Source organism: Triticum aestivum, chromosome 4A (assembly GCF_018294505.1).
Source record: "Triticum aestivum cultivar Chinese Spring chromosome 4A, IWGSC CS RefSeq v2.1, whole genome shotgun sequence".
NCBI classification, from domain to species: Eukaryota; Viridiplantae; Streptophyta; class Magnoliopsida; order Poales; family Poaceae; genus Triticum; species Triticum aestivum.
In genome coordinates, this window is record NC_057803.1 from 404,130,346 (window position 1) to 404,202,434 (window position 72,089).

The following is a 72,089-nucleotide window of genomic DNA, read 5'->3' on the forward strand; positions in this document are numbered from 1 at the left end:
ATATATTAGCCACCATATTTGCTTAGTGCTTGCTGCAACTCCACCTGATAACCACATCCCACCTTTAAGCTTAAATCGTCTTGATCTCTTAGGTTTTGAGATTGCTGAGTCCTCGTGACTCATAGATACTACAAAAACAGTTGCAGGTGCCGATGATACCAATGCAGGTGATGCCACCGACCTCAAGTGGGAGTTCGATGAAGACCTTGGTCGTTACTATGTTTCCTTTCCGAATGATTAGTAGTGGTGCCCAGAAGGGACGATCGGGACTTAGCATGGGGGTTGTCTTCCTTTAATTTGGATCAGTCCGTAGTCGGACCTTGTGTGTACTCTGATTGATGTATGAATAATTTGATCATTGTGTGACATGGTGATTGTAAGCCAACTATTTATTTCCTTGTTCATTTACACGGGATTGTGTGAAGATGACCCTTCTTGCGATCATACCAAAATGCGGTTATGCCTCTAAGTCGTGCCTCGACACGTGGGAGATATAGCCGCATCTTGGGCATTACAACTAGCTTGACAATAATTCCCATGTGTCCTTGGGAGCGCTTTGCTTTATATTACAATTCGTCCAGGCTTGTCCTTTGCTACAAAAAGGATTGGTCCACCTTTATGCACCTTAGTTACTTTTGTTCTGTTACTCGTTACGAATTATCTTATCATCCAACTATTTGTTACCAACAATTTCAATCCTCGCAGAGAATACCTTGCTGAAAACCGCTTGTCATTTCCTTCTGCTCCTCATTGGGTTCGACACTCTTACTTATCAAAAGGGCTATGATCGATCCCCTATACTTGTGGGTCATCAAGAGTCTTTGTTGCACCGTTTCCAGGGTGTGAAGCGCCTTTGGTAAGTGGAATTTGTTAAGGAAACATTTATACAGTGTGCTAAATTTACTGTCACTTGTTAGTATGGAAAATAATCCTTTGAGGGGTTTGTTTGGGGTATCTTTGATGACCCACAAGTATAGGGGATAAATTGTAGCTCTTTTCGATAAGTAAGAGTGTCGAACCCAACGAGGAGCATAAGGAAATGACAAGTGGTTTTCAGCAAGGTAAAGTCTGCAAGTGCTGAAATTGTAAGTAAAAGAGTAGTTTGATAGCAAGGTAATTTGTAACGAGCAAGTAACAATAGTAGTAAAAAGTGCAGCAAGGTATCCCAATCCTTTTGAGGCAAAGGACATGCCAAAACTGTCTCTTATGATAAGCAAAACATTCTTGAGGGTACACAGGATTTTCATCTAGTCACTTTCATCATGTTGGCTTAATTCGTGTTCGGTACTTTGATAATTTGATATGTGGGTGCACCGGTGCTTACGTTATATTCTTACTTGAACAAACCGCCTACTTATAATTAACCCTCCTGCAACCATCTGCAACTACGCAAAAAGTAATAAGAATAAATTCTAACCATAGCATTAATCTTTTGGATCCAATCGGTCCCTTACGGAATAGCTCATAAACTGGGGTTTAAGCTTCTGTCACTCTCGCAACCCATCATCTAATTGCTACTCCACAATGCATTCCCTTAGGCCCAAATATGATGAAGTGTCATGTAGTCGACGTTCACATGACAACACTAAGGGAATCACAACATACATACTATCAAAATATCGAACACATATCAAGTTCACATGATTACTTGGAACATGATTTCTCTCATGACCTCAAGAACAAAAGTTACTACATAGACGTTGAGTACCTTTGTACAGTAGGTTCTGATGTAAGACTTGCTGAGTACCTTTGTACTCATCTTTGCTTAATTACTGTTTTCAGATGACAACACCGCCCCCTCCGATGGGTTCTACATAGACGTTGACGTCAACGAGTGACTAGCCACCCAGGTGGTGATCCTGGCCGTGGAGGGGCCTATGTAGATAGACAGGCTTCGAGAAGCCTTCTTTCTTTCTAGAGTCTGTACTTAGACTAGTTGCTTCCGCATGTGCTTCTTTGTTTGTATGACTTGAGTGTCGGGTCATGTGACCCCTATCTGTATGAACATGTTATGTATGGCTCCCTGGAGCCTTTAAATAAAGTACTTGAGTTGTAGAGTTTTGTTGTGATGCCATGTTGTATGTACTCATATCAGGCATATTGTGTGTATGATTGAAATGCTTGGTATGAGTGGGATCCGACAATCTAGTTGTTTATCCTTGGCAGCCTTTCTTATGGGGAAATGTAGTCTAGTGTTCCTCGAGCCATAGTAGTCCGCTACAGCCCGGTTCACCGGAGTCCTGCTAGCCTAGCACTGCTGCTCAGGACACTTGACTGGCCGGCATGTGTTTCACTTCGTTCCTATGTCTGTCCCTTCGGGGAAATGTCACGTTGTGACTTCCGGAGTCCTGCCTAGCCTGCTACAGCCCGGGTTCCCCGGAGTCTTGTTAGCCCAGTGCTACAGCCCAGAATCAATCGCTGATGACCGACATGCTCGATGTGATTCATGTATGCCTGTCTCCATAGGTCTGTGCCGCTTTGGGTTCATGTATAGCCATGTCGGCCCGGGTTCTCTGTCATATGGATGCTAGCGACACTATCATATACGTGAGCCAAAAGGCGCAAACAGTCCCAGGCCATGGTAAGGCGACACCCGTGGGATACAGTGCGTGAGGCCGCAAAGTGATATGAGGTGTTACCGGCTAGATCGATGTGACATGGAATCGGGGTCCTGACAGGCGGTAACGAAGACTCTCATCAACGACAGAACCGGCCTCAACGTGCTCTCTGTGGAACATTTCAGCCTGCTTCATGTGCCACATGGTCGGCTGCGCCCCACCAAGCCATTCTTCGCGATTGTCGACGGCTCCACCAGCCCCCTAGGGTAGATCCGCCTCCCCGTCACCTTCGGCATCCGCGACAACTATCGCACCGAGCTCATCGACATCGACGTTGCCCGCATCGGCCTCCCGTACAACGCCATCCTCGGATACCCGGCCCTGGCCAAGTTCATGGTAGCAACTCACCCCGCCTCGAACCTCATGAAGATGCCCGAGAGCAGTGGTGTCCTCATAGTGGTTGGAGACACCAAGGAGACCCTCAAGCTCGCCCTCAAAGACGCGGCGGCAGCGCGCACGGCAGATGAAGGGGCCTCCGAGGTCCTGAGGGTTGCGCCGACAAAAAAGGAGCAGTTGTTCTCTCAACACCGGGCCAAGACGAAGTAGGTGCCGTGACAAAGATGGGGCATCAGGAGCCAGCTTCACCATGGGTGCCAGACTCGCCCCAAACCAAGAAAAGGCACTGGTCAATTTTCTTGCGCACGAGCAAGGAGGTGTTTGCATGGGAGCCCAAGGACCTGGTTGGAGTCCCAAGAGGGGTGATCGAGCATCACCTGAGGGTGTGCCCCAAGGTGCGCCTAGTGAAGCAGAGGACGCGGCGGCAGTCCACGGAGAAGCAGTTGTTCATCGTCCAAGAAACCCGCAAGTTGCAAGATGCTGGTGTCATTCGGGAGGTGCGGTACCTAGAATGGTTGGCAAACCCGGTCATCGTCCCCAAGAAAGGCGGGAAGGAATGCATGTGCGTCGTAACCAACCACAACAAGGCATGCCCTCAAGACCCCTTCCCGCTAGCGCGCATTGACCGGATCATCGACTCCATCGCTGAGTGTGACCTGATGTGATTCCTGGACGCATTCTCAGGGTATCACCAAATCAAGATGGCGGTACAGGACGTCGAGAAGATGGCCTTCCTGACCCCGTGCGGGGTGTACTGCTACACCTGCATGCCCTTTGGGCTGCGTAACGCTGCAGCAACCTTCCAGTGGCAGACTCTTAAGGAAATGCACATCGCTCTGGGCCAACAGCCCGGGAGCAACGCTAAGGCCTACGTCGATGACATAGTGGTCATGTCTCGGGAGGAAAGGACCCTCATCGACGACCTGGAAGAGACGTTCGCCAGCCTACGCAAGGTAGACCTGCAGCTCAACTGGGAGAAATGTGTGTTTGGCATCCCCTCCTGCAAGCTGTTGGGCTTCCTGGTGTCACACAGGGGAATCGAGGCAAACCCAGAGAAGGTCAAGGCAATAGAAAGGATGAGTCCACCACAGACTCTTAAGGAAATGCAAAAGCTGGCGAGTTGTGTGACCTCCCTAGGGTGCTTCATCTCCAAGCTGGGAGAGCGCGCTCTCCCTTTCTTCAAGCTGATGAAAAAGAAGGGGCCGTTCGAGTGGACTCCGAAGGCTGACGCGGCGTTTCAAGACCTCAAGAGATACCTCACCAGCCCATAAGTGATAGTGGCGCCACGTCCTCTCGAGCCCCTAGTGCTTTACCTGGCCGCCACACCTCACTCTACCAGCGTAGCGCTGGTGGCCGTCCAGGAAGAGCGTCAGGCCAAGGGCCTGCCACACGACGCCGCGCGCTCGGTTGAGATGATCCAGCCCCAAGACGGCGCCCCTGAAGCCTTGGTGGCGCCAACAGATGACCAGGCTCCACAAGACAGCTCTCATGAGACTGCAGCTGCCCCAACAGGCGACCAAGCTCCGGAGGTCCTCCAGCCTCAAGAGGTGCCCCAGCCTCAGGAGGTCTCGGACTCCACCAACACTTCCGCCCTCGTTGAGCACCCAGTGTAATTCGTCAGCACTGTATTGTGTGATGTGCGGGCACGCTACCCTATGCCGCAGAAGCTCCTGCTCGCGCTCCTCGTTGCCTCACGCAAGGTATGCCACTACTTCCAAGGCCACCCCATTAAGGTCGTCTCAGCTTACCCGTTGGAGAGGGTGCTCCGGAGCCCCAATGCTGTGGGGAGGGTCGCCGAGTGGAACATCGAATTGCAGACATTCCAGCTGGAGTTCGGCACGACCATGGTCGTCAAGGGTGCCGCGCTCGCCGACTTGGCGGAATGGACTGACGCCCCAGGACCTGGAGTAGGCGAGCATAGGTCCCCCTCACCAGGGAGCGAAGCACCAGATGGCTGGGTCATGTACTTTGACGGTGCCTTTGCACGTCAGGGCATGGGGGCTGGAGCCGTGCTCATCTCGCCCACTCCAGACAAGCTCTACTACATTGTGCAGCTCTGTTTCCAACACAGCGAAAAGGTCTACAACAACATCATGGAGTATGCAGGCTTGATTGCCGACCTCAAGGTCGCGGACGCTTTGGGCGTAAGGCACCTCACTATCAATGGCGACTCCCAGCTCCTTATCAACTTCTCCAACGAAGTGTACGAGCCAAAGGATGAACACATGGAGGCATACCTGGCGGAGGTACGCAAAATTGAGAAACAATTCTTGGGCCTGGAGCTGCAGCATGTGCTTCGCAGCACAAACAAGGAGGTCAAAAATATTGCCAAGATAGCATCCAATCGCCAACCTCAGGAGCCTGGTGTCTTCGAGGAGCGGCTCTTCAAGCCTTCAGCAACCCCTCCGGCTCCGGATCCAACACTACTTCAGGAGGAGCTCCCCCTAGCACCAACCTCGAGAGCCCCCACCTGCGGCCTGACCTCGGGAGCATGCCTGCTCCTGGCGCTCGAGCCTCAGGAGGGGTGCTGGACCAAAGAATTCAAGGCGTACCTACTTCAGGGAACCCTGCTGCAGAAGGAGGAAGACGCGGAGTGCGTTGCTCGGCAGGCCACAACCTACTACATTCAGGATGGTGAGCTCTACCGAAAATGACCAAACGATGTTTCCTTGCGATGCATCTCCAGGGAACAGGGGTGCGAGCTTTTAGCCGACATACACGGCGGGGACTGCATGCATCACTCGTCATCATGCACCCTCGTGGGCATGTCGTTCCGTAGCGGATTCTACTGGCCCAAAGCACTCAACGACGCGACCAAGCTGGTGAAATCCAGCAAAGCATGCCAGTTCCACACCAAGCAAATCCACCAGCCTACACAAGGCCTCCAGACCATTCTGCTCTCGTGGCCGTTTGCAGTTTGGGGGCAGGACATCTTGGGTCTGTTCCCATGAGCGCCCAGGGGCTACCGCTACCTCTACATCGCCATCGACAAGTTCACCAAGTGGGCGGAGGTGGAAGCCGTCCGCACCATCCCCGCCAGCTCGGCAGTCAAGTTCATCAAGGCCTCGTGAGGTACTTTGGGGTCCTTAATCATATCATCACTGACAATGGATCGTATTTCACTAGTAACCTCTTCAAAACATATTGTGCTAACCTTGGAACGTAGATATGCTACGCCTCATTGGCACACCCCAGGAGGAACGGCCAAGCTGAGCGCGCCAACATGGAGGTCCTGCGAGGCCTCAAGACAAGAACCTTCAAGAAGAAGCTCGAGGCCTGGGGCATGGGCTGGCTCGACGAGCTCCAGTCCGTGCTGTGGTCCATCCGCACCACCGCCACCAAGCCGACGGGCGAGACTCCATTCTTCCTCGTCTATGGAGCCGAAGTGGTTCTCCCTCACAAGGTCAAGCATTGCTCCAGGTGGGTCTTGGCGTTTGACGAGGCATGCCAGGGCGCCACACGGGAGATGGACCTCATGCTGGGGGAGGAACGTCGCCGTCAAGTCTCGCTCTGGGCGGCAAGGTACCAGCAGGTGCTGCGGTGGTACCACTGCCTCAACATCCGCTCCAGGATGCTCAAGGTGAGTGATCTCGTTCTGAGGCGGGTACTCTCCGGGGAAGGGCTGCACAAGCTCTCACCCATGTGGGAGGGCCCGTTTAGGATTGTCGCGTGTCCAGGCCTAGCACCGCATGCCTGGAGACACAAGACGGGATCCCCATCCAGAACGCCTGGAACATCCAGCACCTCCGGAAGTTCTACCCATGAAGCAAGGCCCAGTGCCCATGAAGATCTTCGCTCATGACACTCTCACGTAATTATGAGTGGGGCTGTACATGCCCCGGAGTCTCCGAAGAGCTGTCCTCGGGCCTCGGGGGCTCCCTCCCACGTCCTAGTGGCAGCACTTAGCTCCGCGCTGGTGAGAATACTAGTCTAGGTGCTGGACGCGGTTGTTCATTTGCATGCTTTCTATAGTTGGTTTGCCCCCCTTTATTTTAATGAAATTTGGAGTATTTTATTTTAGTTTGCCAAGTTAGATTTCCCCTTCGCCTTCTCTCTTGCCCTTCGATATTGCCCCAGGAGTTCAATACACGCCCCCTGGGCCCAAAATGGTTACATTCTTGATGCAGGAAAAAGAGTAAAACAAAATCAGCGTCATAGCAATCTGCAGAGGCAGGGCCCTAGTGGCACCCCGAACCTAGCCAGATCCTTCTTCGCGCTTCACGGGGGCGCGACGACGGGATGATTCACTGCCGCCTCCAAAGCGGGCGCGGCGGCTAGTCATGGCCACTGCTACTGGAGCTATCACTGGAGGATGAGCCACCATAGTGGAACAAGACGCAACCGCTCCCGAGGGCAGGCTCGCCCCCATCCTTGTCATGACCGTCCCCGAGGCCGAGCACCTCCTCACCATTGTTTGCCTCGGGGCAGCACCCGGCGCGACGACCATCTTCCTCAAACACCCTCACGTAGAGGGTCGATTCACCGTCGTACTTGAAGTGGAGGGTGCACCGTTGACCCAAGCCGCACGCGCGGGCGAACGTCTGCCAACCGCGGGCCAGGGCTATGTTGCCCGTGGCGGAAGTCGCGACTGCAACCCAAGAGGCCTTTCTGCAGCAACCATCCGCCTGCAGCCAGAGTCCACCTGGACCGGAGGCCGGCAACTCGTTGACGAAGAAGCACAGAAGTTGGAGCCAGTTGCCGGCCGGATTCTTCGACCAGACGACAAACTTCGGCGACACTTCCACCATGTGGAACCGCGGACGGGGGGGGGGGGGGGTCACGCCACCAAAGCACGCCTTCCCTCATCAGCTGGATCACCGTGGCTGGGACGACCCACTCCGCGTACCGTGGCGCCACTCCGAAAGTGGGTTGCGACAGGGGACGCGGTGTGCTTGCGCGGACGGTCACGTCCGCGCTTGGGTGCCAGCGAGCCGTGCCCCTCGCGAGGGTCCTTTCCCTTCTCAGTGGAAGAGAACTTCCTTCGTGGCACCATTAGTGGCACATCGAGCAACAAAGCGAGGAAGAAGAAGCAACAAGCGAGGAAGAGATGGGCGACGGGGGCTCCGCCCCCTCCCCATTTATAGCGAAAGAAGGCCAACCGGCACCTCCCATGACCGCAGGTAATGATGATTTCCCTTGCATGTCGCAGGGACTCGTCAAGTCGTGCAGCCACCGAGGCAGCATGGGGAAGCGGAGACGCCCACGACCAATCAACCGCCACGCCTCAACCAAGGCCGCAGGCTTTGGGGGCCCGCGGTGCTCCGTGCTTGGCCCTTGGCTTCGCCGCGAAGCCAAGCCCGAGCGCACCTTGGGCCTGGGGGCTACTTTCGGCGTCCTGGGAACGGGGGTCCCCAGACTTGCCTACCTGCACCCCGCTGCGTGGCTGAGCCAGTAGGCCGTACGGCCCATCTTCACCAACAAGGCACCCAAGACCCTCCCGAGGGGCCGAGCCTCACGAGGGGGACGACATGAGACCTCCTCTGGAGCAGCCTAGCCAGGCAGGCTCACGAGGAGCGGAGATATCAAGGCGAGGTGAACCTCACGAGGCTCCCATGACGTGATCCATGACGATCGACACCAGGCAGGCGCCAGCTCGCGCAGCGTCCTTGTTTCCTCTTTGATGCAAAGGAAACTAGTGCAGGTGAGGAGTACCGATGCATCAGGCAAAGGTTGCCATTTTGGTGCAACAAGACCAAGACCAGAAGGACGGCAAGACGGAGGTCATCGTGGAGCCGAAGACGGCATCACCACCAGAGCCTTTCGCAGGCGCAGACACCTTTTGTCAGGATGGCTTGTACTAGTTGTCCCCCTTCGAATTAGCCCGCCGTTGTTGGCTCCCTTCCCGCTCCATATTTGGGAAGAGGACCAGGGCATCTATAAGTAGGGCTAGCCACCACCATAGAAAGGGGAGGTGAGGACGAGAGGACGGCATCTTAGATCACTCTCTCAGCCGCACAAGTTAGCCACGCACAAGAACACCTCAACCTCAGGAGGCTATTTTTCCCAATGTATTGTTCATCATCAGTCCAAGATACAATCCACCACCACCACAATGGAGTAGGGTGTTACAACACAACGGTGGCCCGAACCAGTATAAATCTTGTGTCTTTCTGTGTTGCGAGTTCGTCGAGTTCGTCCACAAGATCTTAGCGAGCTAGGGCATAGATCGGTTGGAGGAAAAGCGCACCCCAGTGTTCGAACCATAAGAGTTAGCCGGAACCCCACATCCGAAAAATCTAATTCTAATAGATGCAGATGATGCATGCCACATGGACAGACCCACGCAGCCTGGGGATGATGTAGCCCGAGGGGCACTCCCAGCTCGAATGACTAGAAGATGCAAAAAGGATACATGCCGCAAGGACAGGCCCATGCGATCTGGGGATAATGCAGCCCATGGGGTGCCACCAACTGAATAAACAGGAAAATGTCACATGGCACCATTGCTGAAGAGGAGTTGAAGTAGCTTAAGACGCGTGCTGAAGAAGTCGCACCTCACGAGCCAGTATGGTCCTGAGCCTCGGGGGGCTCCGGGGGCCCAGGGGGCACATGAAGAACCATCGCCATCTCCGCCAGGACCTGCTGGTGCTTGGTCTCCCGAGCCGCCATGACACTCCGCAGGTGGCACTGGACTATAACAGCCATATTCGGCGAGCCAAAAGGCATGCGAACATAGCTGTGAGGGGGGCGGGGGGCTCGCACCGACCAACACGGGATGGCCAGTAGAGCTACTGAGAGGTGACCTTGTTGAGCCCTAGGATGTTGACACAGACGCGCAGCTCGCTGTCCTTGCCAGGACAAGGAGCCATGCCGGTTGGCGGGCAATGATCACCACGCATGTCTCTTCCCTCTTGAAGCTCCTTGGTTACCTTGGTGATGAACTCCTAAGCACCTGGCATCCTGAGCCTTGTGCCCTCGTGGGGGAAACGCACGCTGAAGCATGCCTCCACATGGTGCCCGAGCGCCTCTCTCGTGACATTGGCTAAGTCAGAGGCCCTTCATAAGAGAGCCCCCGAGCCCAGCCTATGGGGGGCGCCGGGCGCACCTTCCTATGCAAGGAAGGGAGGCACCCCATCCATGGGCGCGGGTCCTGAGGTGGTGCTGCCGGATGCCTCGCTCCCTGAGGTTCCTGGTGGGGCAGCTGCTTCTTCTTCTTGGCGATCCGAGCCTCGAGAGGGTGGATGGCGCCTTCATCGTCGGGGTTCTCGACAGCTGGAGCCTGGAAGGCGCACTCGAGATAGCACAATGTGTCCTTCTCCTCGCAAGAGACTAAGGTGACGTCGCGGATCCCACGTATCTTGAGGACATTGTAACCATGATGAGTCACTTCCATGAACATGGCCAAGGCCGGGTATCCAAGGATGGCGTTGTATGGAAGACAGATGTGGGTGACAACAAAGTCGATGAGCCCTGTGCGGTAGTTGTCGCGTTGGACAAAGGTGACAGGGAGGCGGATCTGCCCTATCGGAGTGGTGGAGCCATCGATGACTTCTGAGAAGGGTTTGGTGGGCGGCAGCTGGTCATAGGGCACCTGGAGTCGGTCGAACGTTCCGATAGACAGAACATTGAGCCCCGCACTACCATCGATGAGGGTTTTGGTGATGAGGACGTTGCTAATGACGGGTGAGCAGAGTGTCGGGCGGGCGCAGGCGGTTGATGCGCACTTGAGCTTGTCGACAAGCTCAATGTGATTGTGCACTAGGACCACCAGAGTGGACATGTAGCCTTGAGCTTCGGAAGGGCCACATTCACCTCGCTGGTGAACTGCTTGAAGAAGCGATGAGAGGCTAGGGCCTGAGCGCCGCCCAAGATGCAGGCCATGGCACGAGGTTCCTGGAAGCCCCCAGCCCCCTCATCATGGTGGTGGTCATCGTTCTGTCTTGGCGCTGGTGGCAGCAGAGGGAGGCCAGCGTTTCCCTGATGACGATCCTAATGAGGTTGATCCCTCAAGGCGCCCTCGTGAGGTTGGGCCTGCCACCACTCCTCACGAGGCTGGTCGTGCCACTCCTGGCAGGGGCCACGGTCGTCCCAGCATCCTACGCCTTGGTCTCCTCCGCGGTCGTAGCCACGATCGCTGCGCTCGGGGCAATGACTGAGGCGCCCATCACGGATGACCCTGAGCTCCTGACAGTTGGTGGTGTTGTGGCTGTGCACATTCTGGAAGAGGCAGAACGGACGACTGCTCTTGGATGACTCCGGGTGGTCACAGCCGTGCTTCATCTCTGGTTCAGCCGCGAGCATGGCCGCCCCCTTGCACTTCATGTCCTTGGCCTTGGCTTTCTTGTCCTCTAGGTCGGTCTCTGGGAGCTCAAGGAGGGAGAGGCGTTGTTCCTCATCTGTCGCGCACTTGGTTGCCATGTTGAACATCTCCAGAGCTGTGCACAGGTCCTCATGTGTGGCGAGCTCTTCCTTCATCTTGACGTCACGGACACCATCAGTGAATGCAGAGATGATGGCCTTGTACGACACCGCATGTCTCCCCTAGCTGCTACTTGATGCGCCGCATGTCTCCTACGACAGGCGGTCGCGAGTGCCCTGGAAGTTGGCGATGAAACGCTCGCGCATCTCACTCCAGGAGGAGATCGATCCCACGGGAAGGTTCAGGAGCCAAGAACGTGCCCCATCCTTTAGGGCCATGGGGAACTAGTTCACCATAACCTTCTCGTCGCCGTTTGCTACCTCGATGCTCAGCTCATAGAGCTACAAGAACTCAGCAGGGTCGGGGGTGCCGTCGTAGCGTGGAGGCAGGTTGGGCTTGAACATCCCTAGCCACACGACGTTGCGTAGCTCTGTGGTGAAGGCGCGGCAGCCTGCGGTGGTCACGAGTGCTCGTCATGGGGGTGGAGCTTGATCTTGGGGATCGAGCGCCACCACGGTAGGTGGCGCACGGTACTGACGTGGCGGTGCTGGGAGTGCACGCGCCCCCTCTTGCGGCCGCTGGACCACCTAGCAGCTTTCTCCTACCTGCGTGGGTGACCTGCACGGTGGGTCGCGCCTCGGGGCCTCGCGCCTTGGCTTGATGATGACATCTTGATGGGGAGGTGGGGGAGGCGCTCCGTGGGCTACCCGCAACGGGCGGCTGGCGAGGCAGCGGGAGAGACGTGGAATGAGAGCCCCCGGTGGCGCTGACGAGCTCGGCAATGCGGTCCAACCAATCTTTGTATAGGTCGTCGACTAGGCGATAGCGCAGGAGCTCGCGTCCCATGAGCAACGCGGCCTGCGCGTTCTTCGGGACCTGACGAGCGTGAGATGACCAACCGGCTAGGGTCAGCGACAGGGTGGCGGTGCGCCCATCACGCTGCAGAGAGGGGCACAATGACGAAGCTTGTTGATCATGCCCCGCCAAGCCGGTGGCGGCGTTGGTGGAAGGAGACGGGGAACGATGGGGAGGCCTGCTAGCAGGCGTTGTCTGGGCGACGCGAGTGGCGAGGGCGGCCCGATGCTCAGCACGGGCTCTACGGGCGTCGGCCAGCGGAAGAGAGGCTACAACACACCCCTACCTGGTGCGCCAAATGTCAGATTCAGGGTTCCGCAGAACATTGATAGGTTCAAACACTAGGGTGCGTGCGAAGAACTCATTTTCCCCAACCTGCCTGCTCGCTGATCTCACGGCCTAGCTCGACAAACCCAACAAACAAGACACGCAATAGTTTACCCAGGTTCGGGCCACCTTGCAGTGTAAAACCCTACTACTCCTTTGTGGTGGATTAGTCTTGAGGGGCTGAGGATGAACTTGTACAGTGGAGAACAACCTCTAGAGGAGAGGTGTTCTTGAGCTCGATGAGCTGGTGGGTGTGAGGATGGTCTGAATGATCCGTCCCCCTCTATGGTGGTGGCTAAGTCCTATTTATAGTGGCCTTGATCCTCTTCCCAAATGTAAGGCGGGAAGGGATCCCACAACGGCCAAATTCAAAGGGAGGCAACTAGTACAAGTTATCCTGGTAAAAGTAGTCTTTGTCTACAAAAGCAACTGCTGGTGACGCCGTGGTGGGCTCCGCGATGACCTCCGTCATGCCTTCCTGGCGGTCTTGGTTTTTTTGCATCGGAACGGAAACCTTTAGCTGATCCCTCGGGATTCCGCGCCTGTGGTTGCCTCCTTAGCACCAAAGAGGAAACTGGTACATTGCGCCTGCTGACGCCCACCTGGCCTTGGTCATCATGGCTCACGTCATACGAACCTCTCGAGGTGCGCCTTGCATTGATATCGCCGCTCCTCGAGAGCCAGCCTAGGGAGGCCGTCCCCCAGGGAGGTCTTGTTGTCGTCCGCCTCACAAGGCTTTGACCCTCATGAGGGCCTTGAGTTGTCGATGCTGAAGCTGGGCCGTACTTGGCCGCTGACAGAGCCACATCATGGGCCGCAGGCTGGCAAGTCTGGGTACCCCCGTTGCGAGGACACCGACAGAATTCTTAGCAGTTGTTTTTGCTTGTGATAAGTTCAGATCTTATATTGTTGATTCTAAAGTAACTGTTCACACTGATCATGCTGCTATTAAATATATTATGGAAAAGAAAAATGCTAAACCTAGACTTATTTGATGGGTTCTCTTACTACAAGAATTTGATTTGCATACTATTGATAGAAAGGGAGCCGAGAACCCCGTTGTTGACAACTTATCTAGGTTAGAAAATGTTCTTGAAGACCCACTGCCTATTGATGACAGCTTTCCTGATGAGCAATTATCTGTCATAAATGCTTCTCGTAATACTCCATGGGATGCCGACTATGCTAATTACATTGTTGCTAAATTTATACCACCTAGTTTCACATACCAGCAAAAGAAAAAGTTTTTCTATGATTTAAGACATTTTTTTTGGGATGACCCACACCTTTATAAAGGAGTAGATGGTATTATTAGATGTTGTGTACCTGAGCATGAACAGGAACAGATCCTACGCAAGTGCCACTTTGAGGCCTACGGAGGACACCTTGCTGGAGATAGAACTGCACACAAGGTATTGCAATCTAGTTTTTATTGTCCTACGCTCTTCAAGGATGCTCGTAAGAATGTCTTGTCTTGTGGTGAATGTCAAAGAATTGGTAATATTAGTAGACATCAGGAAATGCCTATGAATTATTCGCTTGTTATTGAACCATTTGATGTTTGGGGCTTTGATTATATGGGACCTTTTCCTTCCTCTAATGGGTATACACATATTTTAGTTGCTTTTGATTGCGTTACTAAGTGGGTAGAAGCTATTCCAACTAGTAGTGTTGATCATAACACTTCTATTAAGATGCTTAAAGAAGTTATTTTTCTGAGGTTTGGAGTCCCTAGATATTTGATGACTGATGGTGGTTCACATTTTATTCATTATGCTTTCCGTAAAATGCTTGCTGAGTATGATGTTAATCATAGAATTGCATCTCCTTATCACCCTTGGTGTAGTGGTCAGGTAGAATTGAGCAATAGGGAAATTAAATTGATCTTGCAAAAGACTGTTAATAGATCTAGAAAGAATTGGTCTAAGAAACTTGATGATGCTTTGTGGGCTTATAGGACTGTTTATAAGAACCTTATGGGTATGTCTCCATATAAAATGGTTTATGGAAAAGCATGTCACTTACCTCTTGAACTAGAGCATAAAGCTTATTGGGCGATCAAAGAGCTCAACTATGATTTCAAACTTGTCGGTGAGAAGAGGTCATTTGACATAAGCTCGCTTGATGGATGGATAACCCAAGCCTATGAGAATGCCAAGTTGTTTAAAGGAAAGGTTAAAAGATGGCATGACAAAAGGATACAAATGCGTGAGTTTAATGTAGGTGATCATGTTTTTCTATACAACTCTCGTTTAAGATTTTTTTGTAGGAAAGCTTCTCTCTAAATGGGAAGGTCCTTAAATTATCGAGGAGGTTTACCGTTTCTATGCCATTAAGATCAACAATGCCGAAGGCACTAACCCGAAGGTGGTAAACTGTCAAAGAATCAAACATTATATTTCATGTACTCCCATAAATGTTGAGACAAATATAATTAATACCATATCACCGGAGGAGTACATAAGGGATACTTTCTGGAATGTTTCATACTCCGAAAGGGAATAGGTATGTGGTATGGTAAGTAAATTGACTCCAAAAAGTTTCCAATGGAAATTTTTCTCAATTTTGGAATATTTAATAAATTAGGAAAATCAAAAGTAGTCCGAAGAGCGCACGAGGAGGTGGCAAGGCAGGAGGGCACGCCCTAACCCCCTGAGCGCACCCCCACCCTTGTGGCCACCTCGTGCACCCTCCAGACACCGTTTTCTTGCACAATACTTCTTTTTGTCAGTAAAACTTTATTATATAATCTCCCGAAGGTTTTGTCCACCGTACCATGACAAAATCCCCTGTTCTTGTTTCGAGTTGTTTTTCTAACAGATCGAGATCACCATGACGCCTCCAAGCGCCCCCAAGGACAAGTTTTTCGAGAAGGTCATCAACCCCTACCTTGCGGAGTTTCTGCAACACCCTCAAACCATTGAGATGCGTGAGGGGGTGCTGCACATCCGCAATGTTGAAGGGCCAAAGAAGACTGGAAGCATGGAGGCAAGGCTCAAAGCAATGGAGTAGCAAGTTTTCAAGTGTGAAGGGGGTGGTGGAACATGGACTCGACACCAATCACTTGATGATCACGGAATATACCAATAAACACAAGCTAGATTCCAAGGACATTGGGGAGGCCATCTTCAAGCTTACCGAGAAAATTGAGCACCTCCAAGCCTAGATTTATGACCTACAAAACCAAAACTGTGAGTATGAATACAGATTAAAGAAGATGAGTTTGGCTGTAGATTTGAGGATCCTGGAGACTTGTTCATCCTTCTATGATGGTGACTGGTGAGCCTATGCCCTGGAAGATGGACGGCAAGCCTACAACATCAACAACTTCATCATCACCACCTCCGAAGAAAGAGATCTAAATATATGGGTATGGGCATTCCCCTTGGCTAGTGCCAAGCTTGGGGGAGGTGCCCTGGTATCGTATCACCATCACATCTTTACCTTTATCGTTTTTATTAATTTGAGCCTTTTGGTTATATCTTGATCTAGTAGAATAAAGTTTTTAGTATATCTAGCTTGAGTTTTGTTTTGATCTCTATCTATGTAATCGAGTCCGAGAGGTATATATAATAAAGAGTAGTTTTGAGTTGAGGGCTTTTTTCTTGCTATGATCTTGAGGGTATAAGAATAAGAGAAAGCATAGAAAGAAATAAAAAGATCATGTAGTGATCTTATGGAGAATAATGACTTCACATATAAGAAGTATGATGAATAAAATTTGTTGGAAGTTGACAAACATAGTTTTGGTCATTGTTGCAATTAATAGGAAGTAATAAAGAAAGAGAGGCTTCACATATAAATATACTATCTTGGACATCTTTTGTAATTGTGAGCACTCATTAAAATATGACATGCTAGAAATTTGATGTTGGACAAGGAAGACAACATAATGGGTTATGTTTTCTTATATCCGAATAGAAGTTATATTATCATGGATACTCCAACATGTTGAGCTTGCGTTTTTCTCTCTTATGCTAGCCAAATCCTTTGCACCAAGTAGAGATACTACATGTGCTTCCAAACATCCCTTAAACTAATTTTGCCAGGAGAGTCCACCATACCTACCTATGTATTGAGTAAGATACTTCAAGTAAGTTGTCATCGGTGCAAGCAATAAAAATTGCTCTCTAAATATGTTGATCTATTAGTGTGAAGGAAATAAGCTTTATACAAACTTGTGACATGGAAGAAATAAAAGCGATGGACTCCTTAATAAAGTTTTTTTTTCACAAGTGACAATATAAAGTGATGTTCTTTTGCATTAAGATTTTGTGCATCCAACCATGAAAGCATGTGACAACCCCTTCTTCCCTATGTGATGGGCCTATATTTTACTTTTATCTTCTACCCTTATCCAAGAGTCTTTATGAAATCTTTGTAACGCCCTCGATGCGGCTATATCTCCCACGTGTCGAAGCACGACTTAGAGGCATAACCACATTGAAAGCAATGTCGCAAGTGAGGTAATCTTCACACAACCCATGTAATACATACGGGAAAAAGATACATAGTTGGCTTACAATCGCCACTTCACACAATTACATGAATAAAGCATTACATCAAATAGATACAATCAAGGTCCGACTACGGAACCAAAATAACAGAAGACTACCCCAAAAGCTACACAGATCCCCGATCGTCCCGACTGGGCTCCACTACTGATCAACTGGAAACGGAACAACATAAAGGACAAGATCTTCATCGAGCTCCTCCTTAAGCTTGGTTGCGGCACCTGCAAACTGGTTTTGGAAGTATCTGTGAGTCACGGGGACTCAGCAATCTCACACCCTCGCGATCAAGACTATTTAAGCTTATGGGTAAGGTAAAGGTATGAGGTGGAGCTGCAGCAAGCGACTAGCATATATGGTGGCTATCTTACGCAAATGAGAGCGAGAAGAGAAGGCAAAGCACGATCGAGAAATTATGATCAAGAAGTGATCCTAGAACAACCTACGTCAAACATAACTCCAACACCGTGTTCACTTCCCGGACTCCGTCGGAAAGAGACCATCACGGTTCCACACGCGGTTGATGTGTTTTAATTAAGGTCAACTTTAGGTTTTCTAAAACCGGACGTTAAAAATTCCCATCTGCCCATAACCGCGGGCACGGCTTTCGAAAGTTCAAAACCCTGCAGGGGTGTCCCTACTTAGCCCATCACAAGTTCTCACGGTCAACGAAGGATATTCCTTCTAGCGGGAAGACCCGATCAGACTCGGAATCCCGGTTACAAGACATTTCGACAATGGTAAAACATGTCCAGCAAGACCACCTGATGCGCCGACATCCCGATAGGAGCTGCACATATGTTGTTCTCAGGGCAACACTGGATAAGCAATCCGTACAACTAAAACCAGCCCTCGAGTTTCCCCGAGGTGGCGCTGCAAGGGGTTCTAGTTTGGACCAACACTTGGACAAGCACTGGCCCAGGGGGGTTAAAATAATGATGACCCTCAGGAGCGCGACTCCCAAGGGAAAAAGAGGCTAGGTGGCAGAAGGTAAAACCAATGTTGGGCATTGCTGGAAGACTTTTATTCAAGGCGAACTGTCAAGGGGTTCCCATTATAACCCAACCGCGTAAGGAACGCAAAATCCGGGAACATAACACCGATATGACGGAAACTAGGGCGGCAAGAGTGGAACAAAACACCAGGCATAAGGCCGAGCCTTCCACCCTTTACCAAGTATATAGATGCATTAATTAAATAAGAGATATTGTGATATCCCAACAAGTAAACATGTCCCAACAAGGAACAACATCTCGATGTTCCAACAAGGAACAAACTTCAATCTTCACCTGCAACTAACAACGCTATAAGAGGGGCTGAGCAAAGCGGTAACATAGCCAAACAACGGTTTGCTAGGACAAGGTGGGTTAGAGGCTTGGCTCAACAATATGGGAGGCATGATAAGCAAGTGGTAGGTATTGCAGCATAGGCATAGCAAAAGAGCAAGCAACTAGCAAGCAAAGATAGAAGTGATTTCGAGGGTATGGTCATCTTGCCTGAGATCCCGCAAGGAAGAAGAACGAGTCCAGGAAGAAGAAAAACGGACGGAACTGGCGAACCCGGACGGATGCAAGTTTTGAAAACATGATGATGCAATGCACATGATGACATGATAAGATGCAACACGCAAGCAAATGACATGGCAACGACGGCGAATAACTGGACGACAACTGGCACATCGGTCTCGGGGCGTTACAACACTCCACCACTACGAGAGGATCTCGTCCCAAGATCTAGAATGGCACCGGAGTGAAAAACGGAAGAGAAAGAGAAGAGGTAACACTAAGTTGCTTCTTCGACAAACGAGTGAGACCAAAGAGCCTTGAAAGGTTAAGCCATTTCCGAGAATAGAATAAACGGAGATGAACGAAGTTGAAGACACTCCGTTATGAAAGAGGAAAAGAAAGAACAACTTCGGGCAGCACTCTAATTGAAAGGAAATGGAATTGAATAAGAACTTGATAAGATGAGAAGATACTTGATGAAAACACAAAACACTGCCTCCGTAACTATTGAATGAATGGAACAAGGGGTAAGAAAGATCTCGGACAGCACTCCGGCTTAAAAGAGATGAAAAACTTGATAAAATAAAGAGCTTGAGCAAAGGGACACAATACTCCGGTTAAAAGGACAAGAATGATCAAAACATGGTCCCGACAAAGCGAGAAGATGGGTTGAGGAGAGCAACATCACAATGCCTTTGGAACGGAGGAATAGAAGATAGATAATTGAAATAGGAGAAATGAGGAGAAAATGCCAATTTCTGCGAAAAAGAGCTTGAGAAGGCATTCTTAGGAGAAGGGTCGAACAGAGTTGTTGGAAAGCCAACAACGAAAAGAATAAGCTTGATATGGACTTATGAAAGACATCCCCAAAACTATGAGGAGAAATTCCACCACTAACGAAACTAAAAGATTTGGGTTGATATGAACACGGAGACGAGAAACTATTTCACCGGGAGGATAGATGAAGAACTTGGATCATATATTATCACCATTAATAGCATTAATCCTTAGGGAAAGCTTTAGGTGAAATATAACCCAAGATAACTCCAATGAAGAGGTTGATGGATTGAAAATACCTCATTCTTAACAACAAGTGCATCATGAAACTTGAACTCAAAATATCAAGAATGACATAATACCACCTCCAATAATATGGTAAAAAGAATTGCACTCTGGACTGCACGAAGAACAATACTTGAGCTCCTTAGAAAAGAGTGTTGATGAAAAACTTGGAGAGGTAATTAAATCCTTGATGAACCATCATGTAGAACCTTCATGAAGAACTCCAATAACAAAAGGATAATGAGAAAAAAGAGAAGTTGAAAAACACAAGGTGAAGCCTTGCGATGATTTAGATGGATCTCCATGGTGATATAATTGCGAGAGGTAGGAACTCCGGGAAAAAGATAAGATGAACAATTGAGATCAATAATTTTGATGAGCCTCCGGAATAGGGAATTAATCATTTGGATGAAACAAGAATAAGAATTTCATTATGCTTATCCTTCACGAATTAAATTGATGACAAACAACGGGTTTGGCATACTACTTATTCTTGTTGAAAAGATTAAGAGAGGTATAAATCAAACTTTAGAAGGTCTTCAACGAACCACTGGTATAATTGAAATCACGAATGAATTGGTATGATAACGAAAGAGAAGCACTCTTGAACGAACCACCGTAAAAATTGAAAATGAACAATGAAAAATATAAAGAAACACCAGGTAGAATTATCAAATGAACGAAGGTGCTTGAGGGAATTTAGATCCATGAGAATGAAGAGATCACGAGCTGATTAGAGAAAACTTGAATGATGCACCGGTAAGATTTGGAGAAAGAGAGCTGAAAGCTGAGAATGAATAAATCTGAGATGATGGACTCCGGATGAACAAACTGAACAGAATCTTGAATTGCTCCAGATAGGTGAAAAGAATTCCCACAATCAAAAACAATTATGAGAGGATGGCATAGAATGGAGCAAGATTTAAAAGAAACTCTTCTTCAGTCTTCAACTGCAGAGAATGACGATGATAAAGACCACCATGGATTGTTGAGATACTCCGGGATGAAGACTAGAAAGGTTGAACCAACAATCAAAAGAATTTGAAAGATCTTGGAGAAAGGCACTTGACTGATGAAAAATTCATTCTTACGTCAAAACTTCGAAAAGAATTTGAGGATATCTCCAGACAAATAAGAAGAGTCAGGTAAGATCCTGGGAAAAGACCTGTGGGTTAGGGCCCACTCAAAAGAAACACCATTGAATGATTTGAAGGAGAGATTGCACCGGTTGAATTAAATGACTTGAAAAAGATAACATCCTCGAAAGAGTTTGAACGAATGCAGAGTGGAAACACGAATCTCCAAGATTCTTGAGCACTTCGGAACAATTGAATAGCGAGAAGTGGATGAATATGAGGAGCACCGACAAGAGAAAGTATTTGAAACGAGGAAAGAATATGATCAACAAAGTTTGAATTGGATCCACCGGAGAAGAAAAAAGAATGAATAATGATGAGCTAGTAGAACATCTTCATGGAAACCACCGGGTAAGAACATTGACGGAAAAGGAATGAAGAGGCCTCGCATCAATAAGATGGATACTTGATTAAGATATCTGAGTCCTTGAAGAAAAGGGTGGGTGGGCGGGAGAAACAAAGGCAACTAGGAGACGGATGAAACAAACACCGTTGAGAAAACTTAGAATTGATCTTGCGGATGTTGAAATGGACGGATCCACTTAAAGAGAAATACGCCGGTTGAAAAGGATTGTCATGATAATCTCGATTATCAAGAAGGATTAGTATTCACATAGAAATATGAGAACACCATTTAGAGAAGGTATGGAATCAACATTTGACTTCGAAGAAACTCGAATACCACAACTCAAAACAAACAAAGGATTGGCTTGCCCGAGTAAGCCGAAACAAACATATGATAGAGATTTTGTCCGAAGTTTTCGTGGTGGGGCCTACACGGGCTCGATCGTACAACACCATCATGTACAAGGCAGTGCACATGACATACGAAGCGTCCCCGAGTCGGCATAGCCAAGGACTCTTAAAGACACAACGAGACCACTGTAAAACCAACCGTGGATAGGCGGACCACTAGACGTCGAACCCCAATTTCATATCGTACATCTGTCGGAAAGATATCCTAAGAGCTACTTGAATTCCCACTTATAAACTCCTGAAATTTTCCGGTTATGCAATCAGGTGTTGGGGATACAGGGGAGGCATAATATCTCACCCAAAACTACACAAATCCTACATCCAGTTGTATCCATCCTTCAACACATAACCAAGAAACCTTCGGAAATCGTCTACCTCAACCTTCAAAAAGCATCTGTTATATGAGTTATGGCAATACTCCCGAACTCCCGCCCCAGTACTGGGTGGCGTCGAGGTTATCTCACCAACAACTGCATAAAAGATATTTTTGATGTCGGCAAAACTAAACTCAGGTATTCCAGAACTGCAACGATAAAATTGTGACGTCAACACCTCGGAGCTCAACTCCCCGGGACACTGCAACAACCCCTAAATGACAGGAGGCACCAAGAACAATGTTCTCGTCACAAATCGATCGAAACGATTCCAAGATACCTGCGTGATCCTAAATTTTTTTTAGTGAAATTTGAGAAGAGAAGAGTCAAAACTCTACATCAGGATGCCTCACCAGAGCGACGAAGGAGACTGGGGAGTAAAAAGAATTCCTAAACTCTCCGATATATAATTCCTAAATGACTCAAAATATTTTTCTAGACTCAACAACGGCTGCTAAAAACGATCAAGCAGTGGGGGCTCCTAAGGTCGGGGAAGGCTCTGATACCAACTTGTAACGCCCTCGATGCGGCTATATCTCCCACGTGTCGAAGCATGACTTAGAGGCATAACCGCATTGAAAGCAATGTCGCAAGTGAGTTAATCTTCACACAACCCATGTAATACATAAGGGAAAAAGATACATAGTTGGCTTACAATCGCCACTTCACACAATTACATGAATAAAGCATTACATCAAACAGATACAATCAAGGTCCGACTACGGAACCAAAATAAAAGAAGACTACCCCAAAAGCTACACAGATCCCCGATCTTCCCGACTGGGCTCCACTACTGATCAACTGGAAACGGAACAACATAAAGGACAAGATCTTCATCGAGCTCCTCCTTGAGCTTGGTTGCGTCACCTGCTCGGTAACATCGGCACCTGCAAACTGGTTTTGGAAGTATCTGTGAGTCACGGGGACTCAGCAATCTCACACCCTCGCGATCAAGACTATTTAAGCTTATGGGTAAGGTAAAGGTATGAGGTGGAGCTGCAGCAAGCGACTAGCATATATGGTGGCGAACATACGCAAATGAGAGCGAGAAGAGAAGGCAAAGCACAATCGAGAAACTATGATCAAGAAGTGATCCTAGAACAACCTATGTCAAACATAACTCCAACACCGTGTTCACTTCCCGGACTCCGTCGGAAAGATACCATCACGGTTACACACGCGGTTGATGTGTTTTAATTAAGGTCAACTTTAGGTTTTCTACAACCGGACGTTAAAAAATTCCCATCTGCCCATAACCGCGGGCACGGCTTTCGAAAGTTCAAAACTCTGCAGGGGTGTCCCAACTTAGCCCATCACAAGCTCTCACGATCAACGAAGGATACTCCTTCTAGAGGGAAGACCCGATCAGATTCGGAATCCCGGTTACAAGACATTTCGACAATGGTAAAACAAGTCCAGCAAGACCACCCGATGCGCCGACATCCCGATAGGAGCTGCACATATCTCGTTCTCAGGGCAACACCGGATAAGCAATCCATACAACTAAAACCAGCCCTCGAGTTTCCCCGAGGTGGTGCTCCAAGGGGCTCTAGTTTGGACCAACACTTGGACAAGCACTGGCCCGGGGGGGTTAAAATAATGATGACCCTCAGGAGCGCGACACCCAAGGGAAAAAGAGGCTAGGTGGCAGAAGGTAAAACCAATGTTGGGCATTGCTGGAAGAGTTTTATTCCAGGCGAACTATCAAGGGGTTCCCATTATAACCCAAGCGCGTAAGGAACGCAAAATCCGGGAACATAACACCGATATGACGGAAACTAGGGTGGCAAGAGTGGAACAAAGCACCAGGCATAAGGCCGAGCCTTCCACCCTTTACCAAGTATATAGATGCATTAATTAAATAAGAGATATTGTGATATCCCAACAAGTAAACATGTCCCAACAAGGAACAAGATCTCCATGTTCCAACAAGGAACAAACTTCAATATTCACCTGCAACTAACAACGCTATAAGAGGGCTGAGCAAAGCGGTAACATAGCCAAACAACGGTTTGCTAGGACAAGGTGGGTTAGAGCCTTGGCTCAACAATATGGGAGGCATGATAAGCAAGTGGTAGGTATCGCAGCATAGGCATAGCAAAAGAGCGAGCAACTAGCAAGCAAAGATAGAAGTGATTTCGAGGGTATGGTCATCTTGCCTGAGATCCCGCAAGGAAGAAGAATGAGTCCAGGAAGAAGACAAATGGACGGAACTGGCGAACCCGGACGGATGCAAGTTTTGAAAACATGATGATGCAATGCACATGATGACATGATAAGATGCAACACGCAAGCAAATGACATGGCAATGACGGCGAATAACTGAACGACAATTGGCACATTGGTCTCGGGGCGTTACAATCTTCCTCCAACACATAATATGTATATATATCCACTCAGACGTAGGTTTTCATAAAGTATTATTGTTGACATTACCCTTGAGTTAAAAGGTTGGGAGGCGAAACTATAAGCCCCTATCTTTCTCTATGTCCGATTGAAGCTTTGAACCCATAGGTATCGAGTGAGTGTTAGCAATTGTGAAACACTAAATGATAGTTGAGTATGTGAACTTGTTGAAAAGCTCTTGTATTGACTCTTTCCAAAGTTATGATAAACTACAATTGCTTTAATGACTGAGATCATAGTTTGTTAGTCTTCAATGAAGTTTCTGATTCATACTTTACCTTGTGAACTAATTGTTACTTTATAATAAGAAATTATATGACAACATATGTTGTTATTCTAAAGATGATCATGATGCCCTCATGTCCGTATTTTATTTTATCGACACCTCAATCTCTAAACATGTGGACATATTTTTCGATTTTGGCTTTCGCTTGAGGACAAGCAAGGTCTAAGCTTGGGGGAGTTGATACGTCCATTTTGCATCATGCTTTTATATTGATATTTATTGTATTATGGGATGCTATTACACATTATGGTACAATACTTATGCCTTTTCTCCCTTATTTTACAAGGTTTACATGCAGAGGGAGAATGTTGGCAGCTGGAATTTTGGACTGGAGAAGGAGCAAATCTGAGAGACCTATTCTGCACAACTCCAAAAGTCCCAAAACTTCAAGGAGAATTATTTTGGGATATATATAAAATATTGGGCGAAGAAAGCACCTGAGGGGACCCACCAGGCATCCACAAGGGTGGGGGCGCGCCCCCCAGCCTTGTCGCCTACATGGCAGGCCCCCGGTGCCCTTCTTTTGCTATATGAAGGGTTTTTAACTAGAAAAAAATCAAGAGGAAGCTTTCGGGATGAAACGCTGTCGTGTCGAGGCGGAACTTGGGCAGAACCACTCTAGGAATCCGGTGGAGCTGTTTTGCCGAGGCAACTTCCCTCCCAAAGGGGGAAATCAAAGGCATCGTCATCACCAACGATCCTCTCATCGAGAGGGGGTCAATATCCATCAACATCTTCAGCAGCACCATCTCCTGCCAAACCCTAGTTCATCTCTTGTATCCGATCTTTGTCTCAAAACCTCAGATTAGTACATGTGGGTTGCTAGTAGTGTTGATTACTCCTTGTAGTTGATGCTAGTTGGTTTATTTGGTGGAAGATCATATGTTCAGATCCTTAATGATAATTAATACTCCTCTGATTATGAACATTAATATGCTTTGTGAGTAGTTATGTTTGTGAGTAGTCTTGTTATAAGTAATCATGTGAATTTGGTATTCATTCGGTATTTTGAAGAGATGTATGTTGTCTCTCCTCTAATGGTGTTATGTGAACCTCGTGATTTGGGCCTAGGGGAAGGCACTGGGAAGTAATAAGTATATGATGGGTTGCTAGAGTGACAGAGGCTTATACCCTAGTTTATCCGTATGTTTGGATCCATATGTTTCATGCCATGGTTAGATTTATCTTAATTCTTCTTTCGTAGTTGCGGATGCTTGCGAGATGGGTTAATCATAAGTGGGAGGCTTGTCCAAGGAAGGACAACACCCAACCACCGATCCATCGACATATCAAATTATCAAAGTAACGAACTCAAATCATATGAGCATGATGAAAACTAGCTTCACAATAGTTCCCATGTATCCTCGGGAGCACTTTGCTTTATGTAAGAGTTCGTCCAGGCTTCTCCTTTTCTAAAAAAAGGATTGGGCCACCGGCACCTTAGTAACTTTTGTTACTTGTTAGTCGTTATGAATTATCTTATCACACAACTATCTATTACCGATAATTTCAGTGCTCGCAGAGAATACCTTGCAGAAAACCGTTTATCATTTCCTTCTGCTCCTCGTTGGGTTCCACACTCTTACTTATGAAAAGGACTACCATGGATCCCCTATACTTGTGGGTCATCACTTAGCTAATTAACAGATTTAAGTTAAGTAATCTAGTTAATTAGATTAATTAAGTTAATTAATTACCTATTTAACTAATTAATTAATTAATTGTTAGTATTATTTTTATTTATATATTATTTATCTCTTTTTTGTCCCCAGGGGGCGGGCCCCACGTGTCTGTGGGGCGAGGGCGCAGCGGGAAAGGGGCGGCAGAGCCGTGCATGGGGCAGTGAGGTGAGCAGTGAAAGCGACACGACAAGCAAACCCCGCGAGGCCAGGCGGGCGGCGCATGCCCGCCGTGGTGGCTGGAGTGGGGCTAGTGGCGGGGCAAGTTGGGCGCGGGTGCAGGCTGCGTTGACTTTGGGGAGGCAATGCATTTTACAGGGAGGCAGCATCAGCGGGGGTTGCAGTGGGGCGCATTAGGGTGTGACTTGGCGGCCGGGTGGCTGCAGCGACAACGGAGCGGGGCTATGGCAGCCAGAGTGTCCGGAGGCGCACAACGGGCAGCGTGCAGGTGGTAGCTAGTAGGCGGCGGCCCTAGTAGCACTAGCGGCAGCACGCAATAGTAGGGGGTAGCAGCGGCCAGAAGTAAGGCAGCCGCAAGCGGGCGAGGCAGACATGCGGCGCAGGCGACCCGGGGTGACGGGTGCACAGACGTCGAGCGGTGACCGCGGAGAGTGGGAAGGGAGGGGAACATAGGTTCTCACAGATGCCGCGCAGGGGGTGTTCGCCGAGGCTCGATGGAGCCATTGGGAAGGCGACGACGACGAGGAGGCGCGGCGGCGACAGCGAGGTGGCGCCAGCGTCGTGAACGGGCAAACAACCCACGGCCACAAAAAGTTTCACTCGCAAATTAAATAGTTTGATATTTTATAAATTATAAAAGGCATTTTATTAATTGATATTGCCACTATTTAATTTATCTTAGTGTATTTAAACCTTTTATAAAAAATGTGGTTCCTTGACCAATATTACCTATGAATTATTTGCCACTGTTTGTACATTTTAGTTTCGACAATTGAAAACTTTGCTTATTTAAATTTATTTTAAATTTGAATTTGATCTTGTTTGAATAAACATGGGATTTAGGAATAGTAAAAGCGATGACATGGCAGCATTAGCAGGGGATTACTGTAGCTTAATTATCCGGGCGTTACACTAACTTACGAGTACAAAGAGTAAGAGGAGTAAACTACGCATGATGGTCACAAACTTGTAATGATCAAGAAGTGATCCTGAAGTACCTACGGGTCAAACAAAACACCACTGTGTTATCTTCATGAACTCCCTCGAAAAGATACAGTCACGGTTACGCACACATTGGGTGCATTTTACTTCAGATTTAGTTCAAGTTATCTACAACCGGATATTATAAATTTCCAAGTCACCACATAACTGCGGGCATGGATTCCGAAAAGGTTTAACCCTGCAGGGGTGCTCCAAGTGGTCCATTAAAAATTACAATGTGCATCCGATGGAACATCATCACACCATGAAGAGCACAATGTTTATGATAAGGAATTTTGATGGACCTGCCTCTCCTCGAAGGTAAAAACTAAACAAAACCTCCCGGTGTACCGACAAATCTAGATAGGAGTCATGCATATCTCGTTCCCAGGGCACACCAGATGGGCAAGACGTTGGGTTGGTTGAGACCCTGTGTAGTGCCCAAGATGCGATTCTATCCCAATCACGTGATGATTTCATGATTGGGGCACAACCGCATTTTGAGTGCATAGCAAGGAGGATATAATTACAACATACCATGTACTGAATAGATGAGAACACCAGATAAAGGTTTAAACTCGCCACATGCTACAACATGAATACATCAATTCTCCAATACATAGCAATCATCATACAAAAGAGTGGGATCTGACTACGGATGAAATCAAACGAAAAGGAAGAACGACATACACCCTGCTAATCCTAGGCTCCCGACCCGGAACCTATCCCTTGATAAAGGAATAAGAAGCAGAAGAACTCCAAAACAAGCAAGCGTCGCTCTCATGTTAGCGTAGTACATGCACCTGCACCTGTTGTTGTTGTAATCTGTGAGCCACGAGGACTCGGCAATCCCACTACCATGGGTATCAAGACTAGCAAAGCTTAATGGGTATGGAATGGATAAGTGGTGAGGTTGCAGCAAGCACTAAGCATTGTATGGTGGCTAACTTATGAGTACAAGAATAAGAAGAGAAACAACGCATAACGGTCGCAAACTAGCAAAGATCAAGAAGTGATCCTGAACTATTTACGAGTCAAACATAACCCCACAGTGTTCTCTTCTCGAACTCACACGAAACAATAAGGTCACAGTTACGCACGCGGTTGGTGTATTTTATTTGAAGTTTAGTGTCAAGTACTCTACAAGTAGCTAATATAAATTTCTAATCTTCCACATAACTGCAGGCACGGCTCTCGAAAAGATTAAACCCTGCATGGGTGTCCCAACTTAGTCCATCACAAACTCTCACGACCCACAGTGGAAAACCTCCATCTCGGGACAACACAATCATGCTCGGAATCCCGGTGCACAAGACATTTCGACAATGGTAAAATAAAACCAGCAAGACCTCCCGACATGCCAACACCTTGATTGGAGCTGCACGTATCTAGAAATCAGGTCACGATCGGATGAGCACAACATACAGCAACTGAGACCCGAGTTGCCTCGGGAGAAGCCGCAAAAGACTCTATTTTGGACCAACACTCGTGAGGAGCACTGGCCCGGGTTGTTCATTAATTATCCTCAGGTGGTAGCCGATCCTATGCAAGTTTTAGTTATTATTAGGAAAATGGTAAAACCAAAGTTGGGCCTTGCTGGAAGAGTTTTATTCAAAGCGATCTGTCAAGGGGGGCTCATAAACCCCGACGTGTTAGGAACGCAAAATAAAGGAACAAAACACCAATATGACGGAAACTACGGCAGCGAGAGTGGAACAAAACACTAAGTAAAAGGCTAAGCCTTCCACCCTTTACCAAGTATATAGATGCATTAATCAAATAAGAGATATAGTGATATCCCATGATATCCATGTCCCAACATGGAACAACCTGCAACTAGCAACGCTATAAGAGGGGCTGAGCAAAGTGGAAACATAGCCAAACAATGTTTGCGGGCATGGTGGAAAGGTTAGAGGTTGTATCATGGCAAATTGGGAGGCTTGACAAACAAGTGGTAGGTACCGCACCATAGCAATAGCATCAAGACAACTAGTAGAGAAAAGATATTAGTGATATCCATGGTAAAGGTCATCTTGCCTGAAATACCGCTACGAAGAAGACCGAATCCATGAAGAAGACAAATGGGCGTAGTCAAATGAAGCCTCACATTCGCAACATAACCGAAACTATCGACAAGAACCACAACCGGAAAGAAGCAAACAATACGGTACACAGACATCACATAGACATGGCATGATGCTCAACCAAGTATGATGGATGTATGGTTTAATAAGTCATGGCATGGCAAAGTGCAACAATAAAATACAACAAATTAAGTGGAGCTCAATATGCAACGAGTTTCATATCGACGAAACACCACATCCAATTATTTTGTTCACCCTCGTTTAAGCTACTCAACAATATTAAATGTTGGTTAACATGGCAAGAGGTGAAGTATAAGTAAACTACCCATTTAGGCAAGTTTAAATGAGGCCAGAACAACAAACAACAATTCTGGAAAATCCCCATGAGCAAATTTCGAATTTGGTAATGTTCTTCCCTAGCTATACACAATTCTAGAGTTGTTAAACATGCAAAGTAATGCCACCATGTTAACCTATACATAAAGTTTATTTAATTCGGAGCTACGGTTATTTAGTTATGAAATGAACCATTTTAACAAGTTATTTATGAAAACTAAATGCGAACATCAATTTAAACATTTGTAACATGGATGAAAATGGATATTGTGAAAGTACATGACATATATAGTTTGTTTAGTTCCGATGCATGGTTTGTGAGGTATGACATGCATGAAACTTAGGGGGTTTGCTGAAAAGCTAGCATTCTCTGGATAATTAGCAAATTTGCAGCAGCAAAAAAAAATATACAGGCCAAATCTAAACAGTGCACTGGGCGGCTGGGCTGCTCACCTAGATGGGCTCGGCCTAGGTCAGTGGAGGAGGTAGCAGGACAGCTTGGAGCAGTTGCTGGTGGCCAGGAGGCGAAGGAGCCGGCAGGACGCAATCAACGCGCTCAAGGCAGGGGTCGCGGGCACATCTCGGCCTCCTGCTTGAAGCAGAGGAGGCATCACCCTCTGCTCGACAGGAAGCAGCGACGGCAGCGTGGGACTTGACATGAGGGAGAAGTGAGACTTGGCATGGAGGAGGCTGGCATCCCTGGCGCGTCAGTGGGGTGGCGCAGGTGACGGCAGGGAGGCGGATCAAGCGAGGAAGTGGCTTGGCGGCGTCGGGCTTGAGGAGCAGTGCCGGGCAGGCAGAGGAGGAGTGGTGCCGAGGCTTGGCGAACTGCTGCAGCGACGAGGCATCAAGATGAGGTAGGCAGGGTGACGAAGACCTTGGCGCGTGTAACGCCCAAAATGCGATTCTATCCCAATCACGTGATGAATTCATGATTAGGGCACAACCACATACCATGTATTAAATAGATGAGAATACAAGATAATGGCTTACACTCGCCACAAGGTACAACATGAATACATGGATACATCAATATATAGCAATCATCCTACATAAGAGCAGGATCTGACTACGGAAGAAATCAAACGAAAAAGAAGAGTGACATCCACCCTGCTAATCCCAGGATCCCGTCCCGGAACCTATCCCTTGAACGAAGAAGAAGAAGAAGTAGAAGAACTCCAAAACAAGCAAGCGTCGCTCTCATGTTAGCGCATTACCTGTACCTGCACCTATTGTTATTGTAATCTGTGAGCCACGAGGACTCAGCAATCCCATTACCATGGGTATCAAGACCAGCAAAGCTTAATGGGTATGGAATGGATAAGTGGTGAGGTTGCAACAACACTAAGCATTGCATGGTGGATAATTTACGAGTACAAGAGTAAGAAGAGTAACTACGCATAACGGTCGCAAACTAGTAATGATCAATAAGTGATCTTGTAACTACTTACAAATGAAACATAACCCCACTGTGTTCTTTTCCTGAACTTGCTCGAAAAGAGACAGTCATGGCTACACACGCGGTTTGTGTATTTTATTTGGATCTGGTGTCAAGTTCTCTACAACCGGATATTGTAAATTTCCAGTCTGCCACATAACCACGGGCACAACTCTCGAAAAGATTAAACACTGCAGGTGTGTCCCAACTTAGTCCATCACCAACTCTCATGATCCTTTTAGGTAAATCTCCATCTTGGGACTACCCGATCAAGCTCGGAATCCCGGTGCACAAGACATTTCGACAATGGTAAAACAAAACCAGCAAGAGTTGCTGACATGCCGACACCTTGAATGGAGTCGTGTGTATCTCGTCTCAGGCCACAATCGGATGAGCTAAGCTTATGGTCGCTGACACCCAAGTTTCCAAGGGGGCACTGCAATGTGCTCTAGTTTGGACCAACACTCTTTAGGAGCACTGGCCCGAGTTGTTGATTAAGAGTACTCAGGGGCTAAACGGTCCCTATGCAAGTTTTAGTTGTTATTAGGAAAATGGTAAAACCAAAGCTGGACCTTGCTGGAAGAGTTTATTCAAAGAGAAGTGTCAGGGGCCCCGACCGTGCTAGGAACACAAATCAAGGAACGTAACACTGGTATGACGGAAACTAGGGCGGCAAGAGTGGAACAAAACACCAAGCAAAAGGCTAAGCCTTCCACCCTTTACCAAGTATATAGATGCATTAATTAAATAAGAGATATTGTGATATCCCATGATATTCCTGTGCCAACATGGAACAACCTGCAACTGCACCTGTAACTAGCAATGCTATAAGAGGGGCTAAGTAAGCGGTAACATAGCCAAACAATGGTTTGTTGGGATGGTGGACAGGAAAGAGGCTTGTCATGGCAATTTGGGAGGCTTGATAAATAAGTGGTAGGTAGCACAACATAGCGATAGCAACAAGACAACTAGCAAAGCAAAGATAGTAGTGGTATCCAAGGTAATGGTCATCTTTCCTGAAATCCCGCTAGGAAGAAGACTGAATCCATGAACAAGACGAACAGGTGTAGTTGAACGAATCCTCAGAATCGCAAGGTATCCGCAACTATTGACAGGAACCACAACCGGAAAGAAGCAAACAACATAGTAAACAAATAAGCATAAACATGGCATGTTGCACAGCCAAGTATGATGCATGTCCATTTTAATGAGTCATGACATTGCAAAGTGCAATGAACAATACTACAAATTAAGTGGAGCTCAATATGCAACGAGTTGCACATTGATGAAACACCATATTCAATTATTTAGTTCACTCTCATATATGTACCCAAAAATATTAAATGTTGTTAAACATGGAAATAGGTGAAGCATGAGCAAACTACCTATCTAGGCAAGTTAAATGAGGCCAGAAACAACAAACACCAATTCCAGAAAATACTCGTATGCAATTTACGAATTTACTATTGTTCTGCAATAAACCACATTTTAGGGTTGTTCAACATGCAAAGTAATGCCACCAGGTTAATCTATGCATTTTTCTACCCCATTTACATATAAGGTTTATTTAATTTGGAGCTACGGTTATTAAGATATGAAATAGACAATTTTAGCATGTCACTTATGCAAATTAATTCAAATAGTACATTTAAACATTCTTAACATGGATGAAAGTTGCAAATTATGAAACTAGATGAAATTCTAATCACTTTACATATATAAGGTTTTACATGTGATGCACGGTTTCTGAGATATTAATGCATGAACATGGATGTTTTTTTGCAAATCTGTAAACCTAGAATAATAGCTAAATTCATCCAGAGGAAAAAAACATTACGTGAGCCAAAACTGGCTAGCCCAACAATGCATATGCAAGGGCTGGGCAGCTGCTCACATTGGGCCAACAGGTCGGCGGGGAAGCAAAGCGTTGGGCCTTGGTCAATAGGCGAAGGGCAGGCGGCCCAGGCGCATGTGGACACGGTCAATGAGCGAGAACCGGGACGAGGCGCGATGCAGAGGACGGGTAGACCAGGAGGTTCTGGCAATGGGGTCGGCATGAACCAGCCAAAATGGGCGGATCAGGCGGCGGATTAAAGGTGATCCGACAATGGGGTTGACGAATGGGCGGCGGGCATGGCAGTTCTCTGTGAGAGAAAGATAGATGTGAGAGGAGGAAGGGGAAGGGCATGCTATGACTTGGCCAACGAGGCAGCCGGTGGTTGAGCGAGGCAGCGGGGCTGTGGGGTGGCCTGGAGGTCAAGGTCACCGGCGGACTGGCTCTCCAGAGCGGCTTGGTGATGAGGCCATTGTTGCCGGTAGCGGCGCGGTGACGAGGCCATGGTTGCCGGCATCGGCCCAACAAGTCTCTGTTTGTGGGCATCCATGGTGGCATGAGCAAGCTCCTGTGGCTGCTGTTCCAAGAGGGAAAGAGAGCTCAAAGAGGGAGAGAGATAGGTGGTGACGCGGGGAGGCAGAGGAGGATCGGTAGGGAGCATGTCTTGGGGTCTGGTCATCAGCGGCTGACAGGAAAAACGACGCCTTGGTGCTTGGGGATGAGCTCGCCTTGATCTAGATTGGGGGCCTGCTGCGGGGCACGAGGCACTGGGGAGACTAGGACATAAGGGAGGCTGTTGGAACGATGATCTGACGACCAGTGATGGTGGAGGGTGCAGGATTGGATGCATGGTGGGTGCGAGGTGGAGGCAGGATGATGCCAAGGTGGATCTGGTCTGGTGGCGGGGTGCGGGAATTGCTGGGAGTTATTCTAGGGTTTGTCCAAATAGGTATGTGGGTGAACTATAAATATAGCAAGGAGGGGATTTTGGATCATTTGATTTAGATCGGGCGGTCGAGATAGGCTAGGAGAGTCCAAATGAAAACCCGAAGATGTTTGGGGATGTGTGAGATTGATCCGGACCCAAAGGTCATTACTGAGCGGCTCGGTTTCAGGGAAGTTTCCGACACGCACGCAAAGGAGTTTTTGCAGTGTGCAGAGAGGCTCAAACGGCCAGACAACAAAAGAACAGTTTGTGTCGAAAGGGACAACGGAAGCAACGGGCAGAAGTGGGAACTATGAACGGTTGCAAGTTTAGAAAAATGATGGCAACAGAGTGCCAATGCAGTGTGAATGATGGGATGAGGAATGCAGCAAACAAATAAAATACACATCGACAACGGAATAACTAGAAGGCATCTGGAGCGTCAGTCTTGAGTCATTACAACTCTCCCCCACTTATAAGAGATCTCACCCTGAGATCTAGCGATAAAAATAGAGAGAAAGGTAAAACTATGTTGCTTCTTTGATAAACGAGGGAAACGACGAACCTTGCGAGGTTGAACAACTTTAAAGAAAGAATGCAAAGGAGATGAATGAGATTTCAAACAGTACGTTGGACAAGAGGAACAAGGAATATGATGAGAACGAAGAGCTTAAGTTACAAGATAGACATGGAAACCACTCCAGTTAAAACAAGATAGAGAAGGAATAAGAATGAAAGAATTCGGACAACACTCTAACTGAAAAGACTAGAAAAAACAAGATGATACTTCGAAGAGTGCAACAACATGATGCCTCTAGAACAATTGAAAGAAGGAAATGAAAGGAACGAATAAGAGAACAACATCTTCTACCGCAAATGAATTTGAAAGAGAATCCTTAAAAAGAAGGATTGAACGGAGTTGTTGGAAAATCAACAACGAAAAGAATAAACTTGTTGTGGGATTATGGAAAACAACTCAAAAATTGAGGCGAAATTCTGCCACTAACGGAAACAATTGATTGCTTGAGAGGAATGAAGGATGCAAAACTCTACTTCAAAATATAATGGAGAATGTAGTGCACTTCGAAATGTCAGAAGAATACTTGAGCTCCTCGAACAAGGATCTTGATGAACACTCCAATACAAATTGCATCCTTAACGTAACACCATGAAGAATCTCCTGGAAGAATCTGGATATAAAAGGATGATGGAAAAGAAGCAAAGATTGAAAGAACAATAATTGAAAGCTTGCAATGCTTTAGATGGAGCTTTGTGTCGATATAACCGTGAAGCGTTGCAACTCCGAAAACAAAGATGAATCACATGGAATCGAGAATTTACTCATCATGAACAATCTCCGCAAGAAAGGAATAAATTAGCTGGATGAAATAAGAATAAGAATTATCTCATGCTTACCCTTCATCATCTTAATTGATGACAAGCAATGGATAGGCATGCTACTTATTCTTCTTGAAAAGAGATATAGCACAAACTTGGGAAGGTCTTCCATGAACCACCAGTAGGATTTGTAAAGAATGAACTAATTGATACAAGAACAAAGGAAGATGAATCTCCAATGAAACACCATACGAAATGAACACGAATGAAAAAAAAAGATTACCTCGCCGGTAAGGATTAGAAACGCACAAAGATACTTGAGGAAATTTAAATGCACGAGAGCAAAGAGATCACGAGCTGACTAGGAACACTTGAACAAAGCACTAGAAGAATATGAAGATGAACGAAGAGACATGAATTGAGAAGAATTAATGAAATGAAGTTGAAAGATGAGAGCGAAGAAATCTTTTTGAAATGATGGCCTTCGGATGATCGATAACAAAACAACTTATGAAATGCTTCGGATGGGTATGAAAATAATTCTCACAAGTGAAAACAATTATGAGGATGGCTGGTTCTGAGGAGTCTGAGAACACGAGTGCGCTTCTTGGGTCGTTGGGCAGTTGTGCTGTCGGTGGCTTCAGTAAGGGCAGGATGTGGTGCATGTGTAGTTCCAGCCAAAGGATACACACGAGTGACTGCTTCAACTCCTTCAATGTTCTGAGAAAAACTTTGATGCTTCGCATTCTGAAGACTTAGAGGTTGCTTGGCAGGCTCAGGATAGATGGCTTCAATAGACATATCCACATCAGGCAAAAAGATCCGATGATTGCGAGCAGATGGCTGATATGAGATAGCGGAGTGAAGTTTGATCAGTCGCATTACCCATGGGGCGTAGAACTTCAAGCCAAAAAGATCAGAGCCTGATGCAGCAAGTTAGCGAATGAAGAAGTCCTGGGCATTGAAGCATTTGCCATGAAGAATATAGAAGACCAAAGTTTCATTGCACCTTCCATCTTGGCATGTGGAGAGTGTCCTTTGATGGGCCAGAGAGTTCGCCTTATGATGTGATAAATAGTCCTTGGCAGATACTCTAGGTCTTCAACAAAGAGCTCTTTGGGATATGCAGCATCTTGGGGCAATGGCTTCATCATACTGAGCATCTGACTCATGTTAGGTTCAGGCTTCTGAAATATGCTCTCCATAGCTTCACTGTGAAGTTGACAGCCAGATTCGTAGAGATCGCCAGGAGTGGGTAGACCAGTGAGCTCAATGATGTCAAAGGCTTTGGCTTCGTGATGAATGTTTCCTATCATCCACTCCAGGACCCAAGTCTTCGGATCTCTGTTGTACCCGCGGATGTGAAGTGTGGCATAGAATTGGAGCAGCAACTCTTCATTCCAATGCTCTTGATCGGCGACAAACGGCAGCAATCCAACCTCTTTGAAGCAATCCAGAGCTTCTTCCAGATAGGGCAGACCTGCTATTGCTTCAATGTCAAGACGCTTGTGTGGGAAGATGCGACCTTGATTGTATAGAATGCAGGGGTAATAGCTTCGCTGCGGATAGCTCCAAAACCGATCAGATGATATTCTTTCCCTTGAGTAGGGCTTCCTGGAGCTATTGAAGAATGTGTTGTCTGCTCTGAAGACATTGACATTGAAGGATCCAGGTGCTGATGCAAGACCTGGAAACCTGAACAATCTTGGGATTGGCTTCTGTACCTGAGGCCTGTGCTCAACATGATAGTCGAACTAAGGACCGGCAGCAGGCACATGAACAGAAGCAGTGGGATCAGTGGCTTCGCTGACTTCTGGTGCTTGGGTTGGTGAAGGCTCCACATTAGGTTCAGCCATGACAGTGTCAGTGGCTTCATTGGTGTTGGTGGTGGCAGCCTCAAGATTTTCAACCTCCACTTGACGAGCTGGAGGGTCGGTCATAGTCACGTTCTCCTCGAGAACAGCTTCTTGGTGGGATAGGGGAGTAGCAGCTTGTGGGGCTTCTTCTTCATCAGCTGATGCAGCCGGAATGTCTTCAGCAGCTTTAGCTTCAGACTCAGAGACTGGAGGTCTTGGTCCTTTGCGAAGCCTGCGCAACGCTGGCGACGCTTGTGGAGTTGGAGTTGGCTGGGCCTCAAAGTCTTCTTCCTCTTGTCGGCGATCAGCCAATGAAGCATCCTGAGCAATTGGCGTCAGAGGACGACCAATGCTGATGAGTTCATTGTGCGTTAGCACAGGCGATGATACCTGTTGGTGCTCGAGCTAAGGAAGGACTGCATCATCTTCAACATGGTCATGGTGACCAATGTCTTCAACAGCAACGAGATCAGCTGCTGGAAAGTCTTCAGCTTCATGAGCCTCTGTGAAAGCAGGCTCATGGATAGTCAGTTGACGTTCTTGTAGTTCAGCGTCAGGGTGAACCATTGAGATGGGTTCAACAATCAAGGGCTCTGTGGGAGCAGCCCGTTCCTTCTTGGTCTTCCTCTTCTTCTTGGAGGGGGCAGTAGCAGAGGCTTCAGGATGTTTCCTCTTCCTGGCTTCAGCCTCAGCAATCCTCGTCTTCTTCAGCTCTGAAGCGGTTGACTAGGCCTTTGGCTTTGAGCCAGTCATGCTAGTTGGGAAGACAATGGGATCTGCTTCCTGCCTTGGTGTGTTGGGTTCGGCCACAATGTGCTTCTTCTTCTGCCTAGCAGCCATCCTGGGATCAATGCCCGGACGCCCAAGGGCCTTGCGCTTCTCAGCCCCGTTGTAGCCTTGCACACACTTGTCAGCCAGGCTCTTCATGCGCTCCTGAGAACCCTGAGCTTCTGCGCGTTTCTTGAGAAAGGCTTCTTTGAGCTCGTGCAGCATAATCTTGAAGTTTTTCACCTCTTGCACGCTGAGCTTGGCCATATGCTTCTTGAACTGAGCCTTTTCATAGTCAATCTTTTGCTTCAGTTTGATGATGCGCTGAGCGAGAGCTAGCTCTGAAGCAATGGTGCCATGGAAGGCGACACTGAGGCTAATGGGTAGTTGCAGATCTTTGAAGCTGATGTTGGGTGTGTCAAACCACTCATCAATGAAGTTGTGGATGATTGTCACTTTAAAGAGAGGCAGATCATTGAAGATTTCTGCTTCTTCTTTGCTCTTGGCCGGTGTGTGGCAGAGGCATCATCTGCAAGATCTTCATCATTGGACAGATCAATGGCATCATTGCGCAGAATGGCAGCAGCTGTCAGCTCTTGGCCGGTGTGTGGCAGAGGCATCTTGACCTTCTGGGGCTTGGAGATGCGTGACAAATCTTCAGACTGCACACTGTCTTCAGGAGGTGCAGTTGCCAATGGCTTCGCTCGTGAGATTTTTGGTGCAGAGGCAGGCTTTGAAGCTTTAGGCTGCTTCAACTTCTTTGGCTTCGGCACTGCAGGCGCTTCATCTGATTCAGCGTCATCTGCAGGCACATTCACGGCTGTCCCTTGAACCACGATGTGAGTGATGAGACCTTCCAAGTTGTAGAAGGGCCCAAGAAGATTGGGTTCAGCTTCACGAGTTCCATCGGCACGGGGAGCAGAGGGGCCAGGGTTGAAGTCTAGTCCTAAAGACTTCTTGTTCTGCTTCACTAAGTTCTGGGCAAACTGGAAATTGCGCTTAAACAAATTGTTGTCACGACACCATAGCAGTGACGATGGCTCAGCATCCGCAGGCTGTGGTCCACGGACCATGCAGGGATAGAAGCCTTGTTCAATGGCTTCATCTCTAGTCCTGGGTTGAAGATTTTTGTAGAGGATGTCTCCCCATGGTCGCTTGATGGCATTCTTTTCAGCATATTCCTTTGTCACAAATCTGTACTTGAAGCATTGTTCTGCCCAATAGCGTCGAATCCATCGGATTCGTGTCTTGTGCTGATTGTAATCCTCTTCGGGATCTGTCTTCTATAGCTCTAAGAGTTCATCAGGCAGATCTCTTGATGTTTCTCCTCAACGCTTTCTGCCACCCTTCCTTGCTGATTTCGCTGAAGCCATGAACTTTAAACTGAAAGGCTTCAATACGTTCAAAGGCTTCAAAGGTTTTCGCTTGCTGGACAAACAGGAACTGGCTTCGGGAGAATTTATGTGATGTCGTAAGTATTCTGCATATGAATGCAGACTATGAGAACCAAGGGATTCTCCCATGGACATGTACCTGTGACAGCATTAAGGTGCGAGGGAAGGGGAAGAGGTCATATGCATTCTCAGAAGATTTTGAAGATAAATCAGTTTAGAAGACATTGACCTCATTGTGCGAAGACATTCACTCATAGATAAGGAGTTGGTTCCAGATTTGTACGAATCCATGGATCAGTAGAAGTGAGGAATCTAACTACTTCATGAAATACAAGTGAATATACTAGGCATATTATGAGATGCAGTATGTAAGAGATCCAACTTGTGTGAACAGAAACTGCTTGTGGTAGAAAGTGACGAAGCTATAGGATCAAGGGGGCTGTAAAAAGGAAGTTTTATTTACCACGCGAAGAACTGCTAGACGGAGTGGAAGAGGAGGCCGAGCAGTTCGATCGTCCGTGCCCTAACTTGGCGATGGAAGACACCTACGGCGACGGTGGAGAAGACGATGTCCACGGTCGACGTGAAGACGGCGTCGGAGAGGTTGCGGCAGCGAAGCACTTCGTCGTCGGCGTCGTTGAGAGTTAGCGGTGGCGCTAGGGTTCTATAAGTGCATCTAGTGCCACCCCTAGTTGGTTTTGGAGTATTGACGACAAACCTAGTTGAGGGACTAATGTGTTTGTGAGAATTGCAGGATAACACAGGTAGAAGTCCCTCATTGATTCAGTTTTCCTACCAGAGATGACCCCTAAAAATGTATGAAGACATTGAAGTCAAAGGTGGTATATGAAGATATTCACATTGAGGACTATGAAAAGAGAAGACACCACATGAAGCCTATGGAGCTCGAAGACTTAGATCTTTCGTAGTTCTCTTTCTTTTGTGTTGAGTCATAGGAACCACCGTACTGTTAAGTTGGGTCCAAGAGAACCAGTCAGAATGACTGAAGTGATGCTTAAACAAAACCTATGTCTTCGAGTGAAGACTATGAGAGCGAATCTTGTCTAGAGTCGGACAAGTCAGCTTTGCTTGTAGCCCAAGTAAAGTTGCCGTGTGAGTTTGAAATCTGACCATTGGAACACGTGTCAGTTCCTTAGTGACCCAGGGTCATTTCGGACAAATCAGGTCGGGTTGCCAAGTGGCTATAAATAGCCCACCCTCTACAACCATAAACGGTTGGCTGCTCAGATTTAGAGTACGGCTTTTGTCGTTTGAGAGCAACCCACCTCGAAGCCTTTGAGAGAGAATTCCTTGCGAGGATAAATCCCTAACCACCCAGAGACAAAGAGAATTAGGCATCACTTAAGTCTTCTTGTATGTGTGATCTGACGACTTATTACACTTGAGGACTATGCATCCTCCAGCTGGTTAGGCGTCGTGTTCTGAGCATCCAAGAGACGTTATGGATTGCCGGTGAACGAAGTCTATGAATGTTTGGGAGTCTACCTTGAAGACTTACTAGAGTGATTGGGCGAGGTCTGTGTGACCTTAGGTCAAGGGGAATACGGTGAGGACTGGGTGTCCTGAGCTGCGTGTTCAGGACTGGGTGTCCGGGACTGTGTGTCCTATGGTTTAAATACCTAGCCGCCCTAACCAGACGTATAGTTGTCACAGCAACTGGAACTGGTCCAACAAATCATTGTCTTCAGCGAGTCACTGGTTTCATCTTCCCTTCCCTTTACTTACTGTTACTCCTTGTGAAGTCATTGTATGTTCGCACTATCTTTTGTCTTCACTGAGTGACTGCGTGTTCTATGTGGCTTCACAATATCTTCCTACCTGATCCTTACTACATTGCTGCTATTAGTCATTGTGTTTTCACTCTATTGAATACTTGACTATGGCTTGCCTAGTGTAGTCTACCTTCCGCTGCAGGGTAATAGGTTTATTTCTATCGGTTGTCTTCATAACTTCCACGTTTTGAAGACTTTCATAAAAATCGCCTATTCACCCCCCCGTCTAGTCGATATAACGCACTTTCAATTGGTATCAGAGCAAGGTGCTCCCTTGTTCTGTGTGATTCGGTTTAACCACCTGGAGTTTTAGCTATGTCGACTGCAGGGATAATTAAAGTCTCCGCTGCGTGCCCCGTCTTCGATGGAACTGAATATCCCTACTGGAAGAATAAGATGCGCATGCATCTTGAAGCCATTGACGTCGACCTATGGTATGTCATCAAGAACGGCGTTCTCAAGGCTGGAGAAGGTGTCACTGCTGCTGATGTCAAGAAGTTTGTTCAACTGGACTCTACTGCCAAGAATATCATCTGTGGTCATCTGACCAAAGGACAGTATGGCCGTGTGAGTGCTTTGGAAACATCTAAGCCAGTCTGGGACTGGCTCTCCAAGGACAATGAAGGCGTCTCAACCCAAAGAGATCAGAGAATCAGTGTCCTTCGCAACCTCTTCAACCGCTTCAAGCGAAATGACAATGAGAATGTCCATCTCGCATTTGACCGACTCACTAACATCACAAATGAGCTTCAAGCCCTCGACACTACTGAGATCACCAAGCATGAAGTCGTCAAGACAATACTGAGATCACTTGACAGTTCGTTTGACACCCTAGCCCTGATGATTCAAGAACGTCCTGATTTCAAGACACTCGAGCCGTCTGACATACTTGAGAGGCTCAACACACATGAGTTTCAGCTTTCTGAGAAAAGAGATATCTACGGTCCAAACTATGGGCGAACTCGTGCCTTGAAGGCAAAAGCTGTCTCCTCATCTGAAGAAGAATCTGACAGCAGTTCTGATGATCCTGAAGACATTGGAAGGGAACTTTCTATGCTTGTCAAGAACTTCCAAAAATTCACCAAGAAGAAAGGCTTCAGAAAGTCTTCCCGATCAAGCTCAAGGAATGATGAAGCTTCTGCTCACGACTACAAGAAGAAAACATGTCACAGGTCCAAGAAACCTGGCCACTTCATCTCTGAGTGTCCACAGTGGGACAATGACAACAAAAAGAAGAAGAAGAGCAAGGAATATGACTCTGACGACAAGAAGAAGAAGAAATACTCAAAGTCTTCTTCCAAGTCTTCCTCAAAGTCTTCATCACACAAGAAGAGCTCATCTGGCAAGGCACGCGCATTTGTTGGCAAGGAAATGGATTCAGAGGAGGAGTCCGCTTCTAAGGAGGCGGAGGTGGAGTCTGAGGCGTCGCAAGTCTGGCTACAACATACGTTGCTAAGTCCATCTTCAACACTGAAGACAATGACTTCATCACCGACACCGATGCAAATGACAAGGACTACTCTGCTTCTACCTACTGCTTCATGGCACGTGGTGCCAAGGTAAACACATGCACTACTCACTATCAGACATCTAGTGACGATGACTCTGATTGTTGTTCAAAACCCAGCTACAAAACACATGCTAAAATTGCAACTGAACAACATAAAGCTATGGAACATATTCAAAAACTGTTAGACAGAAGCGATGATCTGTTAGGTGCTGAAATGACTTGATCTAAATCCTTAATTGAAGACATAAAAAATCTTCACGTTAAGTATGAGGAACTTGAAAGTCGTCATGAAACTCTCTCAACAACTCATGAAAAGCTTTCCTATGATTATCTTCAAAGGAAGCAAGATCTTGAGAAATTGAGAGCGGCTCATGAAGATCTTCAAAAGGAAAACGAGTCACTTCGCGCCAAATAGATCAGTTCCGCTCAGGAAGGATTTGAACCACCATGTCTTAAATGCATTGAGCGTGATAATGCTACTTCTGTTGCTGAATGTTCTACTGCTACTACTGTTGCAATATCTTCAACTGTTGATGTGGTAACTAACCCCTCTGCTGAGGATACCACTGCTATTGCTGATGAGAATGCTAGGTTGAAGACATTGCTTGAAACAGGGATGTACAAAAGTCTTAAAGGGCATCAGACACTATGTGATGTCCTCAAAAAGCAGATTCTGAACCGAAACCTGAGGAAAGAGGGTGTTGGGTTCGTAAGGAAAATGAATGCTGATGGCTCTTACTGGAAACCTGAGTAGTACCCCAAAACCACGTGGGTTGCTGCAAAGGAACCTTCAGCAGATCCATCCAATCTATCTGGCTTCACTTGTGCTAACCCCATTATCATTGATGAATCCCTTGATGCAAACTATAAACTGTTTAAGAATCAGAAGGGTGAAGTGTTTGCTAGGTACATTGGTACTAACTGCAGGAATGGACCGCCTATGAAGAAGATCTGGGTTCCGAAAAGGTGTCTAGAGAATCTTCCTGTGATTGTCATCATGACACCTCACGTGAAGAAGACAAACCTCAGACCAAAGGCTTCATACGGTCCAAAGGCTTCATACAGACAGAGGACTCACCTGAGTCGCACTAACGCAAATGTTTTGCAGGGAAACCATACTCAGGCATATGAATATGAGAGCGGTTCATCAAACCGCCATGTTCATAAGACCAAGAACTATTATGCTTATTCTTATGAGTACTATTGTCCGCCTGCAAGACTGTTTGCTAGGGCTCCAAAGCCAAAGTTCTCAGATGCTGCACTTAGACTTATTGCTTCTAAGCCACCCTTGAAGATGTGGGTGGCTAAGAAAGCTTAACTCTCTTTTGCAGGGAAAGGTCTATAGCAGAAAACCAAAATCGTCTGACGCTATTGCTGGGGACCTTAAACATCTTGTAGGGCGCAAGATCAAATGCCCGAATGGTCTTACTATGTACTTCGTTCCTGAATTGCTTGCTACTCTTCCTATTAGTCCTAATCTAGATCTAAGCTTTCATAACCCACTGGTTCGTCAAATGTTTTTGCTTCACAATGCTCTTCGTGAAGCCTATCCCCCTAACTGCACTGTAGGGTACGACACCAGCGTCTTCAGAATGGATTATTGATAGTGGGTGTACAAATCACATGACTGGCAAAAGAAGACTTCTTATGGACTCAACCTTACGTCCATCCGACAAGAGTCACATCACATTTGCTGACACTGGTAAAAGTAAGGTATTGGGTCTAGGTAGAGTTGCAATCTCAAAGGATCAACACATGGATAAAGTCATGCTTGTTGAATCCCTTGGCTTCAACTTAATGTCTGTCTCAATGCTTTGCGATTTGAACATGATCATAATATTTGGAAAATATCGTTGCCTTGTACTAATGGAATCTGACAAGTCTCTAGTATTTGAAGGGTATCGAAAAGATGATTTGTACGTGGTAGATTTCTCAGCAGGACCACAGCTTGCCGTATGTCTTCTAGCAAAAGCTTCAGAATGCTGGCTCTGGCATCGGAGGCTATGGCATGCTGGCATGAGGAACCTCCACACCCGAGTCTCTAGTATTTGAAGGGTATCAAAAAGATGATTTGTACGTGGTAGATTTCTCAGCAGGACCACAGCTTGCCGTATGTCTTCTAGCAAAAGCTTCAGAATGCTGGCTCTGGCATCGGAGGCTAGGGCATGCTAGCATGAGGAACCTCCACACCCTTGCAAAGAAGAAGCATGTCATAGGCATTGAGGGCGTCAAGTTCAAGAAAGATCACTTATGCGGTGCCTGTGAACCAGGGAAGATGACGAGGGCCAAACATCCCTCGAAGACAATCATGACAACCACTCGACCCTTCGAACTGCTCCACATGGATCTTTTCGGTCCCACTCATTACTCAATTCTTACTACTACTGCTTGTCTCTATGGCTTTGTCATTGTTGATGATTATTCTAGATATACTTGGGTGCACATAATCCTTTACAAGACTGAAGTGCAGGATGTCTTGAGACGCTTCGCCAATCGAGCAATGAACAACTATGGCGCAAAGATAAAGCATATCAGAAGTGACAATGGCACTGAATTCAAGAACACCGACCTTGATACATATCTTGATACCTTGGGCATCACACATAAATTCTCAGCCCCATACACGCCACAACAGAATGGTGTCGTCGAACGCAAGAACAGAACACTCATTGAGATGGCCAGAACGATGCTAGATGAATACAAGACTCCAAGAAAGTTCTGGTCTGAAGCCATTGATACTACATGCCATACAATCAATCGTGTTTATCTTCACAAGCTTCTGAACAAGACATCTTATGAGCTCCTTACTGGCAAGAAGCCAAATGTCAGTTACTTCAGAGTATTTGGCGCCAGGTGCTGGATCAAGGACCCACATCACACCTCAAAGTTTGCACCAAAAGCACATGAGGGTTTTATGCTTGGATATGGAAAGGATTCGCACTCCTACAGAGTCTTCAATCTCTTTCATTACAAAGTGGTTGAAACAGTGGATGTGCGGTTCGATGAGACCAACGGTTCACAAAGAGAGCAACTGCCAAATGTGCTAGATGAAGTTCCATCGAGTGAATCAATCAAGCTAATGGGAACTGGAGAAATTATACCTTCTGAAGCTCATCCTGAAGAAGAACTTATCATCTCAGCACCTGATCAACATGAAGACAATGCTCAGCCTGAAGACATTCCTTCTAACAACAACAATGATCAGCAAGAGCAAAATCTTCGCCATGTACATCCTCGCGTTGCCAATGAAGTGCAGATTGAAAGAATAATTGATAGCATCAATGCACCCGGTCCACTCACTCGTTCAAGGGCAACTCAGCTAGCAAATTTCTGTGGGCACTTCGCATTCGTCTCAATAATAGAACCCAAGAAAGTTGAAGAAGCCTTCATGGAACCTGAATGGATTCAAGCTATGCAAGACGAGCTTCAACAGTTTGAGCTGAATAATGTATGGGAACTGGTCACGCGTCCCGATCCTCGGAAGCACAACATAATAGGCACCAAATGGATATACCGCAACAAGCAAGATGAGCATGGTCAACTTGTCAGAAACAAAGCTCGTCTCGTTGTTCAAGGATATACTCAAGTGGAAGGCATTAACTTCGATGAAACATTTGCTCATGTGGCTAGACTTGAAGCCATACACATACTGCTCGCCTATGCAAATCATCACAACATACTTCTTTATCAAATGGATGTGAAGAGCGCCTTCCTCAATGGCAAGATTGAAGAAGAAGTGTATGTTGCACAACCTCCTGGCTTTGAAGATCCAAAACATCCTAACATGGTATACAAGCTCAACAAGCCACTGTATGGCCTCAAACAAGCCCCTCGGGCCTGGTATGACACACTCAAATACTTCCTGAAGAGCAAAGGCTTCATACCTGGTTCTCTCGACCCCACTCTCTTCACGAAGACATATGATGGTGAACTGTTTGTGTGCCAAATATATGTGGATGACATTATCTTCGGCTGCACCAATCGGAAGTACAGTGAAGAGTTTGGACATATGATGCAAGAGCAATATCAAATGTCTATGATGGGAGAGCTGAAGTTCTTTCTCGGTCTTCAAATACGACAGCAACGCAACGACATCTTCATATCTCAAGAGAAGTATCTCAAAGATTGCCTGAAGAAGTTCGGTATGCAAGACTACAAAGGCTTCACGACGCCAATGCCAGCCAAGCATCATCTGGGTCCTGACAACAATGGTAAAGAGTTCGATCAAAAGGTATACCGCTCCATGATTGGTTCTTTACTTTATCTATGTGCATCTAGGCCAGATATTATGCTTAGTGTTTGCATGTGTGCTCGATTTCAAGCGGCACCAAAGGAGTCGCATCACTTAGCTGTGAAGCGAATTCTTCGATATTTGGCTCACACCCCAACTCTAGGATTATGGTATCCAAAGGGCTCAGAGTTTGATCTGGTTGGATTCTCGATGCTGATTATGCTGGTGACAAAGTTGATTGCAAGTCTACATCAGGCACATGTCACTTTCTGGGACGATCACTTGTATGTTGGTCTTCAAAGAAGCAGAACTGTGTATCTCTCTCCACTGCTGAATCTGAATACATTGCTGCTGGATCTTGCTGCGCTCAGCTTCTGTGGATGAAGCAAACGCTCAAAGACTATGGCATTCATCTGAAGCAAGTGCCACTCTACTGCGACAACGAAAGCGCCATCAAGATTGCCAACAACCCAGTTCAGCACTCGAAGACAAAGCACATTGAAATTCGTCATCACTTTCTCAGAGATCATGTTGTGAAGGAAGATATTGATATCATACACGTCAACACTGAAGAGCAATTGGCAGATATCTTCACCAAGCCCTTGGATGAGAAGAGATTTTGCAAGTTACGGTGTGAGCTAAATATCCTGGAATCCTCAAATGTCCTGTGATCAGGCACACATCCTAACCCTTATGCATATTGATGACTTAGATGTGCAACACACGAAGTAAAGTATATCTTCAATCAATGAAGACATACATTCTAAGTGTGAATACATTAATGTGGAATTTGACTTCAGAGCGCCACGATAATTGTGCGCCGTGTCTGGGTCTAATACTTCCTATACGGTGGGTAACGCCACCACCAAATGTTCTATTTTGAAGTGTTTCACTCATGGCGTTACCTTGCTATGTCTTCACATTTGGTTTGGCTTCGATCTCAACATGTCTTCATGATTATCTTCACTATGTTGATTATATAGATATATATATATATACTAGTGTTCTGTCCTCTACAGCATTCACTTATAGCTATGTCTTCTTGTTGAATCTTTTGAACTAAGTGAATGTGATCGGACCCTAACCTCTCTATGCTTTCTATCTCACATTCTATCTCTCCAAATCATATGCATTCTATTGAAACTGTCGAATGTCTTCCCTGCGTCCTTGTCAGCAGAAGATACAGAGACAACCATTAAGTCCGTTTTTAATGCTCATTCCTCCACATGAAACCCGGAGAAGTAGGAATGACCACCCGACAATCCAGGCGTGTGTGGGACGTGGAACAAACCGCAAAATTCTACATAATGGACACGTGTTCCTCAGATGCGAATCGCTAGGGGCACCTGTGTAATAACGCAGTGCCGCCCCTGTACCTATAAATACACACTTCACGGCGGTCATTATCTCTTCTTCCACTCTCGCACGAACCCTAGCGCCACCGCTAGCCCTCTCCGACGCCGGCGACGAAGCACTTCGCTGCCGCAACCTCTCCGACGCCGTCTTCACGCCGACCGTGGACATCGTCCTCTCCGCCGTCGCCGTAGGTGTCCTCCGTCGCCAAGTTAGGGCACGGAAGATCGAACTGCTCGGCCTCATCTTCCACTCCGTCTAGCAGTTCTTAGTGTGGTAAATTAAACTTCCTTTTTACGGCACCGTTGATCCTATGGCTTTGTCACTTTCTACCACAAGCAGTTTCTATTCACACAAGTTAGATCTCTCTCATACTGCATCTCATAACATTCCTAGTATATTCACTTATGCTTCACAAAGTAGTTAGATTCCTCACTTGTACTGATCTCTGGATTCGTACAAATCTGGAACCAACTCCTTATCTATGAGTGAATGTCTTCGCACGATGAGGTCAATGTCTTCTAAACTGATTTATATTCAAAATCTTCTGAGAATGCATATGACCTCTTCCCCTTCCCTCGCACCTTAATGCTGTCACAGGTACATGTCCGTGGGAGAATCCCTTGGTTCTCATAGTCTGCATTCATTTGCAGAATTCTTACAGCATCATATAAATTCACCCGAAGCAAGTTCCTGTTTGTCCAGCAAGCGAAAATCTTTGAAGCCTTTGAACATGTTGAAGCCTTTCAGTTTAAAGTTCATGGCTTCAGAGAAATCAGCAAGGAAGGGTGGCAGAAAGCATCATGGAGAAACATCTAGAGATCTGCCAGATGACCTCTCAGAACTGTAGAAGACAGATCCTGAAGAGGATTACAATCAGCGCAAGACCCGAATCCAATGGATTCAAAGATATTGGGCAGAACAATGGTGCAAATACCGATTTGTAACCCAGGAATATGCTGAGAAAAATGCCATCAAGAGACCGTGGGGAGACATCCTATACAAGAATCTTCAACCCAGGTCCAGAGATGAAGCCATTGAACAAGGCTTCTATCCCTGCATGGTCCGTGGGCCACAGCCTGTTGATGCACACCCATCATCACTACTATGGTGTCGTGACGACACTCTGCTCAAGCGCAACTTCCAGTTTGCCCAGAACTCAGCGAAGTAAAACAAGAAGACATTGGGACTAGACTTCAACCCTCAGCTCCAAGGGCTGATGGCACACGAGATGCAGAACCCAATGTCATCGGTCCTTTCTACAACCTTGAAGGCCTCATCACCCATATCTTGGTTCAAGGGACAGCCATGAATGAGCCTGCAGATGACGCTGAATCAAATGAAGCGCCTGCAGCGCCGAAGCCAAAGAAGCTGAAGCAGCCAAAAGCTTCAAAGCCGGCCTCTGCACCAAAAATCTCACGGGCGAAGCCACTGGCAACTGCACCTCCTAAAGACAGTGTGCAGTCCGAAGATTTATCACGCATCTCCAAGCCCCAGAAGGTCAAGATGCCTCTGCCACACACCGGCCAAGAGCTAACAGCTGCTGCCATTGTGCGCAATGATGCCATTGATCTGTCAAGTGATGAAGATCTTGCAGATGACGCTCTTGAGCAACTCATCAAGAGCAAAGAAGAGGTAGAAATCTTCAATGATCTGCCTCTCTTTGATGTGACAATCATCCACAACTTCATTGATGAGTAGTTTGACACGCCAAACATCAGCTTCGAAGATCTGCAGCTACCCATTGGCCTCAGTGTCGCCTTCCATGGCGCCATTGCTTCGGAGTTAGCTATTGCCCAGCGCATTGTTGAACTGAAGGAAAAGATTGACTATGAAAAGGCTCAGTTCAAGAAGCATATGGCCAAGATCAGCGTGCAAGAGGTGAAGAACTTCAAGATTATGCTGCACGAGCTCAAGGAAGCCTTTCTCAAGAAACGTGCAGAAGCTCAAGGTTCTCGTGAGCGCATGAAGGTTCTGGCTGACAAATGTGTGCGGGCCTACAATGAGGCTGAGAAGCGCAAGGCCCTTGGGCGTCCTGGCATCGACCCCAGGATGGCAGCAAAGAAGATGAAGAAGCCCACTACGGCTGAACCTGACGCACCAAGGCAGGAAGCAGATCCCATTGTCTTCCCAACTAGAATGACTGGCTCGAAGCCAAAAAGCCGGTCAACCGCTTCAGAGCTCAAGAAGACGAGGACTGCTGAGGCTGAAGCCAGGAAGAGGAAACATCCTGAAGCCTCTCCTATTGCCCCCTCCAAGAAGAAGAGGAAGACCAAGAAAGATCGGGCTACTCCACAGATCCTTTGATAGTTGAACCCATTTCCATGGTTCGTCCTGACGCTGAACGCCAACTGACAATCCATGAGCCTGCTTTCACAGAGGCTCATGAAGCTGAAGACTTTCCAGCAGCTGATCCCATCGCTGCTGAAGACATTGGTCACCATAACCATGTAGAAGATGGTGCAGTCCTTCCTCAGCTCGAGCACAGCGGACTCATCAGCATTGGGCATCCTCTGACGCCAATCGCTCAGGATACTTCATGGGCTGATCGCCCACAAGAGGAAAAAGACTTTGAGGCCCGGCCAACTCCAACTACACAGGCTCGCCTGCGTTTCCCAGGCTTCGCAAAGGACCAAGGCCTCGAGTCTCTGCGTCTGAAGCTGAATCTGCTGAAGACATTCCGGCCGCATCAGCCGATGAAGAAGAAACCCCAAGCACTGCTACACCCCCGTCTCACCAAGAAGCTGTTCTCGAGGAGAACGTGACTATGACCGACCCTCCAGCTCATCAAGTGGAGGTTGAACATCTTGAGGCTGCCACCACCAACACCACTGAAGCCACTGACGCTGTCATGGCTGAAGCTAATGTGGAGCCCTCACCAAAAAAAGCACTAGAAGTCAGCGAAGCCACTGATCCCGCCACTTCTGTTCCTGAGTCTGCTGCCGGTCCCCAGTTCGACTATCATGTTGAGCACAGGCCTCAGGTACAGAAGCCAATCCCAAGATTGCCAAGGTTCCCAGGTCCTGCATCAGCACCTGGCTCCTTCAATATCAATGGCTTCAGAGCAGACAACACATTCTTCAATAGCTCCAGGAACCCCTACTCAAGGGAAAGGATATCATCTGATCGGTTCTGGAGCTATCCGCAGCGAAGCTATTACTCTTGCATTCTATACAATCAAGATCGCATCTTCCCCCACAAGCGTCTTGACATTGATGCTATAGCTAGTCTGCCCTGTCTAGAAGAAGCTCTGGACTGCTTCAAAGAAGTTGGATTGCTGCCGTTCGTCACTGACCAAGAGCATTGGAATGAAGAGTTGCTGCTCCAATTCTATGCCGCACTTCACATCCGCGGGTATAGCAGAGATTCAAAGACTTGGGTCCTGGAGTGGATGACAGGAAACATTCATCATGAAGCCAAAGCCTTTGACATCATTGAGCTCACTGGTTTGCCCACTCCTGGCGATCTCTACGAGCATGGCTGTCAGCTTCATAGTGAAGCTATTGAGAGCATCTTTCAGAAGACTGAACCTAATATGAGTTAGATGCTCAGTATGATGAAGCCATTGCCCCAAGATGCTGCTTATCCCATGGAGTTCTTCATTGAAGACCTTGAGTATCTTCCAAGAACCATTTATCACATCATAAGGCAAACTCTCTGGCCAATCAAAGGACATTCTCCCCATGCCAAGCTGGAAGGTGCAATGAAGACTTTGGTCTTCTACATTCTTCATGGAAAATGCTTCAATACACAGGATTTCTTCATTCGCCAACTTGCTGCATCTGGCTCTGATCTATTTGGTTTGAAGTTCTACGCCCCTTGGGTGATGCGGCTGATCAAACTTCACTCCGCTATCTCATATCAGCCCTCGGCCCGCAACCATCGGATCTTTTTGCCTGATGTGGATATGTCTATTGAAGCCATCTATCCTGAGCCTGCCAAGGAACCTCTCAGTCTTCAGAATGCAGAGCATCAAAGTTTCACTCAGAACGTTGAAGGCGTGGAAGCCGTAACTCGTGTGTATCCTTTGGCTGGCACTACACGTGCACCGCATCCTGCTCTCACTGAAGCCACTGACAATACAACTGCTCCACGACCCAAGAAGCGCACTCGTGTTCTCAACGACCGAGAGCTTCTTGTGGCTCTTCATCAGAAACAGGATAGGCATCATGACTGGCTGAAGCGTCAGATGCAAAGCCTCTTGGTGGATGTTAATCGCATTCGCAATCTTGCCACCAAGAATGCTTTTGTTGCCCATGAAACCTCTCGCCGCACATGGAAAGGGCTAACGCTGATGTGTTCTGAAGATGATCTTCAAGAGGATGGCTTCACTGAGCGATTCAAGTTTGACTCCACACCTCCTCGAAGGGCAGTGCTGCGACGAACTCCATCCCTTGAAGACTCTGAGTTCTCTTCCTCTGCTGCAACTGTGAATGCCAGAGTGATCGAGGATGAAGACGATGCTACTTCACCGCCACCTCCTTCAGCATGCTTCGACTCTGCTCCAAGCTCTTCAGCACCGCCAAACACCACCAACGACCCTGCTGCTTCACCTACTCCTCATGGGAACGAGTAGATGCTCTATGTCTTCAAACCTTTTTGGTCCTTACTGACAAAAGGGGGAGAAGCATATGAGGTTGATAGTCTTCAAGAGGGTCCATATGGGCGGGTGCTTTATATTTTGCTTCGTGCTTACAACTCTCGTTTTGCTACATTTGGTTCTTTGAGTTGTAACACTTAAACTCGATGGTCGTCTGCTACTTATCTGCCACCTTGTGTTGCGATGATAAATTCCGCATGTGCGATGATAAATTCCGCACTTAGATCATTCTGCAGATGTCCATTTTCCATTATGCATGTCATTATCTTCATATACTTTGACATGCATAGTGGATTGTCATCATAAGTTGAAGTGGATCTCCACAAGTACAACCTGCCATGTGCATTTGCATTCCAAAACAAAATTACTTATATGCACATCTTCAGGGGGAGCCCTTGCAACTTATGAAGACAATTCCTTATCCTTTACCATTTCACAGATTATATTCCCCGTTGAAAACTTCAACTAGTTTGTCATCAATCACCAAAAAGGGGGAGATTGTAAGTGCATCTAGTGCCACCCCTAGTTGGTTTTGGAGTATCAACGACAAACCTAGTTGAGGGACTAATGTGTTTGTGAGAATTGCAGGATAACACAGGTAGAAGTCCCTCATTGATTCGGTTTTCCTACCAGTGATGACCCCTAAAAATGTATGAAGACATTGAAGTCAAAGGTGGTATATGAAGATATTCACATTGAAGACTATGACAAGAGAAGACACCACATGAAGCCTATGGAGCTCGAAGACTTAGATCTTTCGTAGTTCTCTTTCTTCTGTGTTGAGTCATAGGAACCACCGTGCTGTTAAGTGGGGTCCAAGAGAACCAGTCAGAATGACTGAAGTGATGCTTAAACAAAACCTATGTCTTCGAGTGAAGACTATGAGAGCGAATCTTGTCCAGAGTCGGACAAGTCAGCTTTGCTTCTAGCCCAAGTAAAGTTGCCGTGTGAGTTTGAAATCTGACCGTTGGAACACGTGTCAGTTCCTTACTGACCCAGGGTCATTTCGGACAAATCAGGTCGGGTTGCCAAGTGGCTATAAATAGCCCACCCCCTACAACCATAAACGGTTGGCTGCTCACATTTAGAGTACGGCTTTTGTCGTTTGAGAGCAACCCACCTCGAAGCCTTTGAGAGAGAATTCCTTGTGAGGATAAAGCCCTAACCACCCAGAGCCAAAGAGAATTAGGCATCACTTAAGTCTTCTTGTCTGTGTGATCTGAAGACTTATTACACTTGAGGACTGTGCATCCTCTAGCCGGTTAGGCGTCGTGTTCTGAGCATCCAAGAGACATTGTGGATTGCCGGTGAACAAAGTCTGTGATGGTTTGGGAGTCTACCTTGAAGACTTACCAGAGTGATTGGGCGAGGTCTGTGTGACCTTAGCTCAAGGGGAATACGGTGAGGACTGGGTGTCCTGAGCTACGTGTTCAGGACTGGGCGTCCGGGACTGTGTGTCCTAAGGTTTGAATACCTAGCCGCCCTAACCAGACGTACAGATGTCCCAAGCGGTAACTATCACAACGTATCCGCAACTGTCGACAAGAACCACAATCGGAAAGAAGCAAACAACATAGTAAACAAACAAGCATAAACATGGCATGATGCACAACCAAGTATGACGCATGTCTATTTTAATGAGTCATGACATGGCAAAGTGCAACAAACAATACTACAAATTAATTGGAGCTCAATATGCAACGAGTTGCATATAGATGAAACACCGCATTCAATTATTTAGTTCACTCTCGTTTATGTACCGAACAATATTAAATATTTTTAAACTTGGCAAGAGATGAAACATGAGCAAACTAGCTATCTAGGCATGTTAAATGAGGCCGGAAACAACAAACAATTCTGGAAAATCATCATATGCAATTTACGAATTTACTACTGTTCTGCACTAAACCACATTTTAGAGTTGTTAAGTATGCAAAGTAATGCCACCATGTTAATCTAGGCATTTTTCTACCCCATTTACATATAAAGTTTATTTAATTCGGAGCTACGGTTATTAAGATATGAAATATACCATTTTAGCATGTCATTTGTGGGAATTAATTCAAATAGCATATTTAAACATTCTTAACATGGATGAAAGTTGCAAATTATGAAACTAGATAAAATTCTAATCATTTTACAAATATAAGGTTTTTACATGTGATGCACGGTTTGTGAGATATTAATGCATGAACATGGACGTTTTTTTTGCAAATTTGTAAACCTGGAATTATAGCTAAATTTGTCTAGAGGGAAAAAACTTTACACGGGCCGAAACAGGCTAGCCCAGCAGTGCACATGCAAGGGCTCGGTGGCTGCTCACATTGGGCCAACAGGCCGGCGGGGAAGTAGAGTGCTGGGCCTTGGTCAACAGGCGAAGGGGAGGTGGCCCACACGCGTGGAGTGGATGCGGTCAACGAGCAAGGAGCGTGACGAGGCGCGATGCAGAGGACGGGTAGAGCAGCAGGTTCCGGCGATGGGGTCGTAGGAACCGGCCGGAACGGGCTGGATCCAGCGGCAGATTGAAGGAGATCCGGCAGCGGGGGCGACGAACGGGCGGCGGCCATGGCAGTTCTCTACGAGAGAAAGAGAGATGTGAGAGGAGGAGAAGGGAACCAGAGGAAGGGGAAGGGCGTGCTGTAACCTGGCCGATGAGATAGCCGGCGGTGGAGCAACAAAGTGGGGCGTCGGCGTGGCTTGGAGGTTGAGGTCAGCGGCGGGCTGGCTCGCCAGAGCAGAGCAGTGATGAGGCCATGGTTACCGGCGGCGGCGAGGCAAGTCTATGTTTGTGGGCGTCCATGGTGGCACAAGCGAGCTCCTGCGGCTGCTGTTCCAAGAGAGAAAGAGAGGTCAGGGAGGGAGAGAGCGAAAGGTGGTGAAGCAAGGAGGCAGAGGTGGACCGGCGGGGCTCAACTATTGGGGTCTGGTTGTCGGTGGCAGACGGGAACGAAGGTGCCTTGATGTTTACTACACAACTTATTCTTGTTGACTCGTGTTAGGCCTCCAAGCGCAAAGTTTTGTAGGACACTAGCAATTTTCCCTCAAGTAGATGACATAAGGTTTATCAATCCATGAGAGGTGTAGGATGAAGATGGTCTCTCTCAAACAACCCTGCAACGAAATAATAAAAAGTCTCTTGTGTCCCCAACACACCAAATACAATGGTAAGTTTTATAGGTGCACTAGATCGGCGAAGAGATGGTGATAAAAGTGTAGTATTGATAGTAGATATTGATTTTTGTAATAGTAACAATAAAAAAAAGCAAGGTAGCAATTGATAAAACGGATCACAAACGGTATTGCAATGCTTGAAAATGAGGCCTACGGTTCGCAGTTTCACTTAGTGCAATCTCTCAACAATGCTAACATAATTGGGTCATATAACCAGCCCTCAACGTGCGATGAAGAAGAAATTTTTTGTAGGACATGAAACCACCTCAAAGCTATTCTTTCCGATCAATCTATCCTAGAGTGTACTAAAATAACACAACCTATTCTTTCCGGTTGTCGGGGAAAACAAACAGGGGTATGTATTTTCCCCTGACTTGTGCATGGACAAGCCAAGGCCATGCCGAGGTACGAGGAACCAAGAGCTTCGGAGGACCAACATGCAAATCAGAGGGACCAAGATCAAGCCAAAGAAGCAAGACACCATCAGGAGAAGGGTCTCCTTTGGCAGGCAGGCGAGCTTGGCAAGGGGCGAGGTCACCCCCGAAAGAAGATGCCCAAGACGTCCCGGCAGGGCCTGCCAGGACACACGGAAGCAAAACTACCTCACCACCTACTCCGCCACGACCCACGTTGTCAATCAGTGTGGTGTGAAGCCACAAAGTGACTAAGTGGCAGCCATTCTCCAAATGGCAGCCTCTCCCTATAGGAAATACCTACAGATGACACATGTCCTGCGACGTGTCAAGCAAGCAGGCATGGATCTGGCAAGACAACCCGGCAAGGCTTGTCGGGGCAACCAACGATGTGACGTTGAGCAGTGCATTTAGTGCACCTTGTCAGCCTGCAGAGTTATGTATAATAGCACTGTTTGCTATCTTATCAGTGCATAATGACTACTTTGCCATTGTGGTAACCCCTTGATCTATAAAAGGAGGCCCATGGCAACCGTACAAATGGTTAGAAGGTTGGATAACTCACACCCCTATACGCTCATAGCCATTGCCGCCCTGAGGCAACCCCTGCCAGGCAAGTGTACTACGCTTCACCACCACCTTTCCATCATCAATCCACCAAAGCAGGAGTAGGGTTTTATGCCTCGCGGCGGCCCGAACCTGGCTAAATATGCCTACGTGATCTTTGCCGTGCTTCCCCACGCTCCTCTGCTCTTTGTGCAACACGATGCCCCCTGCCGAACCAGCAAGGGGCCTTCTTGTCCCATAGGTGGCCATGGTTTCCCATTACATCTTTGGCGCGCCAGGTAGGGGGACCGCTTGCGCAAACCTGAAGGCGTGTGCAGCACGCTCTATTCGTGGTCGTCCGCTCAAAGCTTCTGGCGTTTACAGCGCCCTCGAAGACACGGAAACTAAGCGGGGTCATCCCCACGCCACATTACTTGCCTTCGCGCCTCGCGGCAACCACAGCTGCAATGTAGATCACCGCTGGAGATAATATGCTGGCATCGGCGGCCCATATGGCACTCGTCGCTTCGGTATCAAAGGGAAGCTTGCCCCAGATACATGGGACCTTTCAAGATTTTCAGCAAGAGAGGCGATCTCGCCTATCAACTCGAGCTTCCTTCAAACTTTGCAAATGTTCATGATGTGTTCCATGTCTCTCAGCTTCGAAAGTGCTTCAAGACTCCTGACCGCACCATCAACTTCGAGGACATTGAGCTCCAAGAAGATCTCTCCTATCGTGAGCACCCCATTGCTATTCTTGAAGAGACTGAACGCAAGACTCGCAACAAGTCAATCAAATTCCTCAAAGTCAACTGGTCACACCATTCCGACCGTGAAGCTACCTGGGAACGTGAGGATCACCTCCGTTCTGAATACTCAGCGTTCTTTCAGTCCTAGATCTCGGGACGAGATCCTTTCGTAGTGGTGGAGTGTTGTAACACCCCGGATGTGACTTTCCCAATTTGTACTCCAACTCTTGCTGTTTCCGGCGTTAAGTTATTTTATTTTCTCGGGTTCGGGTTTTTGTCTTCGTGTGTTGTTATTGTTGTCATGCATCTCATATCATGTCATCATGTGCATTGCATTTGCATACTTGTTCATCTCATGCATTCGAGCATTTTCCCCGTTGTCCGTTTTGCATTCTGGCGCTTCGTTCTCCTCCGGTGGTCATTTCTACCTTTCTTTCGTGTGTGAGGATTAAACATTTCCGGATTGGACCGAGACTTGCTAAGCGCCCTTGGTTTACTACCGGTAGACCGCCTGTCAAGTTTCATACCATTTGGACTTCGATTGATACTCCAACGGTTAACCGAGGGACCGAGAAGGCCTCGTTTCAGTTGTAGCCCAACACCCCTCCAAGTTGGCCCAAAACTCACCTAAAACCTCTCCATCATCTAGAGCGTTCGATCATGATCGCGTGGCCGAAAACCGCACCTCATTTGGACTCTCCTAGCATCTCCTATGCCTATTTAAAGACCCCTCCGAAATTCTCTTTCTTCCTCTCCCGAAACCCTAGTCGTCTTCCACCTCTCGCCGCCGGACACGTCCGATTCGGGCCGGACGTGTCCGACTTGCCCCGCCGCCGCCACGTGTCGCCGCGCCGTTGGCGCACCCGCCGTCCCCGCCGCCAGGCCCGCCGGGGCCCGAGACCGGCCCCTGCGGCCTGTCTCCGCGCCGCCACTCCCCGCGGGAGGCCTCGCGCCCGACCCCGCCGCCTTGAGGCGCCGCGCCACCGCACGTCGCCCGGCTGGCCGTCGCCTGTCTCCTCGCCGGCGACCACTGCCTCCGTCGCCAGGTCGCCGCCCGCCGCGCCCGGAGCCCCAAGTCCTCGCCGCCGCGCCGCCCCGGTCCGGATCCGGCGGATCCTGCCCGATCCGGCCACCTCCGTCTAGTCCGGCGAGCTCCGGGTCAACTCCGGCGAGATCCGCTGCCGCCTCGGTTCGCGCGCCGGACGAACCCTAGATCTGGGGTTGACCTTTTCCCTTCCTCCCTCATATTTTTTTGCATACTTTGCCATGCCGTAACTTTGCCTCCGTAGCTCCGTTTTTGGCATGTAGCATATCAAAATGTTCGTCTCAGAGAGTACATCATTTCATTCCATTGAATCATTTTCATTTGAGTTCATATTGATGCCCGAAATGCTGTTAGAAGAGTGCTACTTGAGTTAATTGTCAGATCTGCTACTCCATTTAGATATTTGTCATTTTTGCCATGATTATTGTGTGCATGATATGTCCATGAGCTCTACATATGTTTTGTTAAGGGTTTTGCCATCTTTCCAGAGGTGCAACCCATGTATTTTTTTGTGATGTGTGTGGTTGTCACATCCCTAGCTTCTGGTAATGCACTAGGCTAGACCTCTTGCTGCATCATGTTTAAATTCAAATGAAATTTGAATTGAGGAATTTTCAAAGCCTCAGAAACCTCTAAAAATAACCAACAATTAAATCTTCTCAAATGTGTCCAAGAAAATGTTCCTGATATCCTCTGGAAATATTGGCAAGAGGTAAAATCCAAACCAATATTTTTGGTGTCTCAGAAACATTTAATTTGGGCATTTGAATTAAATCAATAATTATTTGAATTGGATTTATATCTACTATTAAATAAATATAGGTCCAATAATTCTGAAATATTTTGTGGAGCATTGTTTTAATTCTTTTAGCTCCTAAAAATATTGTCAGAAGCAAAATAAATTGAATTGGTTTCAAAACCAAATTCAAAACAAACCTGCAAAATAGAAAACTGAAATAAAATAAAAAGAACAGAGCTTACCTGGGCCACTTACCGCAGCCTACCTGGCCCAGCCCCCCCCCAGCCAGCCCAGCCCACCTCCCTCCTTGTCCTCTTCTTCCTCTGCCAGTAGGCAGAGGCGAGGCGTGGCGCGCGCCCGAAGAGCGCCGGCCACCTCCTGCTTCACCGTGGCAGCCTCCCCGACTCCCTCGCGACGCCACGGAGCCGCCCTCGCCCCCTGCACCTCCCCTCTCTCCCCCTGGACCCCATTCCCTCTTCTGTTTCCCTCTCGCGCACACCACCGAGCGGAGCTCGCCGCCATCGTCGCCGTACCCATGACCACGGCCACCCCCTCCCCTCTCCGACGTGCTCCCGAGCTCCTGCACCTCGTCGCCAACCCCCTCACCGAGCCACGTGACCGGAAGGGCCCCGAGCAGCCGCCATCGTCATCATCTCCGAGCTTCGGCCCCGGCGCCGTTCTCCGTCGAATTCGGCCACTCCGGCGCGCCCCCGAGCTCGCTGACCCTCCCTGCACGATCCCCGTGAGTCCCTGCTCCGTTTCCCCCTAACCCCAAGTTCGATTTCGAGCTCTAGCCGCCCCCTCTACCGGAGCCGAGACGCTCCGCCGCACGGACTCGTCGCCGGCGAAGCCCCGGTGACCAAATGGCCCCGCGCGTGTGTCCGTTGCACTCGCAACGACCCGTGGAGCAATGCTAGCGTGGCAGCTAGCTTGTTTGCAAGCCGCAGCACTAACCCCGCACCCACCCGAGCTCCGGCCGCCGCCTCGGGCTCCACTCCGGCGGACTCCGTCCACCCCCGCACCTCCCGTTGGCCCCCCTAGGTGCGCACGGGCACGGGCTACCTTCTGGTGCCCTTCGCGCGTCCAGCCGTCGCCCGTAGCGCAACCCCGGTGAACTTCCGCCGCGTTCCGGGTCGCCGCCGGCCGAACTCCGGTGGCCAGTGACGTGGCTGGCTTAATTAGCCACTAATCACCGCTTTGTGACACTGACAGCTGGGCCCCATGCCCTTAATTAACCACGGCTTAAACTTCTGTTAGTTTAGATTAATCACAGTGGCCCCACACGTCAGCTTTGACCATGCTGACGTGGCCTTTGACCCGGCCCCACCTGCCATTGACACTAAACAACCCTGGGTCACTGACCAGTGGACCCCACTGGTCAGGTTTGACCTGGAGGCGCCCTGTTGACCTGCTGACGTCAAGGTGATGACATGCTGACGCCATAATTCATTTTCTGGAATTATTTTAATTCTAAATAATCAGAAAATTCCAGAAAATTGTAAAAACTTCTAAAAATCATAGAAATTCAACCGTAACTCCAAATTAAATAATTTATATATGAAAAATTATCAGAAAAATTCAAGGAATCCATCTGTACCATTTTCATGCATGCTAGAACAACTTATAGCTGCTGTTTAGCACAAATCAAATAAAGGGCATTTAAATAACCATATATGGAGTTTGAATTTGAATCTTGTATTCAAACCAACTTCATTTAATCTGTTGCTAGTTGCATTAGCCCAAAACACATTCATATTGCCATGTCATGAGCATGCATCATATTGTGCATTGCATTGATTGCATTTCTTCTTTGTTGCCGGTATCTGTTCCCTCCCAGTAGAGGATGTTCCGACGTTGTGATCGTTGACACTGATGAAGACTCAATGTTATCTTCAGAAGTGCCAGGCAAGCAAAACCCCCTTGTCCATTCCGATACAATCCTACTCTCTCGCTCCTGCTCTCTTTTACTGCATTAGGACAACAACGACATATTTGTTACTTGCTGCGGTAGCTGAACCCCTTTATCCTCTGCATGACCTGTCATTTCCACAGTAATTAGATGAAACCCACTAGCATGAGTAGGAGTTGTTTGAGCCCTGATGTGCCTACTCATTCATGCTTGTTTGTCATGCCTGCTACTGCTTAGAGTTGAGTCAGGTCTGATTCATCGGGGATGAATCAGAGGTGTGTGAACATGTCCTACTGTGTGTGAGCTAAGTGTGTGAACACGATTTGGTAAAGGTAGCGGTGAGAGGCCATGTAGGAGTACATGGTGGGTTGTCTCATTGCAGCCGTCCTCAGGAACTGAGTTCTGTGTTTGTGATCCATGATTCAGCTACTACCACGCATTGGGCCTGAAACCAATGGACCCTCTCGGCTTCTTAATCACCCTTGTCCTCTGTCCAGGAGTTGCAAGTAGTTTCTGGTGTTTGTAGTATGCTGGAGGCCGTGCGCAGCGCTGACCGTAGGGGTGGGCTGTGATGCGGTAGGCACGTGGCACGGTGTACCGGGCGCCCGTTTGGTGTCTCGGGAACCCTGTTCACATCGTTTGGGGCTGTGAGCGAAACTCCGGCCGGATCTCCTCATGGATGGAACCCGAATAGGCGATAAACCTGGACTAGAGACTTGAGTGTTTAGGTAGGCCGTGGCCGACACCCACGTTGGGCTTCCGCTTGAAGGTTGCCGAGTACATGTCGTGTAAACGGCGGTAAGTGGTGAGAGCGTGTGTGAAGAAGTACACCCCTGCAGGGTTAACCTAATCTATTCGAATAGCCGTGTCCACGGAAAAGGACCTCTGGGTTGCTTATATCAGTTCATAGACAAGTGAAAGTGGATACTCTAAAATACGCAAGATAAGCGTGAGTGCTATGGATGGCGTTCTCGTAGGGAGACGGGAGCGGATCCATAGTGGGGTATTGGTTGGTGAATATGTGGACTCGTGTGCGCCACCTCAAAGAGTTACATTGCAGTCGTAGTTTAGGATAGCCACCGAGTCAGAGCTGGCTTGCTGCAGTTAAACCCCACCACCCCTTTGTTGATAATGATGCATATGTAGATAGATCTGATGTAAGTCTTGCTGGGTACATTTGTACTCACGTTTGCCTATTTTATGTTTTGCAGAGAGACTTCAGTCTCACTAGTATTTCCGCGTGGTCTTCGACGTTTAGCTTGTTACCTCAGCTACGATCTTGTGCCTCGGCAGGATTTGGTAGATAGTCAGGCTTCTCAGCCTTTTTCATTTATAGATGTCTGTACTCAGACATGATAGCTTCCGCTTGTGCTTGATTTGTATGCTCTGAATGTTGGGTCATGAGACCCATGTTTGTAATATCTCGCTCCTCGGAGCCTATTGAATAGATTACTTGAGTCCTAGAGTCATGTTGTGATGCCATGTTGTATTTGCACATATCGAGCATATTGTGTGTATGTTATTGAAATGCTTGGTATGTGTGGGATCTGACCATCTAGTTGTTTATCTTTAGTAGCCTCTCTTACGGGGAAATGTCTCCTAGTGTTTCCACCGAGCCATGGTAGCTTGCTACTGCTCCGGAACACTTAGGCTGGCCGGCATGTGTCCTTCTTCGTTCCTGTGTCTGTCCCTTCGGGGAAATGTCACGCGGTGAATACCGGAGTCCTGTTAGCCCGCTACAGCCCGGTTCACCGGAGTCCTGCTAGCCCAGTGCTACAGCCTGGATTCACTCGCTGATGACCGACACGTTCGATGCTGGGTCATGGATGCCTGTCCCTGTAAGTCTGTGCCGCTTTGGGTTTACGACTAGCCATGTCAGCCCGGGCTCCTTATCATATGGATGCTAGCGACACTGTCATATACGTGTGCCAAAAGGCGCAAACGGTCCCGGGCAAAGGTAAGGCGACACCCGTGGGAATACCGTGCGTGAGGCCGCAAAGTGATATGAGGTGTTACATGCTAGATCGATGTGGCATTGAGTCGGGGTCCTGACAGCGTTGGTATCAGAGCTTGACTGCCTGTAGGATTACCAAGCCAAACTGGTCGAAGTTGAGTCTAGAAATTCTTTAGCTATATAAGGGAATTGATTGTGGGATGGAACGTAAGGCTCTTTTTATTCCTTATACCTTATGCCCTTCTGATCTGAGTCATCTTCTCTTCTACGGGGATTAAGAACTAGGCTATCTCTTCTTTCTATTAGGATCACGTGTTACTAATCAGTAGACTTATAAGTTTGTTGGATTTAAGCCTCAGTTCAGTTTCTACCTCTGTATGTTAATTGTTGATCTCGAAACCTTGATATTGTGCTTCTGAGTGGTTATGCCACCATTTTTGTGAATGTCTCAAATCTTTTCTGAGCATTTACAGCCGTTATGCTGTCCGAGTCATCCCAGGTTTCTAAGTAGTCTGATGCATTTGCAAATCCTTTCTTCCCGTTTCAATGTTCCCATGGGCCAGATTAACCACACTAATCAGTAAGTTGAGGTACTCCGTTACCTTGACATATATGTTGGAGATATTATTATGACCCTAGGTGTCTTAGGGGATCATCTAGTAATTTAGCCATGATTTGTGTTCCCAGTGTGATGATTCTGGCCATCATTCTCGAAAGCATCCTGTGATGCTACTTAGTAGTAGGTATTCTACTCCTTGAGCTTTGAACCCGAGATTCACTCTACTTACTTCATGTTGATAGTGTTTGCTAGTTCCTTCAGGATATTAGTAACTTTGCGATAGTCCTCGAGGTCCGTGGTATTTCCTTCTTCCAAATACTATGAACCGCTTATGGCAGATGTTTATTGGATCAAAAGATCACAATTAGAGTACTCTTGAGGAGTTCTCCATTCATAAATCGTGACTCTGCCAGTTCTACCTTTCTGCATGGGTTATCCGGAAGAAACATGTTGAACTTGGTTCGACATACTAATCTATGCGTCCACAACTCAGAAAATTATATGATCCTTTGAGTTGATCTCTTTAGTTGCATTCTGACCCTCGTCTATCAATTGATAGTCAAGAGTATGCGTGCGTTCGTTTATCGATGCCTAATACTCTTGTGGTCCGTCAAGCCATTCTATCGCAGAATGACTAGGAGAAACAAACTCCAGTACCTCTTCCATATCCAGGATTGGGTCAAAGAAGTTGTGCCCCGCAGATCAAATTGCTAATCCAGCCTTTGATCCTGTTCTACCCTGAAGTATTACCATCTTTATATCGGGATTGTTATAGGAATTGCACACCATCCTATGAACTCTTGGTACAGTGATACTTCTTGCCATCATTGTTCATTCCTCGGTTCCGTGTTGTTGCAGCCGGAGTGCCGACAAGTGAATCATGATGTGTGAACTCAATACTCCTAGCAACCCCATTGCTTGGTAGTTAATGGACAATAATCTTATTCTTAGTATGTTGGTTATTGAATCACCATTCTAAGATTGATCGTGCTACCTAGTCTTTATTTCCTGGTGCACTCTTTGATTGATGAGTTAGGATTTTGTCAAGTCCTCGCTCATTTGATCATATCATCTTGCTCTGAAAAGCAAGATTGTTCTCGAGCTTAGTAACATATCGGTGGTTCGTGATTTTCCGAATATCTTCTCGAAAGTATCACCAGGTTGTCGCCTGACTGTTATGTTAAGCTCGTGATCAAGTTGGTTTATCCTGTAAACCACCCTTTCTCCAAGAATCCGTGTTGGATACCCCTGAGCTAGTTGGTTAAGCTATGCATCAACTTGGAGAGTTGGAAGATAGAAGCTTGCCCGATTTAGTTCATCCAAAGGGATATTCTTGTGTAGTGTGTGTTGAAGAAAGATGATATCTTCATCGATTGGTCCTTGTGATCAGTTGCTGGACCTATTGTCTTATCAATCCTTTGATTTGAGTGTGGGCTATCGTCAAATCAAATCAGTACCAACGATGCTCGTAATGTTGTCTTATTTCGTGGTTGATCCCTCGAGCATACACCATTATATCTTTTAGGTCTGACCAATGCTATCACTTGTTCACTTAACTATGGAATTCCTTTTAAAAGGAAACCCAGATGAATTGTTGTTGTGCCCATTGACAACATCCTTGTCTTCTCCATAATTTTGCTGAACATTAAGCTAGTGTTGGAAACTTTTGAAAGCATTTGTTCATGCTAGCTCATGAAGCATATGTTTGGATGAAGGTAGTGACTTCCTTTAATTCATGTGCATCTGATGCAAGTTGCCGCCGTGGATTCGAGAAAGTCAATGTTGCTTTCTTTGGAATCATTCCAAATCAGTCATGCACACGTGCGAAGAATGCTGTGGTTTGAAGACTTGCAACCTTCAATCTATATGTATCCCTAGCACACCAAGCCACTGATTGATTTGTTCAAGGAGAAGGAGTTCCTCCATAAGAGCTAATCCGGACTTATGAAAGAACTTCGATATCCTCGCTGATGGTTCCCAACCTGAACTCGGTAGTGTTTTATTATAAGACTACTTTGTGGTCATGCTTGTCTTGGACAACGTGTTCACATGTTTGTAGCAGAACCAGCTCATGTTTTGGAGCTTGCTATCGTAGTTCATCTTCCGAGAATCTCGCAACGTCATCTCGTCGATTTGTGTTGCAAACTTTCGTTTTTCTTCCTAGACTCGATGAGTCTGGAATATCCTGACACCAACCAGATCTGAATCTCAGGCAGATATGATGGTTTGGAACATTTCCCAAGAACTATAATATTGGTCTCGCGATAACCGATAAAGTGGATGTCATGGCCAACACACCCAGCCGGAAGACCTGTTATTATAATATCTTGATTGATGAAGTTGGCCACCTTCCCATAAGGACTTCGTAGGATTTACTCTCTAGTTGTGCCTTATGATTTGTTGTGTTCCCGAAGTCCGACCTTTACTTGATGTTCTAGTTATCAAACCGTATCTATGAATGGGATACACTAGCACATCAAGGAGAACATTAGAAGCGGAGTGCTAAATGTCTCTCGGTCGATCATCCAGATTTTGTTCCTTGGCTTCGCTAAGGTGTAATCTGAGAAGGTGTTATCTTCCTTTGCATCTGCATCCTCCATCACCATTCATCATGGTAGTAAGTTGTGTTACCGGACCCTTGACACGGATGTTGGTAAAACCTTGATGAATATGGAAATGCTCAAGTTCTTGAGAGCACGCACAAGCGCTACGTGTTATCATCGGCACTAGCTGGGATTGCCCCAGATTTCCTCGGTTATGCTATAACCACTCCAACAGTGAATTCACTCTCTATTGTTGGGTTCTTCCCCAGTTACCAGAATCGTTCCCAGCATTTGCATTTTGTTCCCAGCTTGCACCACCAATGTCCCTTCCATTTCCGGTGATAAGTAAATTCATCCATTGCGTTGTCTTCAACAAGGTAATCCACATCATCCAAGTCCGAGTATGCCATTCTACTGACCCCCTCCAAACGATCGCTCGAGAATTGCCTTAGGCTGGTTTAAAGAGTTTCAATGATCTTTGAATCAAAAGTAATTCTTTTTGCCACTTAAGGGGATATCTCTACGAGTCACCTTCCCTAAGGTGTATCGTTATGGTATCATGGCAACTCAACTCCTCGCTACGTTGACAATCGTTTACCACCTTCTTAAGCGTGAAATTGTGGTCTACCTAGTGAACCTTCGTCATCTGCTTCACTCCATTCCTATGGATGTGTATCTCGTGTCTCAACTCGAGAGATGGTTCTATGTCTCATTCCGTGAGTTAATCCTGAGTTGTTCGACCTTCGAGAAGATCGACCCTTCTAGAGTCTCCTTCCCTCCAGGCCATGTTGGCAGGATTTCTCAGAGCAAGACGACAAGGCAAAGATGGTGTTCAAATCAACGTTCATTTGAAGTGCAACCTGGATCGTGAAGATTGTACTAGTTTCCGCTTCCCCTTCATCCTACCCTACGCTTGAATCTCGAGACGAGATTCTTGTTTAGTGGGGGTGAGTTGTCACATCCCTAGCTTCTGGTAATGCACTAGGCTAGACCTCTTGCTGCATCATGTTTAAATTCAAATGAAATTTGAATTGAGGAATTTTCAAAGCCTCAGAAACCTCTAAAAATAACCAACAATTAAATCTTCTCAAATGTGTCCAAGAAAATGTTCCTGATATCCTCTGGAAATATTGGCAAGAGGTAAAATCCAAACCAATATTTTTGGTGTCTCAGAAACATTTAATTTGGGCATTTGAATTAAATCAATAATTATTTGAATTGGATTTATATCTACTATTAAATAAATATAGGTCCAATAATTCTGAAATATTTTGTGGAGCATTGTTTTAATTCTTTTAGCTCCTAAAAATATTGTCAGAAGCAAAATAAATTGAATTGGTTTCAAAACCAAATTCAAAACAAACCTGCAAAATAGAAAACTGAAATAAAATAAAAAGAACAGAGCTTACCTGGGCCACTTACCGCAGCCTACCTGGCCCAGCCCCCCCCCCCAGCCGGCCCAGCCCACCTCCCTCCTTGTCCTCTTCTTCCTCTGCCAGTAGGCAGAGGCGAGGCGTGGCGCGCGCCCGAAGAGCGCCGGCCACCTCCTGCTTCGCCGTGGCAGCCTCCCCGACTCCCTCGCGACGCCACGGAGCCGCCCTCGCCCCCTGCACCTCCCCTCTCTCCCCCTGGACCCCATTCCCTCTTCTGTTTCCCTCTCGCGCACACCACCGAGCGGAGCTCGCCGCCATCGTCGCCGTACCCATGACCACGGCCACCCCCTCCCCTCTCCGACGTGCTCCCGAGCTCCTGCACCTCGTCGCCAACCCCCTCACCGAGCCACGTGACCGGAAGGGCCCCGAGCAGCCGCCATCGTCATCATCTCCGAGCTTCGGCCCCGGCGCCGTTCTCCGTCGAATTCGGCCACTCCGGCGCGCCCCCGAGCTCGCTGACCCTCCCTGCACGATCCCCGTGAGTCCCTGCTCCGTTTCCCCCTAACCCCAAGTTCGATTTCGAGCTCTAGCCGCCCCCTCTACCGGAGCCGAGACGCTCCGCCGCACGGACTCGTCGCCGGCGAAGCCCCGGTGACCAAATGGCCCCGCGCGTGCGTCCGTTGCACTCGCAACGACCCGTGGAGCAACGCTAGCGTGGCAGCTAGCTTGTTTGCAAGCCGCAGCACTAACCCCGCACCCACCCGAGCTCCGGCCGCCGCCTCGGGCTCCACTCCGGCGGACTCCGTCCACCCCCGCACCTCCCGTTGGCCCCCCTAGGTGCGCACGGGCACGGGCTACCTTCTGGTGCCCTTCGCGCGTCCAGCCGTCGCCCGTAGCGCAACCCCGGTGAACTTCCGCCGCGTTCCGGGTCGCCGCCGGCCGAACTCCGGTGGCCAGTGACGTGGCTGGCTTAATTAGCCACTAATCACCGCTTTGTGACACTGACAGCTGGGCCCCATGCCCTTAATTAACCACGGCTTAAACTTCTGTTAGTTTAGATTAATCACAGTGGCCCCACACGTCAGCTTTGACCATGCTGACGTGGCCTTTGACCCGGCCCCACCTGCCATTGACACTAAACAGCCCTGGGTCACTGACCAGTGGACCCCACTGGTCAGGTTTGACCTGGAGGCGCCCTGTTGACCTGCTGACGTCAAGGTGATGACATGCTGACGCCATAATTCATTTTCTGGAATTATTTTAATTCTAAATAATCAGAAAATTCCAGAAAATTGTAAAAACTTCTAAAAATCATAGAAATTCAACCGTAACTCCAAATTAAATAATTTATATATGAAAAATTATCAGAAAAATTCAAGGAATCCATCTGTACCATTTTCATGCATGCTAGAACAACTTATAGCTGCTGTTTAGCACAAATCAAATAAAGGGCATTTAAATAACCATATATGGAGTTTGAATTTGAATCTTGTATTCAAACCAACTTCATTTAATCTGTTGCTAGTTGCATTAGCCCAAAACACATTCATATTGCCATGTCATGAGCATGCATCATATTGTGCATTGCATTGATTGTATTTCTTCTTTGTTGCCGGTATCTGTTCCCTCCCAGTAGAGGATGTTCCGACGTTGTGATCGTTGACACTGATGAAGACTCAATGTTATCTTCAGAAGTGCCAGGCAAGCAAAACCCCCTTGTCCATTCCGATACAATCCTACTCTCTCGCTCCTGCTCTCTTTTACTGCATTAGGACAACAACGACATATTTGTTACTTGCTGCGGTAGCTGAACCCCTTTATCCTCTGCATGACCTGTCATTCCACAGTAATTAGATGAAACCCACTAGCATGAGTAGGAGTTGTTTGAGCCCTGATGTGCCTACTCATTCATGCTTGTTTGTCATGCCTGCTACTGCTTAGAGTTGAGTCAGGTCTGATTCATCGGGGATGAATCAGAGGTGTGTGAACATGTCCTACTGTGTGTGAGCTAAGTGTGTGAACACGATTTGGTAAAGGTAGCGGTGAGAGGCCATGTAGGAGTACATGGTGGGTTGTCTCATTGCAGCCGTCCTCAGGAACTGAGTTCTGTGTTTGTGATCCATGATTCAGCTACTACCACGCATTGGGCCCGAAACCAATGGACCCTCTCGGCTTCTTAATCACCCTTGTCCTCTGTCCAGGAGTTGCAAGTAGTTTCTGGTGTTTGTAGTATGCTGGAGGCCGTGCGCAGCGCTGACCGTAGGGGTGGGCTGTGATGCGGTAGGCACGTGGCACGGTGTACCGGGCGCCCGTTTGGTGTCTCGGGAACCCTGTTCACATCGTTTGGGGCTGTGAGCGAAACTCCGGCCGGATCTCCTCATGGATGGAACCCGAATAGGCGATAAACCTGGACTAGAGACTTGAGTGTTTAGGTAGGCCGTGGCCGACACCCACGTTGGGCTTCCGCTTGAAGGTTGCCGAGTACATGTCGTGTAAACGGCGGTAAGTGGTGAGAGCGTGTGTGAAGAAGTACACCCCTGCAGGGTTAACCTAATCTATTCGAATAGCCGTGTCCACGGAAAAGGACCTCTGGGTTGCTTATATCAGTTCATAGACAAGTGAAAGTGGATACTCTAAAATACGCAAGATAAGCGTGAGTGCTATGGATGGCGTTCTCGTAGGGAGACGGGAGCGGATCCATAGTGGGGTATTGGTTGGTGAATATGTGGACTCGTGTGCGCCACCTCAAAGAGTTACATTGCAGTCGTAGTTTAGGATAGCCACCGAGTCAGAGCTGGCTTGCTGCAGTTAAACCCCACCACCCCTTTGTTGATAATGATGCATATGTAGATAGATCTGATGTAAGTCTTGCTGGGTACATTTGTACTCACGTTTGCCTATTTTATGTTTTGCAGAGAGACTTCAGTCTCACTAGTATTTCCGCGTGGTCTTCGACGTTTAGCTTGTTACCTCAGCTACGATCTTGTGCCTCGGCAGGATTTGGTAGATAGTCAGGCTTCTCAGCCTTTTTCATTTATAGATGTCTGTACTCAGACATGATAGCTTCCGCTTGTGCTTGATTTGTATGCTCTGAATGTTGGGTCATGAGACCCATGTTTGTAATATCTCGCTCCTCGGAGCCTATTGAATAGATTACTTGAGTCATAGAGTCATGTTGTGATGCCATGTTGTATTTGCACATATCGAGCATATTGTGTGTATGTTATTGAAATGCTTGGTATGTGTGGGATCTGACCATCTAGTTGTTTATCTTTAGTAGCCTCTCTTACGGGGAAATGTCTCCTAGTGTTTCCACCGAGCCATGGTAGCTTGCTACTGCTCCGGAACACTTAGGCTGGCCGGCATGTGTCCTTCTTCGTTCCTGTGTCTGTCCCTTCGGGGAAATGTCACGCGGTGAATACCGGAGTCCTGTTAGCCCGCTACAGCCCGGTTCACCGGAGTCCTGCTAGCCCAGTGCTACAGCCTGGATTCACTCGCTGATGACCGACACGTTCGATGCTGGGTCATGGATGCCTGTCCCTGTAAGTCTGTGCCGCTTTGGGTTTACGACTAGCCATGTCAGCCCGGGCTCCTTATCATATGGATGCTAGCGACACTGTCATATACGTGTGCCAAAAGGCGCAAACGGTCCCGGGCAAAGGTAAGGCGACACCCGTGGGAATACCGTGCGTGAGGCCGCAAAGTGATATGAGGTGTTACATGCTAGATCGATGTGGCATTGAGTCGGGGTCCTGACAGTGGTGACTAGCACGAGCTTGCAAAGTGAGGCACTTGGTAATGCTGATTTCAGGGACTTAGCTTTTCCACTAAGTCCTTGATCTGTTTATCTCATGTTGCCATATGTTCATGTCATTTCCTAGTGATTCGTGCCTCTTTTGAGGATGATCAGTAAGGATGTTTTGTTAATATTGTAGTTCTCTATCCATTCATATCTTTGTTTGCAATTATGGAGCACCCTAGCTTGAGTCAATCAAGCTCTACTTTTGCTACTTCATGAATCTGGGCAGATTATCTACTTGTTAGCGATTTTGCCGATGATGTTGTAGTTCATCCGTGCATGCTATGTTATTGTTCCTGCCATGTCTAGCTTGCATTTTGTGTATTCTTGATGGGTGTATGCTTATCTTGTCATGACTTGCTCCGTAGTGAGTGCATCGAGCTCGTAAATATGCCTACTTGATATCTGTTTCAGCATGCTCCAGTTTTCACTAAGTCTGTGATCTGATTATGTTTTTG